The following is a 65,686-nucleotide window of genomic DNA, read 5'->3' as shown; positions in this document are numbered from 1 at the left end:
TCTCTCTCTCTCTCTCTCTCTCTCTCTCTCTCCCTGTCTGCCCTTCCTTAACTCACATTCTTTGTCTCTTTCCCAAAATAAAAATCATTAAAAATAAAAGTGCCTAGGCCCAAGATACTGTGCCAGAATTGCTTCAGGAATCAAATAATCCATCAGATCCCTGTAGGTATTTGAGGTTGGGAGCCCTGGCTAGTCACACATTGGCATTCTAGAGAGATTGGAGGAGACTGGGCAGTGTCCCAAGGATGAGGGAGGCAGAGTCCACGGATATAGGGTAGGAGAAAGGGTGTAGCTTCCCAGATCTTTTTGAGGTTTTGAGTTTTGACATTTCCTTAAGCTACAGACCTGGGCCTCATTTGCACACTGTCCCAGGCATGCAGGGGGTTAGTGCTAGGAGTGGGGGATTGCTGAGTATCAGAGACATGTGAAGACTTTGTTATCCCTGAGCACACTTACTTTTGGAGATTTCATTTTACATTCAATTTAATTAATTTATTTTTAGTTGCAGTTGACTAGCATAGTACATTGTACCTTTGTAGACTTTTAATGGAACTGCACATTAATTTTAGATTTTGCATTTAGATTTTAGATTGCATTAATTTTAGATTTTCTTTTTGTAGTTTGAGCCCATGCATTCCTCCCCACATACACACTTCTCCAACAGATTTAATTTTTTTTGAAAGGAATGGATTTTCAGAGAAAAAAAAAACCCAACCATGGGACAGAGGTATGGAATAGCAAATAAATACAAATAGGCAATAAAAACAAATGTAAGCTTTTTGCTAATTACCGGATTCTGTAATTTGTTCTTGAATTTTCTCAGTCCTGAAGCATGGACCTTTGCTGACTTATAGGATCCAGCTTTCCTGTGAACAGGACAATGAGGGCTTTGAGGCCTGTAGGATTTCTGGGCGGGTGGTTGATGCCTCCCTCCGACTATCGATGGCTCAGCTCCCCCTCTCAGGTGTTAGCAAACATATTTAGGGGCAACTCCTTTTGAATATGGCTCCCTTGAAAAAGCCTTGAGCCCAAGTCCATGATAGCATTGATGGACCTTTGATGGGATGAAAGGAATATTAGCACAAGAGAAATCACTTCCCAGTTGTCCTCATGAGACACCCCTTACATCACTCTTTCTCTCAGTGTTGACCATAGTACTGTAAAGTAGAATCACTTGGGAAGCTTGTTTAGAAGGCAGATTCCCAGTGGGGCGCCAGGGTTGCTCAGTGGGTTAAGTGTCCAACTTCAGCTCAGGTCATGATCTCATGTCTGTGCTGACAGCTCAGAGCCTGGAGCCTGTTTCAGGTTCTGTGTCTTTTTCTCTATCTCTCAAAAAGAAATAAACATTAAAAAAAAAAAAAAGCAGATTCTCAACTCCACCCCATACTTACTAGAATTTTAAGTCAGGAAGGAATTCAGGGTACCTTTGAATTTTACAGTTAAAAGAAATCTTCACTTTTCCTAATCTCTAATTGAAATATAGCACTTTATCAGTTACAACGATAGGCAACAAGCTATGACAGTATTAGCAATGCCTGTGACTTGTTACCAAGGGAAATCACAGATATTTTTATATTATGATGTTTATGGGTATCTTGAAATGTCTCTTATGCCCCCTATTCCTTAAAAAATCATAATTCTTAGACAAACAACTAGATCTTACTACTTAATACAATAATAAAGAAGCTGATGTTCATTTCTTTAATATTTTGATAGCTGCATGTTAGCTGATATTAATTTTCTTTATAACTTCATGTGTGTTATTTTAGATATTTAAAAACATTTTTCTGAGACAATATCCATAGACCTTGTGTGTCAAAGGGATTGATGTCACACATAAGGGATGTGGATTGGAGTTGACACCTGGCTTATAGTCAGATCCACTCTTCCGTGATCAAGAGAAAGAAGGTTCTAGGCTGAGGGAGGAGCTGGAGTAAAAACCCTTGGGTCTGAGAGGCCTGGGAATTTAAAGAACAGAAAAAAATCCAGTGAGATTAGAAATAGAAGGTACGGGAAAAGAGGAAGTAGACGGGTTGGTGAAGTAAGTAAGGTTAGGGCAAGAGTGCTGATTTTACTCTGATTGGAAGCAATTAGGAGTTTTCATCAGAGAAGAATGATTATGGTTGTGGAGTGAAAAATTTATTTGAGGGACAGTGTTTTACTTGCAAAAATTTTTAAAAATTCTGGGCATAAGTAGAATTACAAAAGGGAACCCTCCTACACTGTTGGTGGGAACGTAAACTGGTACAGCCACTATGGAAAATGGTGTGGAGGTTCCTCAAAAAATTAACAATAAAACTCCCCTATGACCCAGCAATAGCACTGCTAGAGATTTACCCAAGGGATACAGAAGTGGTGATGCATAGGGGCACATGTACCCCCATGTTCATAGCGGCACTTTCAACAATAACCAAATCATGGAAAGAACCTAAATGTCCATCAACTGATGAATGGATCAAGAAGATGTGGTTTATCTATACAATGGAATACTACATGGCAATGAGAAAGAATGAAATCTGGCCATTCGTGGCAACGTGGATGGATCTGGAGGGTGTCATGCTAAGCGAAATAAGCCAGGCAGAGAAGGACAGATACCATATATTTTTACTCATAAGTGTAACAGGGGAAACTTAACAGAGGACCATGGGGGAAGGGAAGGGGGAAAATAGTTAGGGAGAGGGAAGAAGGCAAATCATGAGAGACTCTTGAATACTAAAAGCAAACTGAGGACTGAAGGGAGAGGGGAAAAGGGGAAAGTGGGTGATGGGCATGGAGGGGAGCACTTGTGGGGAAGAGCATTGGGTGTTTTATGGAAACCAACTTGACAATAAACTACTTAAAAAATAATAAAATAAAAAAATCAAGAAATTTGAACCCTCCTATACTGTGGATTGGGAATATAAAGTGATGCAGCCTCCTTGGAGAAAGTTTGGTAGTTCCTCAAAATGTGAAACAGAGCTGCTATGTGATTTCCATTCTAAGTAGCTACTCAAGATAAATGAAAGCTTTTGTCTACACAAAAACTTGTACATCGATGTCCATCGTGGCATAATACTTAGTTGCCAAAAAGTGACACCAAGCGAAATGCTTGACTTGTGAACAGAGGAACACAATGTCACACATCCGTACAATAGAATATCACTGATCAATACAAAGGAATCAAGTGCTGATGCATGCTACAACTTGGATGAACCTTAAAGACATTATGGTGCATTGGTTGTGTGATTCCACATGTAGGAAATACAGAAAGTAGATTAAAGATTACCTTGGACTAGAAGGGTAGGAGTGACTTCATATGGGTACAGGATTTCTTTTGGAGGTGATAGAAATGTTCTAAAATTGGGTTGTGGTTATGGCTGAAGAACTCTGTGAACATACTAACTACCATTGAATATACACTTTCACTGGGAGAATTCTGTGGACTGTGAATTGTATCTCAATAAAACCACTGCAAAGGAAAAGAATAGGACCAGAAAGACCACTAGTTAGAAGTTTCTACAATGGTCCATGGAAGAGATGAGAGTGGCTTGGGTTGCAGGGCAGGTAAGGAGATGGAGAGAAGTGGACTATGTTTTGGTGGTAGAGCTGTTAAGACTTGCTGGTAGAGTGGATGGGGACAGTGCAGGAAAGATAAATCTTAGAGGTGAAGTAGGTGTAGCTATACTTGATGGTCCTGTTCTGTCTATCATTCTACAACTGTATGGTCTATGAAAATATCCAACTGGGTTATTTAGGCTCTAGCTGGCTGGCTCATGGCACAGAGAACTTATGAGATCAAACGACCGTTATATGCCTGATGGCTGATGTAGTATTTACTTTGTTAGAAAACAAAGGGAAGTGTCCAGGCTTCAGTAAGAGTGATATCTCTGAATTTTCTCTTCAATTCAGAAAAAGTTGGCAATTTGCAGGGGTTTTGAAGAGTAATAACCACTTTAGTGCAAAATGTTCCTATATAGGTCAGAATCATCTTTCTTCCTCATAAGCATTTCCTCTGAGTGTCGAGGGTCTGCTTTCAAGTTTAAAGCATCTTTTTAGTGGTATCATCTCTTTTAAAACTGGATCAGAAGGTGAATGTTCTGGAGAGACTAAAATCACCTGGGTAACCATTATAAAAGACACACACGCGTTTAAAGACCACAGCACTACTGAGATAAGAAACTTACAGCGTAAATTCAGCCCAAGCTGAGAACATTTATCCCCCCGCACCACCCGTTTTCCTGATGAGAAATAAGAAAAGACATTCGAAGAGGGGGAAATTTCATGTCCAAAGGGATTTTTTTTTCCATCAGAATCCAGACCAAACATTATTACCAAGAGACTTGGGAAATGCATGGCCACCTTGAAAGAAGATACTGGCTTTGCTCAAAGTGATAGATGGACATTCAGGATCTTGGTATTTCAGGAAACTTATGGTCACTGTGTATAACCAGGAGACCTGGAGACAGAGTGAACTGTAAGTTCATAGGAGAAAAAGTAGAGCTGCCTGGGCTACTGAAGTCTTTTTACTCCCAAGGTAGAGAAACACTGGCAAAGCAAAAGAGTAAAGTTCCTTTAAAGCTGGACTATCCCCTGGTGTTTGACTCATGGGAGGGAAGGCTTGAAGACAGAAAGACAGTACAGTCTCCCCTTAGAGACTAGGGTGCCCAGTCTCGTAACCCACAAAAAGCAGTAGAGCCTATTGGTTGCAAGTATTAGCTCTTTGACCAGACTGCCTTGGCTTAAATCCCACGTTTACTGTTTGTGACTCACATGTCAGAAGGCAGATTATACAGCTGTTCTGCACTATCACTTGTACCTTAAAATGCAGACAATACTTCTTAACTCCTAGAATGGCTTTGAGGATTAAATGAGTTTATATGTGTATAAAATGCTTAGAACAGTGCCTTGGTGCATAGTACATGCTCAGTAAATTTTAGCTATTATCCTACTTAGTGCCTCTTATGTGCCAGGGAATGTACTAGATTCTGGGGATGCAGTAGTAGACAAGGTAGAAAAGATCCCAGGGCTTACAGAGCTTATAGTTGGCTGGTGTGTTACTTGCATCAATATCCTCATGGCATATATGGTCCAGAGGCAAAAGGTACTGTTCCAGAACTGTTCCAACTCCCACCTCACCTGTGATGATAGGGAGTTTATTTATGACAATGTCTGAATGCAGGCACACAAAAGCCCAAAGGTGATACTTCCATGTGGCCACAAGCAAGGGCTGCTGAATGAATCCCTCTTCCTGGTGGGAATGGTTAGGGGTGGAAAGAAGCCTGGAAATCACTAGTTCTAACCTCAGAAGGTGTTGAGTGTGCCAAGATCTTTGTTCCTGGCTTAGGAGTGGCTATCCTAGGAAAGAAAAGGGAGTAAATTGAGAGGCAGGTTTTTCCAAAGGGGATTATAGTGGTGGTGGTGTTGGGTTTTCTGTTTCCTCAGTCCAATTGTTGCTTTCTCTTTCAACCCCCACTGGGATGGGGAGTTATCATTATTAGTATTTTGCCATAAGAGGGGATTAGTATTAGCAAGAGGGAGGTCTTCATGGTCTGGAAAACCATGAAGACCTCTGAAGGGCTGAGGTAGACCTAATGGTGAAGAATCCATCCAGTATGGAGCCCAGAGTGACACTTTCCATGAACTTGACCAATAGCCCTATGCTTGAGGAACTGAAATGTCACTTAATAGATAATTTTTTCCTGCTCTCTTCTAGACTCCATGTATATTTTAAATGAAATAGTGATATGATAACTTTCTTGAAGATAGTAGCCTTATTTTCACACTCCTGTTATGTTTGGGGAAGGATGGAGAAGTTAATTCAAATCTTGATTGAAATTCCAAAAGCTGCAACCTACTATTTTCTGCAAGTCTTGATCTAGAAGTTGAGTCAATTACCTGTGATTATTTTCAACTTCCTAAAGAACTAAAATCTAATTTGAAGGGAGCACTTAAAACAAACAAGCCCATTTCTATATAGAATATGCATTGATTGTGAAATAGTCTAATGAATGTGTATATGTGAATCCTTATGTTGCTTCTCTAGCTACTAAAAATTTACCTTTCTGAAACATCGGTTTATCCTATCACATAACAGGAAGCAGAAAATTGCCTTAAAGTTCAGCAGTCAGGAGACTGTTGGGTTCACTGTTACTCATTATAGGACCTTGTATATATTCTTTCACCTTTTGAGACTCCTTTTCCTCATCTAAAAAATGGAACTTTTAATACCTAACTTACAGGATTTCTTATGAGAAGCTTAAGATATGTTTATTTTACTAAAAAATTTTTAATGCTTATTTTTGAAAGAGAGACAGAATGTGAGCACGGGAGGGGCAGAGAGAGAGAGAAAGAGAAAGAGACATAGAATCTGACACAGGCTCCAGGCTCTGAGCTGTCAGCACAGAGCCCAACGCCGGGCTCCAACCCACAAACTGTGAGATCATAACCTGAGCTGAAGTCGATTGCTTACCTGACTGAGCCACCCATGATGTGTCTAAACCTGGTAAAACTTGGTAAACTCTGAAGGACCACACAATGCAGGGACACAATCTCACACCCCTCTTGTCCCAGCACTGTGGCTGGTCCCCAGGCACTCCATGCTGGCTGGCCGAATTGAATTATTAGCATAATCTGGCTCAAGTAACTGTTTTGTTTGTTTGCTTTTCCCCTCTATTTTACCTCTCTTAGAAGCTGCCATTTTCTACAGTGTAGCCCAAGTGATTCATTGAAATTATAGGTTGTAAATGTGACCATGCTGTTTCACTGGTTTAAAAAATCATCAATTACTCCTAATTGTGCATTGAAGAGAATTCAAGTTTTTTACCTGCCTTACGTCTCTGACCTCCTTTCTTATTCTCTGGCCTCACACCCTGAGGTCTAATGATACCGTCCTGCTTCCATTCTATACCTGCTCCCTCTGTCTCCACCCTGACACCAACTGCATTCGATTTAACGCTTTGATGCAGTTACTTACGCTCCCCCTCTGCCTTCAAGACTGTTCCAGCAGCTGTACACCTGGCTAACTTTCATTCTTCCGCTTCAGCTCAACCATCATCCTCTTTAGGAAGCCTTCCCTGAGGCCCAGATCCAGCTAAGAAGCCCGTCTCAGAGTTTCCAGAGACCCCTCACCTGTTCCTTCATAATGCTGGCCATATCATTGTGAAATGGCCTGTGCGCTGGACTCAGACCTCTTCAGAGGCAGACACAATGTTTTATGCATCATGGTCTCCCTGTTGCTTAGCACAATGCTTGGTATACAGCAGGTGCTCAATATGAACAGAACTACATTTTCCTTGCAAACTGTCTGTCTCAAGCAGTATACAACCCAACAGGTGGACACCGTTCTGATTATTGAAAGCAGAGGAATTTAAATACAGGGAATTCATTGCACAGATGATGGACGAGTTGAGAAGCGGAACAGGGGTCACTGAGGCAGGAGGATAGCCAACAGCAGGAGGTTGCTACCATTCTAGGAAGGAGGTGGAGTTGCCAGAATCGCAGGGTTGGGGCCTCCAGATAGAAGCTGGAGCCAAGCTGGGGAGAGCTGGACCCTCTACTGCCAGATATGATGTTCAGAGTGGAGATAGGAAGAGAGATGTGGTGACTTCTCCCTGCCCTCTGGCCTACATCCTCCTGCCGTCTGCTCTCATTGGCTGCGTGTAGCTGGCAGTCAGCCCAGCGAAGCAGCCAGTGGAGGGCAGCCTCCTTGCCACACAGAGCAGAGTAGGGAAGGGAGATGAAGGGATCTGAGGGTAAACAGGCCTGTGGAACGACCTCATTCTGCAAAGCAGTCAGACGTAGGAAGTAAAATTACCATGTACATCATCATTTCATCCTTTGAATTAGTATTTACTTCGTGAGGTTGTTCAAGACTCTTTTTTTTTTGGCTGTAACATACACATGAGATGACGGTGACGTGCCGATCACGTCACCATGAGTGTCACGAATGTGCCGAGGGTTATTAGCCGTTGCCAGTGCATACCTCTTTTCTCCTGTGACTTAAGAAGGACATTGGGATTCACAGAGGGGCATTGTTCCGAGAGACAGAAAAGAGTAAATCAGTGCAGGTTAATTACTTCTGACAGAGATTCATTCCATAACCAACCCAGCGGTCCCAGGTTCCTGCACAAACGGATTGAGAACCACAAGGCTTGGTTAGGATGTTCTTACTTTGTGTGCAGATGGGGCCAGACTTTGTCTAAAATTAGACTGGAAAATTGAAGGAGGATTCCAGAGAATGTGAGAAGGGCTTTTGCCTCAAGTATTTGTTAATAGAGAATCGCATTAAATGTGAACTTCAATTTGTCTGTATAGATATCATCTAAAAAAAACCCAACCAAACAAACAAAAAAACCCCCACAAAAAAACCAAAAACAAAATATACCTTACCATGGAGATAAAAAATTTTAAGAGAATAAAATGTTGTGCTGAACTCATGTTCCAGGAGTAATTCAGCCTATATGGGTATAGCATATTAGTCCTATGATTCTGCTGTGTACTGGCACTTTGCTTTTCACATTATAACTAGTATTTTTAAAATATAAAGTAATACCTATTTCTTTTTAGTATTGGACAATCGACTTTATTTTGGTGAATCTGGGCTGTTTTGGAATCCCAGAATAATTATGTCAAACCTGAAACAAGTTTTTATTCATTTTGAGAGAGAGAGAGAGAGTAGGAGAGGGGCAGAGAGAATGGGAGACAGAGGGCAAGAGAGAGAATCCCAAGCAAGCTCCATGCTTGGTGCAGAGACCGATGCTGGGCCCGAGATCCACAAATTATGAGATCATGACTGAGTCGAAATCAAGAGTTGGATGCTTAACAGACTGAGCCACCCGGCCACTCGCCCACAATAATTATTTTAAAGGAGTTAAATCTTTTAAAGTTATCAAATTGCAAACAACACCCATACCTCTTCAGACCTGGCATTATATTTTTAAAATTCGGGGAAGAGGAAACACAGAAGCTACAGCATCTTGCTTACGTTGGTGATTATTAATCATGTGGCTGTTGAGTACCTAAAATATCTCTTCTTGTTAAAATCTCTATTTGTCATTTGAAAATACAGAGATTCAAGAGTACCCTATTTTATCTTCAGCATGCTACATATCAGAATTTTAAAAGTATTTATTTATTTGTTTACATGCCTGTTGTCATTCTCTACTCCTGGGGATGAGGAAGGGGGGCCTTCTGCCTTGGTCTTTGCTTTATCCCCAGTGCCTAGAACAATGCCTGGTGGACAGAGTGACTCACAAACTTCTTGTGGGTGACTCACTGCTTTCCTTTCTGCATTACTCGGTCATGAATCCGAGAATGATGAAGAAGTGATTGACCTTCCTGGCCAATACTGTCCTGGGAAGATACTGTCTAGAACTTGCTCCACTCCACTGAGCTGGCCCAAGCCTAAAACAAACACTTATGTGTGCAGACACTAAAAGAAGAGAGAGGGGCGCCTGGGTGGCTCAGTCGGTTAAGCCTCTGACTTCGGCTCAGGTCAGATCTCACGTTTGTGGGTTCGAGCCCCGCGTCAGGCTCTGTGCTGACAGCTAGCTCAGAGCCTGTTTCCAGTTCTGTGTCTCCTTCTCTCTGTCCCTACCCCCTCATGCTCTGTCTCTCTCTGTATCAAAAATAAATAAAACATTTAAAAAAATTAAAAAAAAAAAGAAGAGAGAGCCTATTAATTGCAAGCTGTTTTTCAGTGTTGCCAAAAGGTCACCACTATTAATTATGACATATATTTGAAGAAAAGAAAGTCCTGTCTATATGGCAATATATTCCACAGTGTCTAATTTGTTTGCTGTAATAAGGCCAGGCTCAGTTATTGATGAATCAATCATCCATGTCTTGTATGTGGTTGACACCAACTCAGTGTCTCTCTCTCAAGATAATGGTATTGCCTACATGGATTGGTGCTGGGCTGTATATTATTAAACTCCATAAACATGTTGAACATTAATTGCTACTGCTGTGCAAGAAAACAATTTTTTTCCTTTTTGTGATGGAGAGTTAAGTAATTTATAAAGGATGACTCAAGCCATGTCTCTAGGCAGCAGATGAAATGCTGCTAAATCAATCCATATGGTTGGTCTCTGCGAGAGAATCAATTGTATGACCTGCATGGATGGATGAAACAGGGCATCTCAGCCACACTGGTTCTTTCTTGTAAATGGACTAACCCTCGAGGTTATATCTCTACATACGCATGGGGAAAAAGTAGAAACAATTACAGGATCAATCCGAACAAAAAATAAGTTATCTCAGTTCATTCAAATGAATAGAACTTTTCTTGGGTTTTCTTTTCTATGTGTATTCTCCCTCCAGTGTCCACATAATGATCCTAATGCTCCGTTTCACCTTTCTGGCACCATCAAAGGCTCAGTTCAGAGGAATAAATAGTTTCTTATCAAGGCAGGGGAGGAAGCATGGGGCCAGGCCAGGGGCAAGAGGCCTGAGCTCTTGGTTCCCCAGAGAACAGTATATAAAGTCAATGCTATCCTTTGATGACTTTCTTTCTATGTCTTAGGGCCTTGCTTTAACTCTTGGACTTTATTTTCATTACAGTCTTGCAGGTTACTTATTACCTTTACAATTATTTCAGGATACAACCTAAGAAGAACACGATCAAGGAGAGCAATTCTTCTCTTGCTCTCTCTCTGTCTATCAGCCCCTGGCTGTGCTTTTGGTTTGGTCTGTTTGTACTATATTGAAGAATGAGAATGCTTCCTGAATTACATGGCCCCTCTTATGTTTTCTAAATAAAAAACATCCATCTTAAATGGTAGATTAAGACTTTAGTTCTCCCTATGTATCCATACAGTATGTTTATGAAGAGTTGCAGACTAGACCATAATCTGAGTGCATAGATTAATCAAAACTTGGCAGCTTTTAGTTTTCAGAAGCCTAAAGAATATTTTCAATTTTCTTTAATGGGTAGCAAAAAAAAAAAAAGGGTCACATAGAATGCAGTGCCTGCTCAAGCCACGTGAGTTTTCTGGTCTTTGAGTATTCAAAGGCAAGCATGAATTGGAAAATCAGGATGATCCACGTTTTGGCTGTGCCTTGTAGAGGATATTGTTTTTCTCTCTGGATTTCTTCATCTAACCCTTATTCTGATATCATTATTCCCCCTCTCCCTGGAGAGTTGGAGGAAAGTTCCCCGCCATTTTATCTGATTCTGATTGGGAAGACAACTGTAGTAACCACAGTGTACACAGGTAGACACGTGACCCCAGGTCTGGTAATATTTGTACCCCATCTTCTTGGTTAGGGTGATTGGCCCAGAGTTGGGTTTGAGCCTCTGACCAAGTCAATGGGAGTTTTTTCGTGGTATTTTATATGTTGGTACACCCTCTTTCCCCTCTCATGTTGCTAGCTGAGATGGTATGAATCTTGAGTTATCCAACTATGTCTTCCCCAGTATTCTTGGGGCCTATTCATAGTCATAGAAGAAACATGCTGTAAGGAGAGAATGAGGGCAAAACATGGCGAGAAGCAGCAGTGGAGTGGGAGAGAGAGGGAAATAGAAAGAGAGAACACTCAAAAGTAAAATGGAGCTAATGAAAATGTCTATGTGCCCATATTCCATCATTTCATGTAGCCAGCTTCTTCTCTGGACTCCCCTTGTTATGTGTTCCCATTAGATTTCAGCTGGCTTTGAGCGGGCTTTTTCTCACTTGCAACCAGATAGGTTCAGACTCCTACATACACCTGATATTAAGTACCAATCACTGCTTTATTTGCCAACGTGAGTGCTATGAAGTCCTAGATTCTCAGGAGAGCTGGTGCTTCTGAGAAAAGTAGAGTAGCTCTGGGGTTCAGAGTGCCTGTGGAAAATTCCAAGCAGCTCTGAAGCAGACAACGAGAGGATGGTGGGAAGCTTCATTTATACCTGAACCCTAGATACAAGTAACCTGTCATCTCTACCCACACCCTATATTCTTGTTATCCCCTCAGTCTTGCAGGACATGACTTTCCTTTTAGTCAATTCCTTTTTATCTCTTTCTTTCCATATGCAGCTGTCAACAGTTGCTTCTTTATTTTCTTGCTCACGTCTTTTACTTCTGTGTGTCCTCTTTTGAGAGATATATGCATGGATGGTAAATTACAAGTTGTGTTGACTATTTCCTTTGAGACACTGGGTGAAGAGCAGGGGGAAGTATATCTCCTCTACCTCTCTAGGAATGTGGGGAGCTAGACAGCCATGGCCATTTGATAATTTTGTGATCAAAATCTTTGTTTTTCCTGCTGATCTTTGACTTCTATAGATTTATGACTGTGCTTTGGGAAGATTAGCTGTCTTCTCTGTGGAAGGCTCAGGATCAGACCTTAGGCTTATAACATGACCTTGGAAATGTGAATCATGGTTGGGAGGACTAGGGGGTGAACAGAGGGCAGCTTCTCTTCACCCTATTCCCGAAGCTGTCATCATCTTCCAGATGGTTCAAGGACCTGTTGTGTGTTGGTTCAGTTTTTGCTATGTGGCCATTTTTGGTAGCCATTGAGGAAGAATGCAGAAGAGTGAGCCCTTCAAAGTGACTTGAAGTGTGAGGGCTCCCACTTATCACCCTTGCTGCTAGAATCATGGTTGCATTATATCATTGACATGGGACAAGAGGAGGGGTGGAGAGAGGAAGGAGTGGGATTCCGAGTCACTCTGGGTGGAATACCAACTTTGCTCTAACTAGCTCAGAGGCCCTGGGCATGTTCCCTTGGTTTTCCAGCTCTCAGATTAAGCATCTGTGAAATGAAGGAAGTGGCAGTACCTGCTCTATGGAGTTGTTCTGTGAATCAGAAGTGAGGTAATAAATATGAAAATAGTCTATGGATGGAAGTTGGTGGCCTAAATACGAGGCACTGTTCTTGTTAAGGTGCCATACTTCAGAAATAGCAACATCTAGGAGTGCAACACAAAATAAAATCAACTCTGCTTGGGAGATGTTTATTTGGTTTTATTGTTTTTGGGTTTTTTTGTTTTTTGTTTTTGGCTATAAAATGGCAGTTTGGGGAGTTAGAAAATGCTGCATTCAAAATCTCCATATTGTTTCAAAACAAAAACCTTTATGTCAATACTAGTGGGACAGGTTAAAACTATTGACAGAGCTAGCATGTGCATTTACTTAAAATTTGTCAATATGTATTTACTGGTTGTGTGCATTCAGAATGATTGGTTCAGACTGTATGATTTTAGAAAACTTAATGTTGATATAAAGACATTTGAAGTTCTGGTTATTGTAGCCACGATCACAAGTTTTCCCTTGGGAGAAACTGGGATACCAGCTTTCTTCTTTGCAACATATGAACCTTTATACCATACACACGTGTGCACACCCGTGCAGGGTTCTCTTGTCTTTGAGGTAACTTTTCCAGGGAGAATCATGGTTTTGGTTGAGAGAGAACAATGCACTCTATCAATCTCATTTTAGGAATCCTGGAAAATCAGAGATAGAGAGTTTGCTTTATGAAAGTTGTCATGTTATTTCTTCAGTGGGTGGCATGTAAGGACTAGACGCCCCATGCAATTGCAATCTTTTGGGTCTCATCCCAGATCACTCTCTGTCACTAACATGGGGGCAAGGGGTTTCTTTTAGTCTTCTGCTGCATCCTGTGTGCTGTGTTCTCCTTCCCTCTCCCCTGTCAGGTCCCTTTTGTAATTAATTGTTCCTTTCTCTGCACCTTGCATTGCAGTACAAATCACAGTGTGCCTTGTTTTATGGTAAACTGTGTCATTCCTTACTGGGCAAGGAGTGCGACTAATTTATTCTTGAATCCCAGCAAACACCACAGTGCCTTTGCATATAGAAAGATGTGGTGGCAGAGAGAGGCAGTGCACCCACTGGCTCTTCTTTCCTCCTTGGGTGGCATTAAGAGGAAACTTCCTTGCCCCTTCCAGGTAGATGGGGCTATCCGACTAGGTCTTGCCAAGGAAATGGCAAGACATACGTCACTTCTAGGCTGAGCCAATGAAAAGGTCTGGGTGACCCTCCAGCTTTTTCTTCTCTGCTTTGATGACTGTGGTAATGTTGAGATGGCAGAACCACAAGGAGAAAACAGGACAAGAAGAAAAACAAGAAGAATTAAGTTGGCCTGGAGAATTGCTCCAAACAGAAGAGAACTTTGCATAAGTAGGAAATAAACTTTTGCTGCACTCAGCTGCTCAGATGTTAGGGTTTGATTCCCCACCTAGACTGGTCTTTCCTGACTAGTACAGGTGGTCAATATTTAATGAAATTGCTTAGAGAGTCTATCTACAGATGCATCTTCTCAAATGATATAATTTGTTGGCACCTTCCATTTTCTTTCTTAATATAACCTCACTTAGAGCTTGAGAATTCTGAAAGAGAAAGTATAACAGGTTGTTGAACTCTACAGGGGCCGTTTGCAAACCACTGGGCAGCAGTCATCACCCAATTCAGTTGTACTGTTATCTGGCCTAGAAAGAACTCAGCCATTTGGAAATTAATGACTATGTCCAGCAGATGGGAAGGCACCACACCTTGCCCAGGAGCTGCTGTACCTTTGGCATGTTAGAGACATTTACAACCATGGAGGCTTACCTTTCCCACCTTGGCACATGATGGTTTTACTAAATTGAGCCCTGTGGAATCTGGGGGGATTCCAGGTTACCCAATGATTTTTCATTCTCAATGTACTCATTTTTACTTTGCTTATGTGTGATGGGCAACTTAATGTATTTATTACAGATGTGTATTTATTTTGTATGTACACACTGTGATCACATATATGCAGCATTTATAGGTTATTTCTAGGGACTTAAAAATATTGGAAGACCATAGATGTTTCTGAGCTTATCTTTTGTTGGTATGATCTGTGAGAATAGTCTGTCATCATTGACAGGGCTTTTTTTTCTGCCTAAACCTCATGCAAGATATTTCTCTTCTCTGCACATCCATGGTTTTCTCTGGAAGGTGGGGATAATGCTTATTCTTTAGATTGTATGGGGATTGGAGAAAATGTTTGTTAGGGTCTACTTACTACTTGGCCATTTGTAGATATTTAATAAACAGTACTTGATAATGATTATGTATTACACTTATGTGGAACTTTACTGTTTAAACATAGTATTTTTGAAAATTTCAGTTCACCCTTACAACAGTTTGTGGGATAGATTTTATTATGTCCACTTGTAGTAGAAGAAAGTGAGGCTCAGAGTGGCCACTACAACTTGTGTAAAGTCACAGAATAGAAAATGGCAGAGCTGGGGCTGAAAACCAGGCTCCTGACTCACCCTGACGCTATAACTGGAAGGTACCTTGAACCAGTGGTTAAAAGCAGAGCTGGAAGGAAAAGAGTCGAGGGTCCATAGCACATACCCTGCCAGAAAATAGGAGTTCCACATGTGGCTACTATTATCGTATTATAAGTACCAGTGACCATTAATTATGTTTCCGAGTGTATCTATTTTAAAATGAATCATCAGGGACACAAGCCTCATTCAAATGATTTCTGTAAATAAAGCTGTTATGGTGTTTAGACTATGCTATGTAAGCCACTGTGGATAAGGGCACTGGAACAAAAAAAAGAGCAGATTCCTGAAAACTATCCTGTTATGTACAGTTAGTTTGTGTCTAGTCACCCATTGGACCAGAAGACCATTCTGTGTATGTCAATATATTAGAAACAAAATGTAATCCTTCTCAGCAGTGTAACGAGAGAATCAGAGGCTTATTCCTTGTAGTTAAGATGCCTCCTGCCTCACATGCTCCAGTTGCTCCAAGATGCCAGAGAGTGCATGTCAATATTTATCCCATCCCAATGCGCAAATTAGCTCCTCTAATAATCAGGCTGAAAAACATACCCTCCTTGTAGCCTGCTCTCTTTCGTACAACATTCTTCTGATAGAGTCATTCATTTCAATTAATGCAAAAGCAGAGGGGTTTGAGCTGCCCATCCATTTGGCAAGGGAATTGGGAATAGGATCAAAGTTGGTTTTATTTCAATAGTGTCTCCAGTGAGCTGTTAATTACGTGGGTTTCAAATCAGATGGCATTTGAAATAGAATATTGAATTACACCTGTGTTTGGGGGTCAGTTTATCTTCTGATATGAAGGTAGATTTGTGGCAGGAAGGAACAGGAGGAAATGAAGTTAGTTTTCTTCCTGTGTTTGATGGGGGGAAGGTCTTTGTTGCTAAACTATTCCTCAGGGCTTCACATACTGGGTTAAACCAACAGGGAAAATTATATTTCAGGGACTTTGAGCCAGAGCAGACATCCAATTATCCCTCAAACAGATTAAAAAATGTAATCTGAGACTTGTTAATATGAAATATGACTTGCACACACATACCTACACATACATATATACAGAATTTTCAGTTAAGGTGAACTGAAAACAAGTCTGGTGGAAAACAGAGTAGTGGAATTAATGTTTCTGACCTCAGTATTCTAATATTGATCTCAAACATTTAGATTTTTATTTTATTGAAGACAAGCTTTTGTTTATTTACCCATTTACGCTTTGTCAGAGGGTGATATCTTAGTTTGGAAATTTTCACTTGCTCGCTGATCTCCAAATACACCTGTCTCCTTTCTGTTCTGTAAGTGCGCTTGCCCTTCCCTGCCTCAGAGTGCTTACTCCTTCAGCTCCAACTGTCCAACTGTCACTGCTAGTTCTGTGTGTCTTACCCTACAGGTCTCAACTCCAATTTCAATTTCCCTTAGAGGCTTTCCCACCCATTGACTCTGCCTTATCACCATATTCCTTCAAAGCATCGATGTCAGAGGGCACCTAGCATATTGATTTATTTGTCACATATATATCATAGTCTTGCCCGTGAGAGCAGCTCGGGCTGTCCTGTCTACCCCACATCTTCAGTACTTACACTATACCTGGTATGTTATAAGGCGAGTGTCCCACATGCATTTTGTGAATGAATGAATAACTGGATGACTGAACAAAGCATAGCCAGATCTTTGGTTTCACAGAGCACAGACCAAACCATTAGGAAAGTATGATATTCAGGTTCAGTCCTTATAATTTAAAATGTAATTTTATAAAACAAGACAGTGACTGAAAAACAAACAAAGTGGTGTTGTTCCATCACTTGGACCAAGAAAGAACGTTTTGACAACACCATGCATTTGGGAGCTGAGCTATTCATATAGTAAAATTCTATACCTTCTCTCTTGGTTTCACTTTGTGTGTATCTTTGTTCTTACCTCCTTGTAGGTGTCTCCTCTGGTCTTCTCTCTCCTTTTCATACCCAGCTTTTTGCCTTTATTTCTGTCTCTCCAAAACTGCTGATAATTTCCACATGGGTTAGTTGAGAAACAAATACAAGCTATCTTTCTTTTATCAAATTCATGATGGCTATTACTAGGAGAACTGATCACAACAAAATAATACTGACAACAACTGAAACAGCCTGTGGTAGGATTTGTTATTGCTCAAAAAATATTGATGGCAAAATTAAATCTACTTGACAAATTTCAGATGTGCAAAATTTGATCTGGGGAAATTGAACTTTGTGGAAATAAAGAAAACTCAAAATGGCAGAAGCCATAACTGTTAAAATTGAATGTGACTGAAAAAAAAAACCAACCTGATTTAAAATTTTTAAGGAAAAGAATTGATACTGACCAAATAATATCAGTGTAATAAAAATAACAAGGTAAAAGCCTTTACATTAATTAATTAGAGGGAGATACGGCTATGGGAACTCAATCTTCAAGTGCAAGAAAGATAATTTATTGTGCTGAAGAATGGACAGCTGTTATTTTCTAATAGTAATAATAATAATAATAATAATAATAATAATAATAATAATAATAATGTCTGAGAATGCAGCAGGGAGTTTAGAAAAAACTTCCTGTCTACAGGGAACTTAGAAGCCCTGGAATGTATTACCAGGAAGGCGGGTGGTGAGGGGAAGAGAAGTGGGAGGGTAGAGGGTGTGTATGTGTGTGTGTGTGCATGTGTGTGTGAGAGAGAGAATGTTCTAGAATAAGGGGTAGCAGAAAGCTATCATTCTGGGATGGTTTCCCTACATTCTTTCTGACAGAAGGCTCAGAGATGAATAAGGAGTTTTTGCTCCCTGAAATATTCCTTTAGCCCCATATTTCTTTGATTCTATGACTTTTAAAATTCTATTTTGCTCTTTGGTAAGAAAGTGGAATTACACTATTTAGAAAATAAAATAAAGCCTTGTTGAAAAGTCACTTTACATCGCAGTATTAAAACCTGGTTTTGTTTAAATGTTTTTAAAATTGTGTTCTTAGGACCCAGGTTCTGTATCTCCAATGTCTTTTTCAGAATTAGTTGTATGTATGCAGAATTTGCTGACTAATATCATCATTGTGATGACTAATTAAGGGTTATTGTTTTAAATTTGGAATAATGGAAGTTTTCACTCCACAAGGGGAAGAATCTAAGGTTTGGGGAGGTCAAACTGATTCACTGTGATACAGAAATTTAACTGTTGTTTCTACGAGAGAAAACATTCAGGCCATGTATGCAGGGAATCTTTGATGAGAGCTTCATATGTGGTGAAAGAAAGATTGCTAAGACTACAGTCCTGTAATAAAGGTTGTGCCTTAAAGGTGGAAGGAGAGACAAGGAAGGAAGGTCTCCAGGAGTACACCAGAGGACAGGAAATGGCTCTAATCAGAATGGAAAAAGCCATCTTGGAAACAAGATGGTGGCTGTCAACAATGTGTGAAGGTTGGCGCTCCTTTGATGAATGGGAGGGTTACTCGTACCTCTCTGCCTCCAGTGTGGGGGCTTCATGTGAGAAACAACAGTAACTGTAAGTGAGGGACTATGGCTTCCAAGAAGAAACAGGCAAGGATTATCAAGTAAGTGGAAGGATGCTGTTGACAAAAGAGGACTTGAAAGGGGATTCTAGATTGCTCCCGTCATTGCATATGTTCAGACCCTGGAGAGTGAATGCAGTGAATGCATCCCAAGGTAACCTCTCAGAAATGGGTGGGATTTTTCAGACCAGAGCACCAGAAATTCTAAGCTACTCTTGGCCTAATGTTAGGAATAGATGATATAACATATTTCTGTAATTTTTAAAAGTTTATTTATTTATTTTAAAAGAGAGAGAGAGAGAGAACAAGTCAGGGAGGGGGACAGAGAGAAGGAGAGACAGAATCCAGAGCAGGCCTCCGCATCATCAGCACAGAACTTGACATGGGGCTCAAACTCACCAACGATGAGATCATGACCTTAGCCCAGATCAAGAGTCAGATGCTTAAACGACTGAGCCACCTGGATGCCCCAGTATATTTCTCTTTAACACTTTTTATTTATTTGCTGGTTTGTTTTGTTTTGCCATTCAGAGTTACAGATTTTTTCCTCTTGTGATGAGAGTTTTTAAGGTCTGTTCTCTTAGCAACTTTCAAACATACAATATGGCAATGTCAACTATAATTGGCCTGTTGTGTATTCTATCCCCATGACTCATTCATTCTATAACTGGAAGCTTGCACCCCTTGGCTCCCCTTACCCACTTTGCCCACCCCCTACCCTACCCTTTGCCTCTGGCAACCACTGATTTGTTCTGTGTATCTATGAGCTTGGTTTTTTAATGTTATAAATTATTATTATTATTATTATTATTATTATTTAGATTGCACATATGAGTGACACCATACACTGTCTTACTCTGACTTATTTCACTTAGCATAATGCCCTTAAGATTCATCTGCCTTAATATGCCTTAAGATGTCATACTGTTGCAAATGACAAGATTTCATGATTTTCATGGCTGAATAATAATCTAGTGTGTGTGTTTGTACATGTGTGTGTGTGAATGCTTGTCACATTTTCTTTCTCCATTTACCTGTTGATGATGATGAGGTTGTTTCCACAGCTTGGCCATTGTAAATAATGTTGCAATGTGTATATCTCTTTCCAAGATAGTATTTTCATTTTCTTTGGATAATAACCCAGAAGTGGAGTTGCTGGATCACATGGCAGTTCTATTTTTAATTTTTTTGAGGCTCCTTCATAGCATTTTCCATAGTGGCTGCAGCAATGAACACTTCCACCGACAGTCCACAAGGGTTCCCTTTTATCCACACCCTAGCCATCATTTGTTATTTTTCATCTTTTTGATAATAGCCATTCTAACAGGTGGGAGATGATATCACATTGTGGTTTTGATTTTCATTTCCCTGATGATTAATGACATATACCACTTGACCATCTGTATGGCCAACATACAAATCAGACTTTTTTTTTTGCTACTGGATGTATAAATTCTTTCTATATTTTGATATTAAACCCTTATCAGACATATGATTTGCAAATATTTTCTCAGTAGGTTGCTTTTTCATTTTGTTGATGATTTCCTTTGCTGTGCAGAAGCTCTTTATTTGATATAGTCTCACATGTTTATTATTGGTTTTGTTTTCTTTGCTTTTGGTGTCAAATCTAAAACATCACTGCCAAGATTGATGTCAAGGAGCTTACTCCCTATGTTTTCTTCTAGGAGTTTTATGGTTTCAAGTCTTACATCCCGCCCTTTAATCCATTTTGAGTTAATTTTTGTGTGTGGTGTAAGATAGTGGCTCAGTTTCATTCTTCATATTTCTTTAATATAACTTTGTGGTAAGAATATTTGTCTTGTATTTCAAATACAAGGAGTACAGGAGAATGGCCCCCGTAGATATTATATGAAACCAACTACCTGGGGAAATCATGAAGCTTTGTACATGTTGGGGTACCATGCCAGGAAGGCAATGGATAGTTTTCTCTCTGCTCACCTTAAAAATAGTCACATCTTATTTAAAAATAGCAACTATTGTGGTGATGACGCTGGTAGATAAGAAAATCTACCAGGACTGGATTAAGCTATTAGTGCTGTTTGTTGAAGATTAGGAATTACTTAAGGAATTAGTAATTCTTGTGTTTCTTATAATGATTAGTAATAAAGTTGAATATTCATTTTATGTTTTTTAAAATCAAGATATGATATTGATTGGATATGATGATAATGATTTTATTTTTAAGGGCATAATTGAGTAGACTAGAATTGTTATTTGATAACATTCATATCTCATTGCTATTTAGACCTCAAGGTAATAACCATGGCATCATCCATCTGGTGGTGATATCCTTATTTCAGGCCAAGTGTCACTTTTGCAAATTCAAACTTCAAATTGACATTTCATTGCCATGGCAATTCTTTTCTTCAGTAGTCTTTCAGTAATTAATATTTGATCTGCAGGAAAAAATAGAGAATTGACCTTAAACAACATGCTGTAGTACTTATACATTCTTATATTAATTTTGTGTCTAGCAGAAGATTGGCTCATTGAGCTAGTTTTGCACAACATTTGGAAAGTGGGCTGCTAAAAGGTTAGTTTATTATAGACACCTAAACTAGTGGTGAGTTTCCAAGCTATTTATATTGGTAAGATTAAATGGCCATGTCTGTACTTCTTGCTGAATAGATCTTTTTCTTCTCTCCATTTGTAAATTGTTTGAAGATACTTTTTTCCTTGCATCTGACAAACAAGGCTGACAAATCAATCTAATATCAATGGGATGATAGGCTATGAATATTTTCGACAACTAAGCATCCTTATTTGGATTTCCCGTTGTCCCCTGAAACTCTCTACTGTGGGAAATTTCAATACGGAGAAAAGAAAGTCTTACCACCGGTTTTGTGCCCGAAACGCAAGAAAAGATGAACAGACGTCTGCTGCATTAAAAAAGGACACAGGCATGCATTAAATCCCTTATGTCTTACTTTTTAATGATGCAATTGTGAATTATGTTCTTGTTGCATTTGTAATTAGAGGCTGCAGCAGATGGTGAAGACTTATTTTAAAGTGATGTGTCTATTAAAATAAGCCACACAGCCAAATGATTGTTCACTGTAACAGCATCTTTACGCCCCTAAAACACTCTGATTCTTTGTTGATGTGCAGTTGATTACCACAGCTGATTACATATGTGCACATATTTGCTCAGAAATGTATCAGAGATATTTGATATGTGCAATACTTTATTTTAAAGTGTGTGTTATCACAATTATAGATAATGAAGCTTTCAATGAATTATTCAGTCACACCATCTACAAAGGGAATGCACTGATTTCCCTTTTCAATAAAATGAGGCATGAATCTTTCTAAACCACTGAGGCTGATTCTCCCTACACGGTGGAAGAAAGTGGGGAGTTTCTGGGTATTGAAAGGTTCTCTCACGCACATTCTTATAAAGAACAGCTTTGGTTTGGGTGAACTCAGTCCACGGATAGTGGTGGAATCTCAGACTAAGAGTGGGAATGGAGAGGAATAGGCACTGGGTGAGGGCCAGGTAAAAATGGAAGAGAGTAGGTAGTCAAATTGTTAGTATGTATTAGTATAGATTGGGCTGTGATAACAAACAGCACCTAACTCTCACTAGCTTATAATGACAAAGTACCAAAATGACATTTCTTTCTCTGGCTACATGTTTATCATGAAACATATAAGGTAGTCTCCTTGTCATAGTCTGTAAGGACCAGGTTGATGGAGGTTATATCTCAACCCAGGGTTACACAATCATCTCACCAAAGGGAAAAGGATGGTGTCACTTAAAAACTAGCTTTTAAAACTTCCTTGCAGAAGAATCACATGGGTGCTTCCACTCGTTTAATTGGCCAGAGCAAGTCATGTGACTAAACCTAACATTAAGAGGGCAAGGAGGTGTAATCCTACTATGAGCCTGAAACATTTGGTGAACAACAAGTATGACCATCTTATGATGTAATTTTCTGCAAGGCTATGTGTCCCTGAGACAGTTCCTCTGCTTGAGTACTATGACCACTTCGTCTCTCTCATTTTGATTCCAAAATATCAGATTGACTATTTTATGCCCAGCAATGTATATAAAGACTTTTAGAAAAGGGTGTGTGTTACATGGCAGGGTAGAGAAGTCTGCTAGTTTAAGATTTTCCAAACTGTGTTCTCTTCAAAGGTGTTAATGCAGAAATAAGAATTGTGTGGTGGTCAACTGAGTCTGGGAGACTTTGGGTAAGTTACATGAATTACTCCTCAGAGCCTTTCATATGTTAATATGAGTGTCTATAAGGTCTACATAGCATGCGGTATTTCTCAATTCTATATTATCTCTTTTTGGAGAGCTTCTTATGGGGTGGTGTTGTTTGGGAACATATTTTGTGTAACGCTGCTTTGGTCTCTATAACTGGTACTTGGTTGTATGTTTGGTCACTATTTTAGCTCCTGGGCCAATGAATACATCAGGATCTGGGAGGGTAACATACCCAGAGAGGGCATGGAGGCTCCAGGCATCCTTACCCCATACCTTGGTCTATTCATCTCTTCCATTTTACTATTCCTGAGTTGCATCCCTTAAGATATACCAGCAAACATAAGTATTTTCATTAGTTCTGTGAGCTGTTCTAGCAAATTATCAAACCTGAAGAGGGGGTTTTGGGAACCCTCAATTAACAGCAATTGATCAGAAGTAGAGGTGGTCCCGGATTGTGACTGGCATTTGTGTGATGATCCAGGGCCATCTGTGGGACTGAGCTCTAACCTGTGGGATCTGGTGTGATCACCACAGGCCTGGTAATAGGACTGAATTTGAACTGTTACATAGCCAGTTGTGTCTGGAGAATCAGAGGAGTCATTGGTGTTGGAAAGCTGCAGAATTTTTGGTGCTTCTCAGTGGAAGCAGTGGAGGCTTCCATAGCCCCACCTTTTCCTCTAGCATTCTTTCCTTCCCTAGGCTAGAAAGAGAAAAGCATGATTTTGATGGAAGGGTGTGGGGGGGGGCAGAGTAAACATTTTATGAAAGGAACATACATGTCTTACATGAAGACATGAATCAGCATTAGAGGGTTGAGCTAAGATTGGCAGTTCTTTACTGGATATCACTTGCGGCCATAACTTCATACCCAAAAGATCATTATAATTCTCTTCTAACATTAAATAAAAAAGCATTATAGAAATATAATAATAATAAATTATTATACATAATAAGTATATATTATGTATTATTATATATAAATACACATAAATAAATAATAAATATTTAGTCAACATGAGTTTGAACTGTATGGGTTCACTTATATGTGGATTTTTTTTCAGTATACTAAAATAATGTGTTTTTTCTTATGGTTTTCTTAATATTTTATTTTCTATAGCTCACTTTATTGTAAGAATACATACATGAGACATATACAACATAAGGGTTAATCAGCTGTTTATATTATCTGTAAGGCTTCTATTAGTTAAATTTTTGGAGTCAAAAGTTATACATAGATTTTCGACTCACAGGGAGCTGGTGACCCCCACATTGTCCAAGGGGTCAATGATTCAAGTGTGTGTATGTGTGTGTGTGTGTGTGTGTGTGTGTGTGTGTGTGTGTGTGTTGTGTGTATGCATTTATATTTATATGGATAAAGCATCTAAAACCAGGCACATGGTAAACACCCTGCAAATGCTTTTTTAAAAAAAATTTTTATGTCTTTATTTTATTTTGAGAGAGAAAGGCAGAGAGTGAGCTGAAGAGGGGCAGAGAGAGAAGGAGACAAAGAATCCAAAGCAGGCTCTAGCCTCTGAGCTGCCAGCATAGAGCCTGACGCAGGGCTCGAACCCACGAACAGTGAGATCGTGACCTGAGTTAAAGTCATGAGTTGGATGCTTAACCAACTGAGCCACCCAGGTGCCTCTCCATTTATAAAGATAAGGAAACTAAGTCTCGTATAGTTAGTTGAATCATAATTTAAAAGCAGGCAACTTGAGTTTTGGTCCATTCTTTTCCTAATATGTATTTTGTTTCTCCCCACTTCTGTTTTATCTAGCCCTATTCCTTTCTATTTCATTTTCTTCTCCCTTCTCCCTTTATCCTACAATCTGGATTTATAGAATGTGAACAACTAGGAAATAATCTCTTGGGAGAGTCACAAAGAGGCCCAGAGAAGCAGCAATAGAACAAACAGTAAATGATGAATCTAGTCATCTGGCCCCAAATAAACTAATGCAAGTACCACTACATTGCCTTCAATTTAATAAATCTTCACCCAACACATTCTGTGTGTCAGGTCTTCAGGACAGTCTAAGAATGCCCAATCATACACACCATAGCACAAATGTTCTGGGTGACACCAACCCTGTCAAATGAGTATTACAGCAGGCCTGGACAACCATGGTCACTGTACTCCCATATTCTCTGCTCTCCTTTATAACTTTCCCTTCATCACCCTTTTATCCAAAAAATAAAAATGGGGGGGCGGGGAGGCAGGACTATGGGGAAATGGGGCTGGGAGAAGGAAAGCAGAGACCATGGAAAAGTGGGAAAAGATGGGCTATTGACCCACATGAACGTGGTTCACTGAGTAAACTCTTAGCTCTCTTTCACTCATGTAGCTAGTGCTAGTGTGTGCTACAGGGAACCGCATGGAGCCCTAAGGGAATGACCTCACTACATTCTCCATGTAAAGGAAGGGTATCTTGAGTATAACAGTGAGCACCTGTCTCTTTGCTCAAATGACATCATGAAAGGGAGAGCCCTAGAATTTCAGCATTTACCACCAACGTTTAGTGTGAGGTTAAGTGACAGCTGTTCCTTACCCTGGGTCAGTAAATGTGTGTGAGGAGCAGGACTGTACCAGTAAGCACAGTAAATCTAGAACCTGCCAGAAACTGAAGAGCCTGAATGCCGTATAGCTATGGCTCTTCAGAGTCACATACTTTTACTGGAATAATGAAGTTGCTCTTTTGTCATTGACTGAATCATTTAAAATTTGAAAAATTATTTTACAAATGTTGTACCCAGGGTCACAAGCCATCAGATGATTTTGGAAGTGTGTTTGTTCCTTTTTGAGTTGACCGATGTTTGTTAAACCCTGATTTTGAATGCCTCACTTAACATGCATGCTTTCTCCAGGTAGCTTCTTTGTCCAGTAGAGGCTTGGATTAAGTCGATGACTCTCTAGAAGTTGATGAGAGTGTTCAGGGGAGAGGGAATCCATTGGTGAGTTATTTCATCATATTAATGTTTAAGATAATAATGAATCTGCTTGTATTCTTGGCAGAAATGAGTAGCTTCGGAGAGTAAAAGACACTGGCATTGTCATGAATAGACAAACCATTAATCTGACCAGGCATATGGACATTGGTAGGGCTTTCATAAGAGCCAGGCAGTCTTCTTTATACCCATCCTGTATTCTTTAAGTCAATGGCAGTGTCTTTTCCCTAAAGATGATGATTCCAGGATGGCTTCTCAGCTCACAAGAAGGCAGCAGGATGCAGCTCAATATATTTATTGAAATAGGAACCTTTATTTTAATCCTGGCTTTGCCTATAACACAATGTCACCTTGTGAAAATTGCTGATGATCTCCGATTTTGGTTCCTCATCTGGAAAAGGTGGAAGTTGGTGAGGTGATCGTCAATGCCCTGTCTAGCTTTAAAATTCTATGATGCCGGGAATAAGGTTTGCCCATCAGTGAAAAGTCACTGAGCCGACCTTGGAAATTGCTTCATGCCAATTAATCTCTTCCTTCTCTTTAGTGGAAAATAATCAGAAAAATGGTTTCATATTATAAAGCATGAATGTTTCTTTGGAATCCTCTTTCACTGCCTTATAAAAACCAAGTGGCCCACCATATCTATTTGTCTGAGACAAGTGTTAACAGAAAAGGTTTCTATAAAGTTAACTCTTGAGATTGAGGTTGCTGTATGAGTTTGATAACTTATTACCAAGAGGCTGGGAATATGAGGAGAAGGAGGAGGAGGTGGGTTTGAAAACCTTTCTCACTTTTGTGATGCTTTTCAAAGTCGCCCTACTGGGAAATCACTTTGATCAACACAAAAAAAGGATCAGTTTTGGCTATTTTTATACTGTAAAGCCCCCGGTAATAGTCTGGCATCTTTGAGAATGAGAGCTGCTAGCTGGGCACAACCTCTCTTGTCTGAATTATCTCTTTCTATTCTCCCCACCCCCAATCTCCCCCCACCCTGGGAGCCCATGTTTATTTCCCATTCACTGAAGCTCTGAATTCGATTCTAGTTGTCCCACAGCTGGCTCTGGTCCACCCTCAGTCCAAATCCTCCTTGGTATTTGGGTTAGTTCTGATGGGGTGCCAGGAATTCCTTTTGAGAAATTTACACTCCTGTGTTTCTTCTGCTGCAAAGGGGTTGAGTCAGAGATCCAGAATAAACAAATTTATGAGTGCTGCATTTGCTAATCTCAGAATCCGATTTGCCATTCCCTGGGCTTATTTTCTGGATGAACATGGCTTCTGGCACTGAAAGAATTACAGGAATTGAACAGGATTTCTTTGTTCTACCTGTGGTGATGACATGTTCTTGATTTTTCTAAATTCTCAAGTTAACGTCATTTTTATTGTTGTCTTCTGAAACATTCTGGTTTCAGCAATTGGGGATTCCTATGATGAATGAGCCTGTGTCTTGATAGCACAGAAAGAACTCTTAAGTGGAGTTAAAAAAAAAAAATCAAGAAGCGATGTGATGTAACAATGCGAGGTGCACGTCTCTATCAGAACCAAACCGGGAACAACAGCAAAAACTCAAGCCACTTGGGCTCACTCCTCACATATGCGTTAGTGTCTGGAATTAGATGATGTGTGTTGAGCTTGTTGTTAACTGAATTAGCTTGTTTCTGTGTGTCCCTGGTCTACCCCACCTGGGCCCAGACAGACAGACCAGCAGGGCATTTCTCGCACTAGCAGTGCTCAGCGCTGAGTACTGAGGAAGTTGAGAGCATAGTAAAACTCTTGGAGGGGGCTTGTGTGTGGAGGGGGCACCCCATGATGAGGCACATGATAATCATGAGTAAAGACACAGTCAGTAAAACAGCACAACCCAACCCAGTGTCAGATGAATGGGTGGCTGCTCAGGGGGTAGGGGGTGGTAGAAATTTCTGGGAAGGCTTCTTCATGAAGGTGAACTTGAAGTAAGCTTTAGAAGAGGAAAGGCTGCATAGCAAAGCTGTGGGAGTGGGCTCAGGGAGAGAAGGGGGGAGCACAGGAGGGAGCAAAGATTTTGGAGTAGCTAAGTGGAGAACTCGAGCTTGGATTCTGGAGGAATTGAGGGCATTCCTGGAAGATTTGGAAGCGAGAGGGAGATGATGAAATCACGCGGAGACATTTTTGAGGAGTCAAGTTAAGATCAAATTAAGGACTGGCTTAATCACTTTTTTGGCAAAAAGGATGGAGTTAGAGTGGGGACAATGGGCAAAATATCATCCAGCCCTGAGGAAAGAGACAAACCTGATAAAACTGGACTCAGGTTAGTAATTTCCCTTTGTTTGCTTGTGGGTATGCTTTTTAGTGTGTGGGTCTTGTAAAATACTAGTTCCTCTCTTCTCGTTTCACATTCCTTACAAAATCCTGCTCAGGGATTAGAACCAGCAGCCAGAGGTCAGTCCTCACGAGGTGGATTTTGTGGCAAGTCAGCAACATGGCAGCGGGTTTTCTCCTGGGCTCCTCTCCCTGTGAGAACTATCACACTTGGGCAGACAGTTTAGCCTCAAGCCACTGCCTGTTCCCCTGGGCACATCTCCCTGCATGGATTTCTCCTGACAACTCTTTCTGGGGTCAACACACCAGTCATCTGACCTTCCCGAAAAGGCATGTTTCCCTGTGCTGACACAGAGACTGTAATTCTGGTCCTTTTGAGTAAACGGTTTTACACAGTCTGGGAGGGGGCCGTATTAAAAAATGAAGGCCTGGGATTCTGTTGTTTCTCTAGTTCTTGCTGCCCAGAGTGAGCTCCCTATTTAGAAGGACATCCTTCCTGTCCAGCTTCACCCTTCTTCTTCATAGTATTGGCAGGGCTGAAGGTCCTCTCTGCCCTCTTGAAGTTGGGAATTCACCTCTTTCCCTGCCTGTTAGAATCAGATGGTATCCCTTTAAGACCTCCAGATAAAACGCGTGTAGATCTGCCAGTCGTGAACCTGCGTTAGATTGATGCATGATTCTCATTTCTAATTAGACCTGTTTGCTCAAGAAGTACAAATAAAACCAACACGTGCTCCTTAATCCTGTTAGAGCTGGTGGCAAGGTAGACTATTTTCTACTTTATAGTTTGAAAATTCCAACTCTAAACGCGAATTACTTTTCTGTCTGACTCCTCTGGTGCGGGTTATTGTTATGCTAACTCAGGTGTCTGTCTTCCAGGACCTTATAAGTTTATAAATCTTGTTGTTCTTTTGAACAAATTGGACGGTTAATCCTTTAATCAGTTATTGAGAGATTGCTACAAGCACAGAGCAAAGGCCAAACCTCAAAGCTCAGCAGTTTGAAGGGCGCCATTGTTATGCATTTGGTGTCTCTCCTTTGTTTTTCCGTTTTCCTTCTGTTAAATAGGAAAGTTAGTCTAATCCTACAGAAAGCACTTTCCTTTAAGATGAAAAGATGGGAGCTTGGGAGGAGAAAAAGGTTCTACTGATTCAAACAGTAGGTGATGCTGTCTATGGGAATAGTCTCTTCCCCCTCCCCACTCTGCCTCCCCTGCTTCTCTCTTAGGTATTTTGAGAAGGGAAATCTACCTCTAGCAGGCTGGCTGTATTTGTCATGGAGCTTTTCTATTTTCTTAACGAACTATTCGTGTGTATTCTGTGGATAACCTTTTGTAGGCATAAAGATGCAGTTTTTCCTTGATCCATCCTTGAAAAAAAATTAATCAAGACTCCATCAATTGCTCAGAAAGTAGGGTTAAATTCAAACATATTATCATTCATTGACCGGTGTTTCTGAGTATAGTGGGAGGGAGGTTTAAGTTCACGTGGATGGTGACTGCCTACAGTTTGCCATCAGATCCTCTGTGTGAAGGCCCCGGTTTGAATGCAGCCTTACTTGAGTTGACACGGACCCATGGCCAGCCATACCCCTGGACACCTGTGCCACCTCCTTTCTGCAGGATGTGTTCTGAATTGATTTATATTTACAAGGGCCAAGTGCACTGCTCTGCTACTCCAGCTGACCAAAGCATATCACGTTACAGCCTTTCTCCTACCCAGGCCTCTGTTGAATGCAACGGAGGCCAGAGAGGACCTTTGGTGGGGGCCGCCTATTCAGTGAAAGCCCCATGTGGAAATGCCATTAAGGGGTTGTGAAGGAGCAATGAAAGCAAGGTGCCGAAATGAGAGGGAGTGATAGAAATCGAGATTCTGACTTCAAAGCAGAAAAATTTCTGTGTAAACCTTCTCACACGAAGTAGCATCAGGATCCAAATCAGAATCTAAAGTTCCAAAGGAAGTCACAGACAAATAATGTTTTCAATCTTTATGGCCTTGGGGCTTTACATTTTTATTCTTTTTAAAAAAGTTATTGTCAGAAATCTGTCTAAAATCTAAATTGCCTTGTTGGTTTTCTTCTGGTGACTCTCGTCACTCACAGTAGGCCAACGGATGTGATAACAGTCTCTTTTTCAGGACTTCTGTTGGACAGATAGAGGTGTTTATAGTGTTGGGCTTCACAGACAAGTAACCAAGGAACATTGCTTAGAAAGCAAAAATAGAAGTTCCCCATATTGAAAAGGTAAGTCAGCTTCTTTAGGGATATAGACCCCCAAAGGATGACAGTAATCATAGTTACCAGACAGTGAATAATCACTGCATTCACCGTTACAACCTGGGCATATTACTGTCTGCCATTTTATAGAGGAGAATAAGAAGTTCACACACACCAAGCAAGCTAGTAAGAGAGTTGAATTCAAGTCCAGATCTGTCAGCCACAGTAACTGATTTAGAGATGGTCTCATGAGCCAAGACAGGCCAGTGGAAGTCTCCAAGATTACCTGGTAAAATAATTTCTTCTGGGAATACTGAAAAGTTAAACATTTAGACTGAAAAGTCTAAACATTCCTGACAAAGGAAATTTGTCTAAGAAGTAAGCCAAAGCAGAGAAAAGCATCGGGAATGGAAAAAGTTGGGTCTCTGAGGGCGTGATTTCAGTACCTGGATACAGTTATGCTTGAAGTCAGCCACTCCTAGATTGTTGAGTTACAAAAACCAATATATTCCTTTTTATTTGGTTTAAGCCTCTTTGTTGGAAAATGTAGAGTCATGCACTCTTCCAGGCCATCTTTTGACCCCCATTTGGTTGTATAAGAATGGGTTTTGGGCCTGAACCTTTTTTTTTTTTTTTTTTTTGCCAAGAGATAAGAGTCCTCGTGGCCTATGCTGGGCTTATCACTTTTCCTGTTTCAGATTCAGCATGTGCACCTTTGTTCTGCATTAGCATGTGCATCATACGACAGCTGGCCAATTCCACTATTTCTCTTCTCTTTGGGGAGGGAGCTGAGTCCTTCTGCTGCAGCACGCGTGGGCCAGTTGCCCTGCGTCTGCTTCCAGGAGTGACCTGCCGGCCGTGGTAGACTGATGCCCACTGTTAGAACTGACCTCACTCTTTCCTTTTTCTGTCTACATAAAGCCTTGTCCCATCCAGTGCTTGACTGATTTTCTGGTTTCCTGGCAACTCCAGTACTAAGATACAGTGGACCGAAGTCAGCTCTTCCTGGTGATAGACAACTTATGTCACTTGCTTGATACTCTTTGGAATAGCTTTCAATCTTGAAACTGAAAACTGAAAGGATCTTGACTATTCTATTTCCATTTGCAGACTTTCACGAGTCCCCAGGTAAGCCTAGGCATTTCTCCTATCCTTCTGTCACTCCGGAATTAACCATTATTACAGTGCCATCATTATTGTATCATATTTTTATATGTCCATCCTTCACTGGGCTGCAAAATCCTATAGAGCAGAGATAATGCCTCTGTATGCGTATGTGTGTATATGTGTATCTAATTCTTGCCTCTCAGTCCAAATTGACTTTAAAAATGCAAAGTAATCTTTAGTATTTAAGCAAGAAATTCTTTAGTTAGCCTTATGCATCCAAGTGTAGGTTCTCCAGCCATTCCATAACATAACATAACATAACATAACATAACATAACATAACATAACATAACATAACATAACAAACAACCTCTCCCATGCTTCTTAAACTTTAACATGCAAACAAATCATCAGAAGGTTTTGTCAAAATGTAGAGTCTATTTCAGAAGTTTCTGGGTTGGAGGCAGAGATTCTTATTCCTAATAAATACTTTGGTACTTTGAGAAGCAAAATATTAGGTATGTATTGTTAGCTTCTCTAGGAAGATGTCAGGTCAGAGAAGGTAGGAACCTTCTGATAAATCCCTGGCTTATTAGGTGGTAAAGATGTATTTTTCAAGAGCCAACTCAAATTTTAACTTTATTTCAATGGAGATTAAATTACTAATATAAAATTTGAGGCACAGAGAGATATTACTTTCTTAGTAAACCAGTAAGTATTTTTTTGAGCACTAATTTTTAGCCTACCTCTTGGCTAATAATAATGGCATATAGAGGAAATATGGGGCCAGTTTAGTATAACCAATTTTAGAGCTGGAAAAAAAGAGGTTCTCTCCTGCTGATTTAGGAGTGCTACACAATATTTGTCATACCCCAAATATCTTCACTTTTTCCATTGCCTTGACAGTTCTTTGCCCAACATTGCAGAATAAGAGAAGGTTCTGGAGTGCATCATTTGTTCACACCTTGATGTGTATTTATTCTGCTTTCCTTTCTCTTATCCAAAAGCGATCCACCAAATAAGGGAGTTGGGATTTTGCTCTGGTGGTTGAGCCAATCCTGGAGCAAGGGAATAATTCTCGGGGAAGGCAGTGAGGATCCCGTTGGACAAAGTTCTTATTGTTAGATTTCTTTAAGAGAGTGCTATACATCCAAGCATGCTGCTCTGTAGAAATGGCACCAAAGGTAAGATGAAGTCTACTTATTTTTAACTTTTGTATCTGGACCATAAAAATCACTGAAATCAGGGATTTCAGGGAACTCCGTGATTGCCAGGTCCAAAATTATCTCTTTTTCGTAAAGAAGGAGACTATAACCCTGAGTGTAGTTTGACTTGTCCCACACATGCTTCTAGTGCAGTGTAGGGCCCATTCCTCCTGGTTGGCTCTTTTATACCACAGGAGGTGAGGAAGCAGAGGTGGCTAAGAGCCCATGCTCTCCTCTGCAGTCAGGCTGTTTGGGTTTGAATCCTACTTCTTCAGTTGCTAATGGGCTTTAACTGAGTTCTTTTAAGGCATTCTGCATCTCAGTTCCTCATTTATAAAATAAAGATAGTGGTAGTAACTACCTCAATGGACTGCTGTAAAGATTAAATGAGTTGATAGAGGTAAAGCAATTAGAATGGTGCCAGTCCATAGCAAGTGTCCAGTAAATATAGGTAGCCATTACTATCCTCATTACTGTTGCCTTCCATGATGTGACTTCAAGGCTACCAATAAGGAACCCTCTGCTACAGGCTAGCCCTGAACCCCAGATTTTCCCTACCTACTTATCTGCTATATAAGCTAATTATGCCTCCCCAATCAAAAGAAAAGAAAAAAAATGGGCACACATTACACAGTTGACAATGTGGCTTACATGTCAATGAGGGATCATGATAATTTACTTTCACTCTACATTAGGAAAAACCAATATTGGATCCTTTCCCAGGAAAACGCTTGCAAGGAAGGACCACCACAGGGCTTTGAGAGTCTGGAATGTCAGAGTGATGGGGAAGGGGTAGTTAAGAAAGGGAGGAGGGAATTGAGGGTACAGAAGGTAGTCTGTCCAAGGCTATGCTCCTTAGAGCCTTTAGTATCAGGATCTATTCTGTCTCTTGTTGCCTCTAATTTCTTTTCCATGGCCTCTCATGTGGAGATAACTGCATTTCCAAGCTTTGATCCCTTTAGCCTACAGAAGTCTGAAGGGCCATTCAAAACTCCTCATTGTGGAGGGGGAAATGCAGCTCAGTGTTCCCAGGTGCAGAGCATCCCAAGGAGTGACATAATGTAGGCCAGAGTTTCTCAGTGTTGGTATTATGGACATTTGGTGTTGGTTAATTTTTGTTGTGGGGTTGACTTGTACTTTGTGGGATAGTTAGCAGCATCCTTGACCTCTACTTACTACATGCCAACAATACTCCTCCCAACTAGGTAGTGACAACCAAAAATGCTTCCAGACATTGCCAAGCGTTCCTTTGGGAAGAAAACTGCTCCCAGCTGAGAATATTTGGGGGTAAGCCTCACTAAGACCTGCTGATTTTATTCTCTCTTGGTCAGGCCAGCTGCACTCAGGTCAGTAGAATCATGGGTTTATTAACTTCTACATGGAGATCTCCACATGGAGATTCTCTCTCACTCCCCCATCTTTCTTAGGACAAAATCTACTTGAGCCTCAATTTACCTGTTGTAGTCACTCTCCTCTGATAGGAGAAGGGCATTGGATTGGCTCCTGGCTAGAGGTACCTGGCAGAGGGCTATCTAAAGGTTGTCTAGGATAGGTTGGAGGACAGGGTGACCCCTTGAAGCTCACTACACTAGTTATCAGCTGGGGACACTCAGATTTTGATAGCCACATAGCATCACCTCCAACTTCTATGTCTCCAGAGAGGGGAAGTCAGCCTCGGCTTCCAGACATGCTCAGAACGAGAAAGAAAGGAAAATAACTGAACAAGAACCCAGTTTGTAATATGATCCTACAACACACACTACAGTCCAAGGAATGTGGAGTGTGTTCATGAAAAGGAATTTATATATATATATATATATATATATAATATTTATATATACACACACACACACACACACACACATATATATATATATATATATATATATTTTTTTTTTTTTTTCCTGCAGCTGAGTTGGGTTGAAAGTTTTTAAGGGACACCTGGGTGGCTCAGTCAGTTAAGCGCCCTACTTCAGCTCAGGTCATCATCTCACAGTTTGTGAATTCAAGACCCGCATCGGGTTCTGTGTTGACAGCTTAGAGCCTGGACCCTGCTTCAGTGATTCTTTCTCTCTCTGCCCATCCCCCACTTTGCTCTGTCTCTCAAAAATAAATAAATGTAGGCTCAGGTCATGATCTCACAGTTTGTGAATTCAAGACCTGCATCGGGTTCTGTGCTGACAGCTCAGAGTCTGGACCCTGCTTCTGTGATTCTTTCTCTCTCTGCTCCTCTTCCACTTGTGCTCTGTCTCTCAAAAATAAATAAATGTAAAAAAAATAAAGTTGTTAAGAGTGAGAATTTTTGGCATCAGACACCTGAGTTCAAATCTTTCCTTTGCTCCTTCCTACTGTGTGATGTCGGGCAAGTTCTTAGACCTCTCGAAACCTCAGTTTCCTTGACTGGAAATACCAGATATACCCATCTCCCAGGGTTAGCCATGACTAAGCTCCCTGTAAAACTGATGCAGCCTGGGGAATGAAACTCCCAAGTACCCCTTGGTCCGCAATCCACAAGGCACTGGATCGGCCTTGTTCCCTGATTGCCCAGCAGGCTTCCTCTGCATTTTGTTCTCAGCACAGACTCCAAGTGTCTTCCAAATGTCTATTTCTGAGTTCTCCAGGGGACGCTCGGCTATCAGTCCGAGGCTGAGCCTGAATAAATACCTGGAGTGCGGGATTTGGTCGAGGGTGCTTTTGGCAGCAAAGCTGGGCTTGGAGTGGGCTGGTCAGGCGGTACATCTCACAGCCCAGAAACTTCGGCAGGAAGCGCTCTCGGGTCTTCCCACAGTCACAGTCCCCAGTCACGCCCACGTAGGCACCCGGAACAGGAATCCCTGGTGTCACGTGATAATTGCTGGTCACCTTCCCACCACTGTTTCAACTTGCCAAGATGAGGTCGGAGATCTCTTCACTCAGGGCAAGAGGGGTGTCTCAGTTTGCTTGAAGGCAAACAGCATTTAAAGAAACACCATCTGGAAAATCCTTTCATAATATGAATACTGTAAATATTTATTTAAGCTCCCTCCACCCTCCACTGACATTTCAGAGACAAGAAAATTGTTGAAGAGGCCAGATTTTTACACATAGTGAGAGTGTAAACATCTCTGTCCTGGATTTTAACTCTTAGTACAAATTACTTCTTTGGGACTGAGATGGCATTTTAGATTAGAAAGGGAGATTTATGGTGTTTAATTTGCCCAAAGTCACACACTTTGTAAATGACTTCAGAACCAGACAGAATTTGGTTTGAATCTCCACCTTGATGGTAGTTATTTGTGTAATTTCAGCATGTTGCCCAATGTCTCTGAGCCCTGGTTCCTCCATCTGTAATATGATAGGGTTGGGATGATTACATAAAACAAACAATGTCAGGTTCTGAGTAGGGTGTCTGGCATATAACACGGGTTGGATAAATTTAGCTATAATGATAATTAAAGTTATCTAGATTGTCATTTTACAATTCTTTACCTGTTCCCAAGACCATTCCTTTACTTACCGACACCAATGGACAGGAAGCTGTCTGTGTTCAGTCAATACCTAGCATGATACTTGATACTTGGGGTGTTGAGTAAGTGTTTGAATGAATGAGTGATTGAAAAATGATGAGACCACATGACACAGAAGATTTTCATTGATCAGTGAATTTCTAAATTGATTTGCTGGGAACACTTGCTGAAAATATCTAAGGCTCAGTAATGACTACCATGTACAAATGTTAACAAACTAGGTTGAAGAAGATCCTTGGACAAGAGTGCCGCCAGGGGACAGAGTGTACAAGTGGCTGATTAATGGCACACCCTTACTGGAGTTCCAACTAAAACAGTTCTTTATGTGGATAACTTTCAAACAAGGTGATTTTCAGGGAATTAGAAAAATCCTTTCACCATCCCAGATCTGCCCAACATTGTCTCTCTGTCATTAGAGAATGATTCCTTTGGATTAAGTAGTGCTTAGGATGTAACTGCAGTTAAAAAGAGAGAGACCCAACATGTGTATTATTTGATCTTTAACCACATTTGGAAGGTAAATATGTGCCCAGCATGGTTGGCTGTCTTCCATTAAGACATTCAGGGATCCAGATTATTGGAGGTTTGCCAAATCACCCCAGGGATCATCTCCCTTCCAGCCAGCTGACTGGGGAAAAGAGTGTGGAGAGGAGCTGTATGGGAGATGTTTATGAGCCAGACTTACAGTAGTACTTACCACTTCTGTCTCTATATCATTGGCCAGAACGCATTCACGGGGCCATACCTGACCAGTGGTTGCCCAGGCAGGCAGTCTGGGAAATACAGTGCCTGCCTGGGCCACCACTTTCCAATCATATTAGTGCAATATAGGAAGAAGAACAAAAACACCTGGCAAACTGTGGACTGTCTTTGCCATACATTATAAGGAGGGAATATGTCTGGGAAGGGTGAGATAGTGTACACTAGTTTGTCCCTGCCAGAGGAAGGAGATCCTCAAATTGAAGGCTTTATCTCAGAAAAAGTGGAGAACAGTTAGGGGCCACCAAGGCTGAGTGGTGCAGGTTGTGGGGATGATAATTTGGACAGACTTGGGGTGGGAGCAGTGGGGCTTCAGAAGGGGACAGGAGAAATGTAAGATAAAGACAGAAAGTCTCCGAAGTCACAATTTTGTAGAGGATAAGAAATGGCTGCCCTACAGAGAAGCAAAATGGCGCCTGTGGGCACCTTCACAGTGAAGCAGTTACAGGCCATTTGTGGACGGCATTCAGGGGCCAGGAGCTGTGAGGGGAGAGTAAGGGCACACTTTCCTCCTCACTCTTTTCCTTCTCTGAGGAGAGTCAAGCTCATTATGTCTCTAGGTGGATTTTACAGTTCTGGAGTTGAGCCTAAAAGTTGCATGTGGTTTTCAAATACTTATTTTATCACACACTCCACGATTACTTCCATTATGTGTGGCTAACATTTGAGTCTTTTCAGATTTAGTGGGGATATAAAAGGTTTAAATAAGCCCAATATCAGATGTGTCTGGGATTCCATTTCTCGCATGCAGACTGTAAATAAATGCTGATGAAAAATATTTGAGTTCCAAATTCTGCCACCCAAATCCTACAAATATGCACATTAAAGCCCCCATAATCCCATAAAAGCCTTTTTACTTGTAAATAACACTATCTTGTTTTCCATCTCAGATTTCTTCTCCTGTAATTACACAATATTTGGTTTCCCCTTTTTAGGCAATTCAAATTAAAACTTATTTCATTTCATAATTACAAACATTCATTTTGAGTAAAGACTAATCTGACGGGAATTTGGTTCCAGTGATATTGTAACCTAGACTTGCAATAGCAAAGCAATCCATCTCTTTACTAATGTCTTGGAATCTTTTAAGACTCTACTCCAGCTAAACATTTGCATTTGGAAAGCTTTAGCCTTTTTCCTGCAATAATAATGCTTTATTAAGAGCACTGTGTGATTTGATTTTTTTAAAAATAATGATTTAAATCAAAGACTTCAAGATATAAAGAATTTAAAGGGTGAGCCAATTCACCCTCTTAGTTTTGGGTTATTTTATAACTCCCATGAGTTCTTAGGTAGAATGTTGCTTGGAAAATGTTCATTATTAAGTTCATTTTCAACTGTTTCCTGGAAAAGGAGAAAGAAAATATTCTTTGTCTGGGTGTTATGATAGGTGGTAATTTTGAAATATTAGATAAAGTGTATGTTATTACTATTCTGGATAGGATAGAAGAGAAAAAGATCTTGTTGACTGGACGTTATGAATGGGTAGTTAATACTTAGGAAAACATAGTGTTTATTAACTAAAAAATACATTGAGAGAATGCCAGATAGAATGCTTGCAGGATAAGCACTGTTTATCCATTGCAGTATACAAAGAAATTAAAAAGAAGAAACAACAGTCCAAAGTGCAGTGGTTTACAACGATTTTTCATGACCTCACCGTTCTGCGGCTTGATGGGTTCAGCTGGGCAATTTTGCTTGTTGGGGACCCTCATGTGGTTGTAATCTGATGGTGGCTGATGCTGGAGGCACCTGAAGGCTTTGTCACATGCATTGCGGGCTCTCCAGCTGGAGCTCCTGGTGGGGGCTGCTGGGCCATCTCTCTCTCCCCAGCAACCTTCACCCGTCGTTAGCTTAGGTTTCCTCAGAGCACTGGGGTCTCACGGTAGCCAGACTTCTCGTGCGGTTTTCTCCCAGAGTCCGTGCACCAGAAGACCAGGTCTAGGTATATACTTGTAGGCCCTTTCTAATTTGTCTTTTGAAGTCCTGTGGAAGCCCTTCTCCTCATTCCGTTGGTTGTGAGTGAGTCACGGGAAGATTCCAGGTTCCACGGGAGATGATTACCCAATAGAGGGGAGGGGTGGTTCATTTGAGGGGCCATCTTTACAACTATCTACCACAACCACCAAGCCATGGATGAGTTGCCCAGGCAGATGATTTTAATGGGGGAAATGACTACAGCAAATCAGATGAGTGTTTGTATCTGAGAGGTCTGAGTTGGTAAGGCTGGGAGGAAAAGGCTCTTTGCCAAGATTAGTTCGCGCTGTTTGAATGATGCACACATGCGTGTGTGGTTAGGTGTGTGTGTGAGCTTTGGGTGGTATTTTACTTACCCTGATCACAGTCTGACTTCAGCTGGAGTCAGGAGGAAAGATGTATGAAGTACCCACTCTGTGCCAGGTTTTAGGTTATGACCATGAAACATTTAAGATCATTTTAGGGAGGCTATTGATGTCATGGTCATATTCAAATTCGCGGTGACTTTGTTACTCACAAGCCAGGAACTCTGAACAAGGGTGGGTTACTTAACTTCACCGGGCCTCAGTTTTCTCATGTGCAACACATTTCAGGGACTTTTGTTCATAGAGAGAAATACTCGGTTCTCTTCTCATATTTTTCATGCTTGTTTTATTAATCTTGTGAATTTATCTATCAATGGGTATTTAAAAAAATTTAAAAGCTACACATTTCTCTCTTATGTACTATTTCTACAGCGAGTGAATAAAAAGTCATGAATTCAGCAAATGCCAGTTTTGAAAACATGTAAACAGTGATTACTGGTTAAATATAAGATTTCTACATATTTAATTAAAATTATAAGTCTAATTTGTCATATTCTTGTAAATATTTTAAACTCTCTAGAAGGCAGATAAGACTCATACAAAATTAATGTGTTTACAGTACTAATCAGAATGCTTACACCAAAACCTGGCATAAAAAGAGTAATATACCTATTTGTTTCTTCATTATCTCTACTCCTTTTCTGTTTATTTTTCCCCAGGCAGAATGCTTTGGTGCATTTACTCGCCTGGAGTTTCAGAGTAAATCGCCTAGACCTTCCTGAGTTCTTGAAGTTGTGGGTAACAGATAAACCTCCTTTGTCCCCTCTTCCCTCTTCCAGTCAGAGTTCCTGCTTCCCTGCTCCTGTTTTATTTGTCTGCAGAGCACTTTTCATCAACGGAAGTGTGTATTGTGCTTATTTGTCTGTTTAGTGATCTACATCCATGCAAATATTTTTTTTCTGTTTAGTCCACTACTATAATCTCAGTGTCTAGAACAGTACCTGGCACATAGGAGTTAATCACAAAAACTTCATGAATGAACAGATGGTATATTCTGGACCAGGATATTGGTCCATGATCCATGAAATGTGTGTCTCTTCTATGGAAATTTTGAATTGGCTCTCGTGTTGGGCAGACTCCGGTGTAAGTCAGGTGTCATTCATGTTATGATGAACTGTTCAAATTCTGGCTTTGACCGAGTAATAGTTTTTACTTTTCTTGATCAAGCATTACTCCTGAATCACACTGATTTGTATCTGTCTTGATAGAACCAGGGCAGTACATTTTAGGATTGGTTGCTCTGAAATGGGGCCTAATATGCATCAATCATATCTAAACCTTTGGGCAGTTTGGTGCCCTGAAATGGCAAGTTCCTTCCTCATTGACCAGTAAGACTTTCATTACAGGTTTGAAAGGATTAAATGGGATAATCCACATAAGTGAACAGAATAAAAGGAGGCTGGTACATATTAAACTCTCAGTATCCATCTCAGCAATGAGGCCATTGTTTTCTCCATAGGTGTGTGTGAGGAATCCCTTTGTCCCAGTTTGCATGACAGGATATGTGTGTTGTATATTTCCACCTATAGAACCAAGAACTGTGTCTCTCACAGCAGGTGCTGAGAACGTAGAGGAGGATGAATTAGTGATGAATCCTAGAACAGTAGAGAGTTGTCTGCTCCCACTCTCTCTTTTCCTTTCCACACAGCTCCTTGACCTACGGGTTGTAGGAGCAGAGGGGACTAGTAGTTTTTGTATGTGCCATGAATTTTGGTGGGCGATATACAGCTATTATTTATTTTTTTCCAACCAACAGCCAATGGAGATCTGAGTGTTTTTAAGATATCAGTTTTTTACATGTATCTAAAGGATATAGAAAGTGAGATTTAGAAGGCTAACATCTCATAGCTGGCAAGTATCAGAACAGAAATTAAAATTCACTAAAAAAAAAAAAAGAATTAGAACACACATATGACCGGCTCCAGACTTTTCCATTATACTGTGTTTTAAGGGGGAGGACGGCATTTCTGAAGAACATGGTAACAGTTTCTTTGAATGTTCTTAAGGATTTGCCAGTCGGAGTATCTTTTCAATCCCAATCAATAAGAGTTAATTATAGAGCCTTTACTCAATTCTAATTAAGCACATTTTCCAAATGAAAACTTGTGTCCAGTATGGCCAAGGACCTAATATCAAACATGTGTGTGCAAGCAACATTTATGTGTTGAACTGACTAAAATTATTTGAATATAATAGTCTATTACACTAACACATAATTATGCTAGTATTTCAAGAAGATCGAGTCCTAGAAATGGAAGACATCAGTACTCATTTTAAATTTAAATGGATGTTGTAAAATTACCCTCCAAAATGTTTGTAATAATTGATACCTGAAAATAGTTTTGCTTATAAGGTTGTCCTTAGCTCTTAAAGTTTCTACCAATATTTTTGACAAATACTGCTTTAATGTGCATTAACGTGTTAATATTGTGTCATTGTTTTTCACTATATAATTTCATGTGTTTGTGAACTCTTAGTCATATGTTGGGAGGCTCATTTTGTATTAAAAATTTTTAGTGTTTATTCAGTTTTGAGAGACATAGAGAGACAAAGTGTGAGCAGGGACAAGGCAGGGAGAGAGGGAGACACAGAATCTGAAGCAGACTCCAGGCTCTGAGCTGTCAGCATAGAGCCCAATGTGAGATCATGTCCTGAGTGGAAGTTGGATAATTAATCGACTAAGCCGCCCAAGCACCCCTTGGGGGACACATTTTTATTCCTCATTCATTTGGAATTTTTTTATACTAGAGATATTAACCCTGACCATTATTTGAGTCATAAATATTTTTCGCATGTTCTACCATTTGTCTTTCAACTTTGATCACAGAATCCATTTTCTTAGCAAAATTGTCATTATAAGAGAGAATATGATGTTATAAATGTTGGTTTGATAATAATAGCATTATATACATGTTTATGTTTATTGAATAAAATAATATTCACAGAATTAGAAAAAAATACTGAATTCAGTATATGGGAAAGCTAACCCCAGAAGACATAATAATAGAATTTTTCATCTGTCAACCATATAATACTATAATATAATTTTTTCTTAATGTTCATTTATTTTTTAAGAGAAAGAGAGACAGTGTGTGAATGCAGGAGGGGTACAGAGAGAGAGACACAGAATCCAAAGCAGGCTCCAGGCTCTGAGCTGTCAGCACAGAGCACCATGTGGGGCTTGAACTCACGAGCAGTGAGATCATGACCTGAACCGAAGTCAATGCTTAACTGATTGAGCCACCCAGGCACCCTATTACTATATTATAAATAGCAAAATAGTTTCTGGAGTAATTTGCCTTGAAATATAATAAAGACAGGAATACTTGTGACTGTAATAGCAAAATGTATCTTTCCTTAATGGCTCAAAAAAAAAGCACATTCTAAGAAGAGCCTTTACCCTCTGCCAAATGACCTTGCAGAAGAATCTCTTTTTACATGAGCCTGGGTCTTCCTACCCCACCTGTCCTTTGTCAATATTGGCCCAGGAGGCATAATTACTAAGCAATTTGGTTGCGAAGATCCCAGCGGGGTAGCAAGAGTCTTGGTTCTACCACCTACTATCTGTATAGTATATGACAACTTCCTTAGCACCCCAGCCTCAGTTTCCTCTTCTGTAAAATGGGAGTGAGAATGCCTTCTCACAGGGAAGTGGTGAAGATTACATGAGATAAAATACATGAAATTATTTAGAACCCATACGTGGTTGTAAATAAGTTACTGGATATGATAGTTCATGCATCACATCATTTTTAGATAACAATGACTAAGTTCATCAATTGACTTACCTTTTACTGAGGGAATGAGGTGTGGGAAGAAACAAAGACACAGGTTCTGCTTTAATAGGCTTTCAAGTCTACTAATTATACTTTGCATGTATAGAGTGTCTTAGAGCTTACAAAATGCTTTCCCCTGCTGTGTTTCTTATCCATTCATTCATTCAACCATGGAGCTATAATGGTGATACACTGGGCAGAGTCCTTGACCTCATGGTTAGAGAAAAAGCAAGTACACAGAAGAGTAAGTGAAATACATACAAATTACAATCCTTGCTATGAGAAATTAAGCATGGGTGGGACTGAGAATGACAGGTATTTAGGAAGGTATTTGCCAAATGTCTCTGAGGTTGTCATAGGCAGGGCATGCTCTTGCTGGAGCAGGAAAGAGCTTAGCCTGTTTAAAGAGCAGAAAGTGCTAGGAGATGTGTGTGCAAGGCAGAAAGTACCACAGGCTGAGGTGAAAAGACAGCATGGGCTGGATCCTGGATGGCTCTCTAGGCCACACTAAGGATTCGGATTTTATTCTAGGTACAATGCAAAAAACACTGGAGACTTTTAAAGCAGAGAATTTTTGAATGTTGAGAAGATCACTGGACTACTCTGAGAATAAGAATGGATTGGAGGGGAAAGGATGGAGGGGTGGGTAACCACTAAGGAGGCTGCTGTATAGGTCAGGAGAGAAAGAATCTCTATTTAATTATAAGTAGTAGAATTTATTAGATACTAGAGTGAACACACAAACTCTTTACCCACCTAATTCCATCTTGTCCCTGGAGTCTCAGGACTTTAGAAGAGACGTTATTTCACCCAGTTCTAGGATTCAGTGCTCTTTCTTTCATTGGTTTTGAGAGTGGAATGGAAATACTCAGGAGAAGCAAGCAAACACATTGCAGATTTATTTTAGCTGAACTGTCCTATATTTATCCATGTCAAACATCTACAGTCTTGGATCCTATGTGAGTTTCTTGGGACTGCTATAGCAAAGTACCACAGATTAGGTGGTTTAAACAACAGGAATGTATTTTCTCACAATTCTGGATGCTAGGAATCTGAGATCAAAGTGTCAGTAGGATTGCTTTTCTTGGAGGCTTCTCTCCTTGGCCATCTTCTCCCAAATGTCTTCACACGGCCTTTCCTCTGTGCATTTCTGTGTCCGAATCTTCTCTTCCTATTGAGACACAAGTTGTATTGGACTAGAGCCCACCCTAATGACCTCATTTTAGCTTATTTGCCTCTTTAAAGACCATATATTAAAATACAGTCACCTTCTGCGGTATTAGGGGTTAAGCCTTCAATGTATAAATTTTGGAGAGAACACAACTGAGCTCAGAACAGTTTCTAAGATGAAATCTGTGTTTGGGGAATCAGGCATGGTAATGAAAGTCAGGATCTAGTTAACTTATTTCTGGCATGTGCTGAAATGGTTGCATTTCTCCCAAGTCTTAAGGAAAGAAAACGACATGGTTTCCTTTTATAATTAGTGCCAACTGTGATGACTTAAATACCTCCTCAAAGGATTGTTTAGCACATTCACTAAGCCTTTGTTAGACCATCTGGTTACCTCTTGTTAATATTCATGGGATTTGTGCCCTCTTTCTTTAAGAGTAATATTTTAACTTCTCTTTACCTAGGTAAACTTTGGGAGTAAATGCAGTAAAACCAAACATGAGCTATTGTTGGTACTCTGTATTTTGCAGTTACGAACTTTCCCCACTTTCTCTGTACTAATTGTGAAAGTCAAGTTCCATGTACATTATGTAGCTGCAATGGTCAGAGGTATCGCTTCCTCAGCTGAAGGGCTTTCATTTGAGGGATCAAGCCACAAGTTGCTCAGAAGGGATTAGCATGTCTCTCCCCAGACACAGGTTGAGCACATGAAAAGAGGAAGCTGTGAGGGAGAGAGGGTCAGTGAGGGAAGTGGCCCAGGTCGATGAAGGACAGGGAAACCTCAGTAATCTTCCTGTGGACACTGTCTGGCCCCATGGCTCAATGCTCACTCACAGGAAGCAGTTGAGTTTTTCTTTCTTTTGATGGGGGAGAGGTTTATCACTGTATGGAATTCAATTGACATTTTATTATTAAAGTGTCTCATGCAAATTTGGGTTGAACTAGTTAGAAAACTTGAGAGACCAACATGCATTGTTTAAGACTTTCTGTGTAATATTTATGAGTTTATGGGTCCCAACCCATGAAAAAGCCCTCTGTCCCTTATGTGAATTACCATGATCAGAATGAGGAATGACTACCAGCAGCTTCAGGAATCCAATTCTGAAGCCAGAGAGTTCTTTTTGGACCTTGGTGTTGGTCCAAAGCCTGTGGTGTTGAAGAGATCCATAGATGATATGGTCTTGCTAATCCATCAGAGAGTTTCATCTATTTATTCACAAAGTCCCAGAGGCCTTTGCCTTTCACCAACCTAGGCTGAGCAAAAAGAAAACTGACTGCTATTAATTTTTTAACCTCTCTGATCCTCAGTTTCCATACTTGAACATGGGAATAGCTCTTAAATGCTTGAGTCATAGAATTGCTCAGTAAGTACTCATGAACTGAATGTCTATTTCCTACCTGACCCTGGATCAGCCTACTTCTATCCCCCTCCTTATCCTTGTTATCACTCTGTCTTTATCAAACGCACTTCTCAGAGATGGTTTTTGATATTTTCTATAACATCAGGTAAACTTAGGACACTGTTACTTGTCCTAGGGCTATATCTAAACTTCGTCTCTAACCATGGAAAGAAAGTTCTGTGACCACTTTGGAGAGGGTTTTCCATATTATTAAATAGAAATAGGTGGGAAGGCCTTGGAGGTACTATCTAAAGTGTGGCTCATAGGTGACTGTATAGCTCTGTCTGAACATGAGGGTGGTTTTGGCTTCTGCAATCACTGGTATCATCCTGTTCTTCATCATCATGGTCTTGCCATCATCATCCTCATCCCTTCCTCCTCCTCTTCTTCTTGTTCATGATCATCATTTGCAATCCTAAGTGGTCCAATCCTAATGGATCACTTGGAACAATGAATGGTTATAAGGCTAAATGCCTTTATAACCTGAAAACGGTTGGGTTTAATAGGTTGTCATTGTCACATTCTGTAGCATATCAGTCTTTCTGTCCCTACTGCCTACACTATCACTCAACCTTGTGAAACAGCTTGGGTTTTATATTCAGATAAAAACCTCTATTCAAATGCTGGCTCTGCTACAACAACTTACGTGAACTTGGACAAGTTCCTTAACTTCTCTGAGCCTCAGTTTCCTCATCTGCAACATAAAAATAATAAACCAATGGCAACATTGCAGAGATGTTGCAGGAATAAATAACAAGAATCTATTTAGAGCATTTGACACAGTTCTGGACACATATAAATGCTCAATTTATGGTAGTTATCACTATTGTTACTATTAATATTCATTCTAACATTAAAAAGGCTCCTAAAATAACATCCAGCACAAAGTAGTGCTCAGTTAGTAAGAGTAATGGTTGTTATTTTTATTGTTACAGGAATATAAATCTTCCACCCATCCCTACACCTTTAAAGGAGCCTGACCTAACCATGCCTGAGCTGCTGACACCCAATGAAAATGAGACTTTTAAATTTTTAAATCTTTCATTTATTTATTTATTTTTAATTTATTTTAAATGTTTATTTATTTTTTGAGAGAGAGGGAGACAGAGCATGAGCAAGGGAGGAGCAGAGAGAGAGAGGGAGACACAGAATCTGAAGCAGGCTCCAGGCTCTGAGCTGTCAGCACAGAGCCCAATGCAGGGCTCTAACCCACAAACAGTGACATCATGACCTGAGCCAAAGTTGGAAGCTTAATGACTAAGCCACCCAGGTACCCCTGTTTTATTTATTTTTGAGAAAGAGAGAGAGAGAGAGAGAAAGAGAGAGAGAGAGAGAGAGAGAGAGAGAGAGAGAGAGAGAGAGAGAGAGAGAGAGAGAAAACTAGTGGGGGAATGACAGGGAGGGAGAGAGGGAGACACGGAATCTGAAGCAGGCTCCAGGCTCTGAGCTGTTAGCACAGAGCCCCATGTGGTGCTTAAACTCATGAACCACGAGATCATGGAGCTGGAGTTGGACACTTAACAGACTGAGCCATGCAGGCACACTGAGACTTTAAAAAATTTTTTAATTTGTACTTGTTTTCATTTCTCATGAACTTCTAAACAACAGCAATATTGAATGAAAAATTCTACTAATCAGATTTATATTCCTGTAACACTAAAAAGAAATATTATTTCAATTAGATTCACTCCACAAGGTCTTGACTTCCTTTAAAAGAAAAAAAATTTTGTCAACTTTTACTGAAAATACCCAATGACAATGGGTTGGTGTTACAGTTAGTATAAACTTTAATACAAGGTATTCTAATTTTGGTTCTTTAAAAATATAATTTATTGTCAAGTTAGCTAACATACAGTGTATACAGTGTGCTCTTGGTTTCGGGAGTAGTAAATGAGACTTTAACTTGCAGCTCCAATGATGGCAGTTGCCTTGAACTTGCTCATTTCCATTCTTCATGTAGCTCTTCCATATCTGCTTGGTTCTTTACCATCTAGCTTCTGATTTCTCAGTTTGGCCTTGTGCTTTTAGCTCTGTGCTCATCCTTAAAATCTGGTGGCCAATCAGATCCTTCTGTTTTAACTGGAGGACTCTCTGAACATGGCTCACCTCATCTTCTGACTCCCCTATGCCACCCCCCCCACAGGCTTCTGCTTTCCCTCTCTTCTGTCCAGCTCTGAGCTTCCAGAGGGGTTCTTGGACAAAATCTAGCCATGGTCTGGGTTTGGTTATTAATGAGTATTTGATCGATCAAATTTCATTCTTGTTTATTATCTCAAAAATGTTTATTTGATATCAAATTCCATTCTGGATCCCAATGTCTCTTCCTTAGATAATGACCATTCTTCAATTCTAGTTGACTAAGCTTGTGAGAGGTTTCTAAGATCAATTCACCTTTCCTCCATGGTGAGAAAGCTGCTAGCAAGCTCCCATTCTTACAGTATTGGCAATATTTTGTCCATTCTGACTCTGTCACTCTCTGGCACCTATTTTTATGAAGATTGCTTTACAGGGCCAGGCCTAATGATTAGGAGGATCATTAGTCCAACGGGTAGAGCCCACTGAAACACATTTGGCATAACTGCCCTGGGTCTATGCCAAAACGTCTAGAGAGGAGAGACCACAGTTCTTGCCAAAGCCCTGAGCCCCCAACGCAGACCCATGGATCCTGCTAGTTTAAGAGTTTAGTCAGCCCTAATTTTAATTAAAATTTTGATTATACAGTTGCTTCATGCCTACACTATTTCTTACCCGTTTGAATTCAACAGACTTCCATAACCTATTACCAAATGCTATTTAATACATCGACTTCAGCAAATCATTATCAAAATAAGCTCAATAACTGAACAGACAGATTTAGCTTTCCCGTACAGAGGCTTCCAGATCAATTAGTAAACTGTGGTTATGCTGTTTGTGTGTCTTGGGCTCTGAATGGATTTTTACTCCATGCAGAGAAGCAGACCGGTAGAAAGCTTAAAAAGAACACACATACGCATTTCAGGAAAAACAACCTAATGTTTATTTCAAGATTGTTTCATCAGGCAAAAAAGCTGCATTTTAGCTGCTTCGATGCTTTCTGAACCCTTTCAAGCTACAAGGAGAGTGATTCTGGCTTGTGTGGCTAAAACACTAGAGAGGATGATTGGTTTCATTAGCCAGGGAGGAGTGATAATATGCTGCAATACTTCTCCAGTTATTGGGCACTTTATATTAATAACTCGTGATGGCTGGAGTGTTTAGGTGTATATTTCAAACTCAGTGTAAAATACCATGCCATTAAGAATTTAAACACATTCTAATTTAATTATGGCCGAGAGCTGGTTCCAAGTGATCCCGTGTTTTTGTTGGCTAGTTTTAATATTGCAAATTTCGAATATGGAAAGATTTATTTTCTTTTACTCCTTGCTTCTTTTATTCTGGATTGTTAAGAACCTTAATCATTTAAAAGAACACACATTTGGAAAATGAAGTGCAATTGAAGTTATGGAAAATTCTAGTTTTCTTCAATACTATTTTGTTTTCCACTTTGAAAGGTGCCAATTTTTTTCCTACCCATAATATATTGATTATTCACAAATTCTTTTTACTCTCTTTTTGTCCTTAAATGACTTTTCCACTCCTTGAACAGCTATACTCCTGTCACATAACTTTTCAAAAATGGGGAAAAAATTTACCACTTGAAAAATTCATTATTCATTAATGATTATCATTGAGCTACCATCTAAGTCAACTTGGGATATGGCAAATTGAGTCGATTACCTGGGGCTTGTCTTTTGCGGGCCTCCGACTTAGCCAGGCAACTATAAGGAAGGGAGAAGGAGTTAGACCAGGACAACTAGGAATGAATAAAATTTGAGCTTATGTAGAAATTCAGCCATATAAGATGGTTGCCACTCTGTCCTACAGTCTTCAAGCTAGCCCCTTTTTGTCACCTTTGATAATTTGATTAATTTAAGTAGACCTAGCTTATATAAAAGTATTTTTAAAAATAATGTGGAGGAGAGGAGGGTCCTTACTGAAGGATATTCCTTGGATCTTGAACACCTCGAATTTGTTGGTCATGACTCTTCAACATTCAGGAATGAGCTCAATTATCAGTGACATCTGGAGACTTGGTGGAAGATGTGAATCTCATGTTTATGTATAGCTTATATACCTGATGGCAGTTTTGGAGCCAGTTCTCATTAATTCCCTGCCATCTTCATCCATGGGGACCACAGAGTCTCCAAATGTAGTTGACAATGGGCACCCTAAGTATAAATCTTGAGTTTCTGAGTCTTCTATAACTTTCAATTGGTAGGGAACAATAAAAGGATGGACACCAAGGTGGGGCAGTGTATCCTAATAATTTTTTATTATATTAGGAAAATAATATAATGAATAGAATCATTTTGTATTACTTTGGAAGACATGTGCTATTTAATGTGCACAATGAACAAGCATACCAATTCAGTTTTCTTATATCAATTACAAATTGAGAAAAAGGGATCATTTTCAGGAAGTAAGGAGCCAAAATGATTGTCCCTTAGGAAACAAGGAGTCCTATCTCTTTTGTCCATTGCTGCCCTGTCATTTCTGATGTTCCCGGCTGCCTTGCTGCCAGGGGGGGGGGGGCAGTAGAGTTGGCCACTACCCATGTAGTAGGCCACTGAAGATTGTTGAAAAGACCTGTGACATTTCTCTCAAATGATTTTTCAAAAGTCCAAAACAATAAGATAAAATATCAAATATTTAAAAATTATTTACTGACACATATCTCTGCCCCATTAGGCTGTGAAAGCCTTTCAGACAGACATTATGAACTGGTGCCTGACTCAGAGCAAACTCATGATCAATATTGAATAAATGAATTAATAAAAATCTTGGTTTTAAAGGAGTGATACATGAACCACATAAAACTGCCCACACGTGGGGCTTCCATGCTGGTGGAGAGCGTCAGTACCTGTGAGTAAGGCAGGATAGGATCATGGTGGACAAGACGTATTCCAACTAGATGCCATTCATTACTCCTCTGTACTTTAGCTATTTGTACTGTTAATTTATAGGACCTGTTATCTCCTGTTTTTTCTAGTTATCCACATATTAAATATTTTTTCCAAGTGGCCTCATGCTTTCTGTCTGTAACAGATGAGTACTATTCCACTGAATTGCTATAGGATGATTTTCCTAAACTTTATGTCCTGTGGAGTTATTGGCATGAGATTGTCCAGTGAGTAAAGGGCATTGGAGAGGATAGTGACCTTGCTGTTAATAGCCTTATTGTGAGAAAAAAATATAGTACAAATGTACACGACAATCAATGTAGAGGAGTGAACCCATTTTCAGAGTGACTTTACCATCACACCCGCTTCTAGAAGTCACTTTCAGAATCCTACCTCCCACACTGCACACTCCCCTCACCTCAAACACCCACAGCCATTTCCTGAGCCTTGCCTCTGCAGGACACCAAAACATTCAGGGGGAAAGAAAAATGCTCCAAATGTGTCCCAGATGTCTGGATGTGTGGCATAATTTGGCATCAAAATGACTGGAGTTTTCATTTTTCAGCTAGATGTTTTGGCAACGTGCAAATACAACCTTAATATACTAAGTAAATTTCCTTTTTTCCCCACAAGTAGACTTAATTTTGTAAAGCATTTAATGAGCACATACTATGTGTCAGTTACAGTAGTGGGGATTAGAGAATGCAAGGCTTTAGTAAATTATGGAACCAATGTGAAGAATTTTATGCTTTTTTTTATGACGGATAAGGTATGCATTATCCCAGTTTGGGCAAACATCTAACAGCAAATACTGATGGTTTCAACTGAGAGGTTTGTATTTCTCACACACCTCTTTAATTTGCAAATTTAGTTTTATAATTACACTCCGGACAGTGTGTCAGTTGTTGGCCAGAATGTTTTTCCCTAGTGGGAGGAAAGAAAATGGAGACACGCCAGCTTTGAAGGAGCACATCCAAGCTCATGAGAAGAGAGCAAGACTGAAGTGTGCCACCCCTTCTTCCAGGGAATTCATCCTCCATCCTTGAGCTGTGAGAGCAGACAGACTCATTCCTGCAGGTGTGGACCCACATTGAAAAGATACATAAGAAAATCATATCCACTGACTCTCCCAACCTGGGTTGCCTTTAAGATCTAGTTGTTTCGAGGCCCTAGGTGGTTCCATCGGTTAAGTGTCCAACTTTGGCTCACGTTATGAGCTCCAAGTTCATGGGTTCGAGCTCCATGTCAGACTCTGTGCTGACAGAGTGGAGCCTGCTTGGTACTCTCTCTCCTTCTCTCTCTGCCCCTCCCCCACTTGCACTTTTTATTTCCTCTATCTTAAAATAAATAAACTTAAAAAAGAAGAGGTCTTGTTGCTCCAGTCACAGAATCTCAGTGGTAAAAGCACATGAGGATTAATAAATCCAAATATTTTTCAGTGTTACTACGGAAGAGGCATGATTCCAGGTGCTAGAGAATCACATGTCTGCACCTCTAACACAGTGCTTTAGGTAGGTGACTAATTGGAAAGATCTATAGGGAGTAATCTGATTTGAATATTGGACCTCCAAGGGTTAAGATGCTTTAAGATTAAATAGTCTATTGTACTTCTTTTTAGGATGAAAAATCAGAGACTCCAAGGAGGAAAGTGATTGGTTAAAGATGTCACAACCTGTTGATAACAAGGGAAACACAGTCTTTTCAGCCCTTGTTCTCCTAGACCCCTGTTTTCCTTTTCACTACTTGAAATTCCACATTCATTTCCTAGTGAGGAAAAGATAGTGAGGGGAGAGGAAGAAGTGATGATTGTCGAAAGCTCATTCACTATTGAGGAACCACTATTTCCCAGATCTTATGCCTGTGGTGGATTGCAAAGATGGCCACAGTTTTCCACCCCTTTCTGTATCCATTCTATTTACTGTGCAACGTTGCAGCTCCTTTTAGCAAGAAATGGAATCCATTTCCATAACCCTTGAATTTGGGCTGGCCTTGTGACTGGCTTTGACTAACATAGGTAGCCGAAGTCTCAGGCTTGAGTGCTTTTCCTCTTTCTTGGACACATCTTGAAAATAGGTGGGCTAGCTGTGTATGATGGAAAACTACATGGCCCAGTGACCTCAGTCATCCCAGATGACCTCTAGATGGCTGTCAGCCTGTGACTGAGGCTATCCTAGGATACCAACCCTGTAGCGCACTTGCTACCTGACTGGAGACATATGAGCAAACCCAGGAGTCAGCCACATCTGCCTTAGGTCAGCTAAACTGACCAGCTGGGCAATGATAAATGTTCCATTGTAAGCCAGTGAGTTTTGAAAGTTTTGAGGTGGTTTGTTACTCAAATGATGCAACTATTATGGCGTCTAGTCATGTGATCCTGCCTTTGCTGTGGAATTTTAAGCCACAGGTTTCCCAAGTTTCTGCCACCTGATTGGCAGAAAGAATCTCACATATGGTCATCCTAAGTCAGTCTGGATTTATGCTGCCCAGGGCAAGCTCTCAAATGCACAAGGCCTGTGGCATCAATGGAGGTATCACCCTGGTGTGGCCCCCTCAGAAGGAGGCCAATCGGAGGACATGATTAGCAGCAATGAGGACCATGAGGGAATCAGGGGATTTGAGGGGAGGGTGTGCAGTCTCTAGTGCTCTGATTCACGGAACTTTTGTCTAGAACGTCCCCCATGGGCACCAAAGTTCTGGCCTCCTTAATGCTGGAGATGCAGTTTTCTCTGGACTAAATTGTGTTTCCTCGAAATTTAAGCCTAGTCCTCATTGTAATGGCATTGGAGCTGGGGTCTTTAGATGGTACCTTTAGATGAGGTCATGAGGGTGAGACCCTCATGATGCAATCAGTGCTCTTATAAAAAGAGACACCAGAGAGTGCATGCTCTTTTATCTCTCCTTCCCCACCACCCCTTTCTGCCATGTGAAGACACAGAAGAGGGTTACGTGCAAGCCAAGAAGAGGGTTCTACTAGAACCCAAGCAGTGTCAGGATGGCCAAGTGGGCTAAGGCGCCAGACTAGAACCCAAGCATCCTGGCACTCAGATCTAGGACTTCCAGCCTCTAGAACTATGAGATAATAAATTTCTGTTGTTTAAGGTCCCCAGTCAATGGTATTTTGTGATGGCAGCCCCAAATGAACACACAGCTGCTTCTAGTTAGACAGATGTTTGGCATTGCTTCAAGGAGAAAATAATCCGAATGATTAAATGCATTTTTCACTCCAGATGTTTTGGCAATGTGAAGATGTAGCCAATATGTGCTTGTGGGATGGCCCCATGGCTGTCCTGGGGACTAGTTTCTGGACAAAGGAAGGAATTATGGGAGGGGGAAGAGGAAGTCTCCTCTTCCATGTCAAGGAAAGACATATTCCCTTTTGGGAAGAGGTCCTAGAACTCCATATGCAAACTTTTGGTCCATGGAGATGTAGGAAATACATGCACCCCCCCCCTTTTTAAGTTGCAAACAGGCTCCATTGGACAGGCCCACCTGCTGGTATGCCATTGTTTTCCTCCAATCAGGTGCTGGTAGCCACCATTGAATCTGTGGTTCAAAACTCCAAGAAGGAAATTCTGAGCAAGGTCAAATGAGCAAGGAGCAGATTGTTAAAAGGTGAAAGTGACAACTCATACATACTTGTACTGAAAAGCATCCCCAGTACCGACTATACATATTAATGCAAAAATATTAGGTCTGGAAAATTGTGTTCTTATTTCACCTTCTTCCAAAAACCAATAGTTCTATTATTACCAGTTCTCACATGGAACTGGAGAGTCGGGTTTGCTGATGACACAAAGGAGGATTCTCTATTATAGATTGGGCGTGGGACAAGACAAAGCAAAGCAAACTCTAAACCCCAAGTCACAGTGTCATCCTGCACAATCCAGACTAAGTGTCCACACTAATATTCCTGCATGATTTACAAATTTTCCCTTAATCCTGATGGCATTGGCTTTTCCATTGCTGTATTAGCTTAGTGCAGGTGTGTAAAAACATTTGAACATGATGAATTGTTTCTCCAAGAGCCAAAAGGTAAATGATGAAAGGATTGGATAGAAAATATGTTAACAAGATATTTTATATTAGCTCCAAGGAGCTAGATCAATTACTGTGATGTGTTACATGTTCAGAAGTCAGGAAATTCTAAATTATGGCTCCCAGTATGAACGTAACTCAGCCCCTTTGCACATGCAATATTTTATATGACTGTATATGGTGTTAACTTTAATGCTTTAACATCTATGCTTAATGTGGCAACTATAAATTTGGATTTCTTGACTTCAGAGGTTATAACATTTAACCATACAGCTGCACGGACATGCTTACTGTATTCAAATATTTCTTGGTGTAATATTTTGAAAAATAAATGCTCTATATGGATAGATCTAGTCCTGTTATTGTTGCTCTTGTTATTGTTATCATGCAGGAATTAAAGAAAACAAAAGAGTGCCACCCTAGCACTGTTAGTTCCATAGCTTTCTCTAGGTCATTTGAACTAAGTGGGATGTGACCAAACAATTTTCGCTTTCTGGTGGTTTCTACACCAAATCACATCTCGAGGAAGAAAAGGGTTTCCGAACATTGTTGTGTCATTTATTTCAAAGGGTTCGGTCACCCTACAGATGGTGTGGACAATGTAAGACAAATTCAGAGTTTAATTCCAGGCTGCACTATTCACACCGTAATAACCATAAACGGAATCCCCTTGAGTGCTCCATCTAACATGAGAGTCTAATAGATTTATAAATGAAAAATTCCGCATGCCTGGGCGAGAACCGCTTTTTCCTATTAAGGCACTGGTATCAGGCCACTTGTCCCTTCTAGATAGATTTCTTCGTTTCGGTGTGCATGTTGTTTTGGGTGAACAGATTTTTCTGGTTTCAGAGAAATTCATCTCTCTTCTCCGCCCCCAACCCCCATCTTCATACCACTCAGGGCTACGAATTTCTCTGGTTTTAGTAAGTAGGTTGTGAAACAGCTGTCCTGGCCACTTCTGGCAAGAAGCTCAAAGAGCCCGGAAGGAGTCTGTGCTCTTAACCACTTTGCTATTATAATTGGTCTCAAGTTCCTGGTTCATGGGCCAGGTACTCCCCACACACACACCTACGTGTAGGTACAGTGAGTACAGATCTTATTTCATAAGCTCAGGTGTGCAGGAAATGTAGCTTTTTAAAAATTTTCCCTAAATCAACTTACTTTTAAGTTCTGGCACCCATCTACTGGGTTCTATTATATCCTGCCCACAAGAGCCAGACTTTGAATTTAAGGACACAGAAAGGCTGGAAGTAAAATAATGGCAGGAGAGATACAATACCAACACTAATCAAAAGTAAGCTTCTATATCTGTGTTCATATCAGACAAAATAGATATTATTACTACAGATAAATGAGAACGTTTACTAATGTTTAAGGGAACAATTCAACATACAGTACTAAATACCATAGCCTCAAAAAACATAAAGCCCAATCTAGCTGAAGCAATAGGAGATATTGACAGATCTATAGTCATAACTGGATTTGTTATAATAAACAGCCAAAACATTCTGTTAGAATAAGCAGTTATGCTAATATGACTGTTAAATACACAGATAAAAAAAATCTGGGAGGATATAAGCGTAGACCAATATTATCTACCAACCTGACCTAATTGAAATATGTAAAATGTTACACTTCACACTTGTATGATACAAATTCCTTTCTAGTGTACATGGGACATTTATTCACCGATATTGATCCTGATGCTGGGTCATAAAACAAGTCCCAAAAATTTCGAAAGATTGAAACCATGTGTAGCGTATTTTCCAACCATAGTGGAGTTAGTTAGTTTAGCAATAAATGCAAAAAGGTAACTAGGAAACACTCACATGTGTGAAAAAGAAGCGATACACTTCTAAAGGACCAGTCGGTCAAAGAAGAAATCACAATAAAAATTAAAAACATTTTTCACTGAGTGATAATGAAAATAAAACATGTTAAAACATGTGGGATAAAACTAAAGAAGTTCCCATACTTTGGGGAAAGTTTGTGACTTTACCTGAACACATCTGAAAAGAGGAAAGGCTGAAAATCAAAGGTCTTATCTTTTTTTTTTTCAAGTTTTTATTTAAATTTCAGTTAACTGCCTTATCTTACATCTCAGGAAGATTTAAAAAAAGCAAATTAAAAAGATAGGCAGGAATAGAAAGGAAATAATAGGGATAAGATCAGAAATTCATGAAATAAAAAACAACACTCAAGAGGGAAAGGACATATTGAAAGTTGATTCTTTGAATATGCTAATGAAACTGAGAAACTGCTAAGAAACCAATAGAGAAAATACAAACGTCCAATATCAGGGAGGAAAAATGGAGACATCATCGTGATCTTTTAAAAAGATTATTTTTAACTTTTTTACTTATTTTTGAGAGACAGAATGAGCAGGGGAAGGACAGAGATAGAGAGGGAGACACAGAATCTGAAGCAGGCTCCAGGTTCTGAGCTGTCAGCACAGAGCCCAAAGTGGGGCTCGAACCCATGAGCTATGAGCTCATGGCCTGAGCTGAAGTCAGATGCTTAACCATCTGAGCCACACAGTCACCCTAACATCATCATGATCTTAACAGATAATTAAATGTATCATAAGAGGGAATTATGAACAACCTAATCTGATATAACTTAAAGCTTTAGAAGAAATGGACAAATTCCTAGAAGAATATAACAACACTGAAAGAAGAAAGATCTAATCTGGATTTCCTATTTTAATTTAAAAAATCAGACATGTAATTAAAATTCTACACACACACACACACACACACACACACACACACACAGAGTCATCTCAGAGACTTCAGATATCTGAGGAACAATTTGTACCTTAAAGGCAGTATTCCCAACTTGTTTCATGAGGTAGCATAATTTTTTATGTTAAAATTTGATAAATACATAAATAAGGATGTATTAAAATGTATCTAATACATGATGGCTCAGCTACTTAAGCATCTGACTCTAGATTTTGGCTCAGGTCATAATCTCATTGTTCATGAGTTTGAGTCCTGTGTTGGACTGTGAGCAGACAATGCAGAGCTTGTTTGGGATCCTCTGCTCTCTCTCTCTCTCTTTCTCAAAATAAGTTTAAAAAAACTTCATAAAAATATACAAATAAATTTTAAAACTCCAAATTTGAAATCAACTTTCTTTGTGAATATAAGAAGAAATCTCAAATAAAATACTAAATAACCAAATATAGTTATTTGGATAGTTACTGTTAGGATTGTTACCTATCTGTCTGTCTGTCTGTCTGTCTAACATCTACTGTCTATCTCTGATGATACACAACCACCAATTCCAGGAATGTAAAAGACTAACTTAATGTTGGTTAGAAAGCCAACCCACGTGATTCATCATTTTAATAGAAAAAAGGAAAAGAGCATATCAAGATCTCAGTTTTATAAAATTCAACACTCATTTATGATTTAAGATAAAACTCTTAGCAAACTAGGAACAGAAGGGAATTTTTTTAAACTCAAGAGTATCTATGGAAAATTTACAGCATACATAATATTTAAAGGCAAAATGTTAAATGCTTTTTCCCTGAGATAGAAAATGAAGTAAGGATACGTACTATTATTACTTCTATTCTTCATCTTGTTGGAGGGCTGAGACAGTGAGGTGAGGTAAGGAAAGAATGCAAAGACACAAGGATTGGAAGGAAGGGATGAAAATGTGTTTTTTGAAGAGACTATGTTTCAGTTTATAGAATATTTGAAAGAATCTAAATGCAAACTATTACAATCAATTAAATGTGCAAAGTTATTCAATGTAACGTCAATATAAAATTATTTCTGCAAGCTAGCAACAAAGATTAGAATGTCACTCCAAAGTGATGCCATTTTAGCATAAAAGCCATCTAACATGTAACTAAACTTAATGCAAGATATGTGTGACCTTACTGAAAGTATAGATGATTACTGAAAGAAATTACAGAAGACCTAAATAAATGGAGGGATATAACTTTTTCATGGGTCGAGAGACTTAAAATAATCAAAATTTTAGTTAATTTATAGATTCAAAGTAGTGTCAGTAGAAAAACTTCAGGTTTTTCTTCTGATGAAAATTGGCATGCCTAAAATTTTATGGCAATTTAAAAGGACAAAATGAGACTAACAATCTTGAGGAAGAACAACACTAAAGATTTATAATACCAGCTATCAAATTTTATTATAAAAGAAAATGAATTAAAATGATGTGATATTGGTTGGGGCACCTAAGTGTCTCAGTTGGTTAAGTGTCTGACTCTTGGTTTCAGCTTAGGTCATGAGCTCCCAGTTCATTAGTTCAGGCCTCGCATAGGGTTCTGGGCAGATAGTGCGGAGCCTGCTTGGGATTCTCTCTCCTTTTCTCTCTGCATCTCCCCTACTCACGATCTCTGTCTCTCTCATTTTTTTTTTAAAAGGATGTGATATTGGCATAAGGATAGAGCAAAGAACAGAATACACAGAACAAAAAGTTCCATAATAGACTCTCATGTACGTGGTCATCTGATTTATGATACAAGTGCTATTGCACTATAGTGGGAAAAAGAAGACTTTTTCAATAAATTAGCTTAATAGATTAGCCATTGGGGGGAAATGGATTTTTACCTCCACTTCACACTGTACATAAAAAACCAAATTCAGAGGCTCACTGATCTAAATGTGGAAGATAAGACAAAAATATAAAGTTTCTAGATGGTACCATTTGGGAATGTCTTCGTGATCTTGGGGTAGGCAAAAGTTTCCTCAACAGAACACAAAAAGAACTAGCCATACATTGGATTTATAATGTTCTACATGAAAATTAAGGACTGGTCATCAACAACACCATTAAAAAAGTGAAAAGGCAAGTCACAGAATAGAAACTATTTGCAGACAAATAACCAAGAAAGAACACACGTCCCCCCAAACTAAACAGCTCTTGTAACAAACATCATAGAGTGGGTGGCTTAAACCATAGATATTTATTTTCTTATAGTTTTGGAGGCTGGAGAGTTCAACATCCAAGTTCCCACAGAGTTCAGCTCCTGTGAACACTCTCTTCCGAGCTTGCAGACCTTCTCAGTGCGTCCTCACGGGCGGGGAGAGAGAGACAGAGAGAGAGAGAGAGCGCTCCAGTGTCTCCTCCTTCCTTTCTTTTCGTTTCCCCCAAAACAAAACCAGATTAATAAGATCTTCCACACTAATGACGTCGTTTAGCTTGATTCACCACCTGAAAGGCCTTGTCTTCAAATCAGCCACATGGGGGTTAGGGTTTCCACATACAAATTTTGAGGGGGCCACAATTCAGTCCTAGCAACTTTCATTAATTTTTTAAAGTTTATTTGAGAGGGGGGGAGAGAGAGAGAGAGAGAGAGAGAGAGAGAGAGAGAGAGAGAGAGAGAGAGAGAGAAAGAGAGAGAGAGTGAACATGAGCAGGGTATGGTGAAAGAGACTTACAGAGAGAGGGAGAGAGAGGAGGAATCCCAAGCAAGCTCTGCACTGGCAGAGCAGAGTAGGATGTGGGTCTCAAACCCATGAACTGTGAGAGCATGACCTGAGCTGAAACCAAGAATTGGATGCCTAACGAACTGAGTCACCCAGGAGCCCCATTGTAGCTTTTAAAAAACCAGTTTTATTTTTTTAGGTGTATTTATTTATTTTGAGAGTGAGAGAGTGAGTGAGCAGGGGAGGGATAGAGAGAGAAGGAGAGAGAAAAAAATCCCAAGTAGGGTCTGTGCCATCAGCACAGAGCCCAACGAGGGGCTCAAACTCACAAACCATGAGATAACGCGAGCCAAAATCAAGAGTCGGATGCTTAACTGGTGGGTCCTCCCAGGTGCCCTGAAAATCACTTTAAAAATACAGATACAATTAAAACAGGGACAAAAGATTTGAGCAGTTATTTTGCAAAAGAGAATGCTCCACGGTCAATGTGTATATGAAAATGCGTTCCACATCATTGGTCATCAGGTGAATGAAAGTTAAAACAGCATTGAGATACCATTACACACCTACTAGCATGGCGAAAACCTACAGAAAAACCTGATGATAGCAAGTGTTGGCAAGGAACAAGTGAACCAATGGTCTCATACATTACTGTTGAAAGTATAAATCAATCAGACTGATGAATAATGTGTCTAAAACATGATCCAACATACATAAGAAGACATTAAAACATACATTAAGTGATATGTGGAAGAATGTTTTTAGCAGTATTATTTATTTTGTTTTAATTAATTAATTAATTAATTATTAACTTTTTTGGTAGGTGAGGAGCACAATGTGAGGCTTGAACTCAGGATCCTGAGATCAAGGTCTGAGCTGAGAAGAAGGGTCAGGCTTCACTGACTGAGCCACCCAGGGAGGGGCCCCATAGTGGTATTATTTTTGATAGTCCCAAACTAGAAACAACTAGTTTCTATCAATACGAAGATAGACACATAAATTGTGATATATATGTCACATATATACATTCAGACGCATACTTACATGTACCCATATATGTGTATATATACACACACACAACAGAATATTGTACAGCAATAAACGAATGAACTACAGCTGCACATGATGGACAAAACCGTGGAGTGAAAAATGCGACCTAAGGAGAACACATGATATGGGTATGGCTCCATTTATGTAACGTTCAGAATCAGGAAAAAATCAGGTAAAATCTATGGTGACTGAAGCCAGGAGAGCGTGCTTCTCTTCGAAGAGGCACAGGGAGCTGCTAAGCTCTGCAATGTCTTATGTCTTTTTTTATTAATTTTTTTGGTGTGTTTTTATTTATTATTGAGACAGAGAAACAGAGCATGAGTGAGGGAGGGGCAGAGAGAGAGAGGGAGACACAGAATCTGAAGCGGGCTCCAGGCTCTGAGCTGTCAGCACAGAGCCCGATGTGGGGATGGAACCCACAAACCGGGAGATCATGACCTGAGCCGATGTCGGACGCTTAACCGACTGAGCCATCCAGGGGCCCCGGCACTGTTCTATGACTTGAATGTCCCACGGACATGTTTACTTTGAAAATACTCAGTGAGCCATACTGAATAAGGTAAAGTCTATGTACTTTTTTTCATATATATTGAACTTCCATATGAAAGTTTTCTAGGATGTCCAAAAGCAAATCAATTTTCCTGTTCCTTAAGCATTGAGAAGGCAGAAAAGAAGGGAAACTATCACGAAGAGTTTGCTAGGTGCTAGGCATGTTAGTCCTGCAGTACACGGCCGGGCTCACACAGCGAAAGGTCTATGATGCTGTTTACACTGACTGCGTTTGATGATCTGGATTCTCCCTTCTATTGTAGGGGCAGTGGGAAAGGGGTGTGCAGCCTAGTTTGTGTCTGTGTGCTTTAGGCTAGGGATGGGCTCTACCCAGGGCACATAAAATGAGATTAGGGAAGGGGCAACTCCTGAAGGAAAATCAGGGCTATTTTGAGAAGAAGGAGAAATGGATGCTAGGGTTAAAGGTCTTCAACATTCAGGGGCAGCGCCTGGGCGGCTCAGTAGGTTAAGCGTCTGACTCTGGCTCAGGTCATGATCTCACGGTCTGTCGGGTCCAGCGCCTCATCCAGCTCTGTGCTGATAGTTCAGAGCCTGGATCCTGCTTTGGATTCTGTGTCTCTCTCTCCCTGCCCCTCCTCTTCTCACACGTTTTCGGTCTCAAAAGTAAATAAACATTAAACATTTTTTTTAAAAGTCCTCAATATTCACTCAAATTGCACAGAAAATATTATGATCTTTTGTTTAGTAGGTAATTTTTTTTTTCCTGCTTGGATCCCAATGTACAAGTTATTCTTTACGCTAAGCTGTAAAATAAAAGCTCACTCTTTCGCGTCTGTGAAGAGGAAGCATAAGAAGCACAGGGCAAAGGAATAAAGAGCCAGCTGGAGAGCGACAGCAAACTTCGAGGCCCTGCAAATAGAGCAAGAGGTGATTTTCTTGGTGGTAAGTAGCCAACTGATCAATATGCGGTACTTAAGTCAACTTTGAATAACTGTATAAACTAAGGCTGGGTTTTTGTCTTGGCAAGTGGTACTAAGCACCCTGACAGACATAACTGGCAGGAGTCCATAGCTGGCCTGGCACACGCATAGCACAAGTCTAAATTACTTGGGTAAATTTGGAACTTACTGTTGGAAACTCATTATTACAGTGGTTAGTGATATTTAATTTAGCTTTATCCTAAATTGTATACGGTTCATTCTACTATGTAAATTAAATCGATAAAATTGTCCTTTTAAGGCGTGCTTTTGTTTTTCTTTTTAAAATCCAAGTTAAGGTGTTTCTCTGGATACACTGGGTGTCAATATCTGAATCAGGGAAAGAGTCTCACTTTTGAAGAGACAAAGTATGCAGTGACTGCTACATTCTTTAAGAAAAATTTTTAAGTTGATTTATTCTTGAGAGAGTGAGAGAGCGAGAGAGCAGGGGAGGGGCAGAGAGATGGAAAGAGAGAATCTTAAACAGGTTCCATGCTCAGCCTGGAGATGTGGGGCTCCATCCCATGATGGCGAGATCACGACCAGAGCAGATACCGAGTTGGATGCTTAACTGACTGAGCCCCCCAGGTGCCCCAAGGGAACCTAAATTCTTGACCAAAGATCTTAACTTGGAGTGATTCTTTCTGGATGAGAGTTATAATACACATTCACCATCGTTAGTTCACTGGGGTCATAGGATTTGCAAAATTAAGTAATAGAACACGTGCATTGCAAAAGGCAGATGAGGGACCTTGACGGTGAGTCTTGGGAAATTTGAAAGTGAATCAGTCACTGTGGGCTGAGGAAGACTTCACAAAAGAGAGGGACCCTGGCTAGGACCTAAAGCAAAGTCCCTTAGGTCATTCATGGCAACATAATGACAGATGTACTAGAGTAATGTTTCTCAACCTTTTAAAGAGCCTTGTTGGGGCACCTGGGTGGCTCAGTTGGTTAAGCATCCGGCTTTGGCTCAGGTCATCATCTCACGGTTCATGGGTTCGAGCCCTGCATCAGGCTCTGTGCTGACAGTTAGCTCAGAGCCTGGAGCCTGCTTCAGATTCTGTGTCTCCCTCTCTCTCTTGACCCTTCCCTTCTTGTGTTCCTTCTGTCTCTCAAAAATAAATAAAAAACATAAAAAACAATTTTTTTAAATAAAAAGCCTTCTTTTCAGATATTTTTTTCCTAATGGCTTCCAAGCCATGAGATTTTTAATACCACAGTTATAATGTATATATATATCTATATCTATCTGTGTATGCACTATATGTGTATCTGGGCTTTACACATAAAAGAGTAAGATTAATTTTTGCCCCTTCTCCCAGGAATCAATTCTTGTCCCCTTGAGTGCAATATCACTGAGGTTGTATGTTTGAGTGTGAGCATTTCTGAACTCCTATAGTTGGTCCCTAGAGTATTACTGTTTCCAGATTTTTCTTAGTCTTGTTTGTTCAGGTCGTCTTTGGAATTTTTGAGATATTGCTTCATCTTCTACACACAGTCAGTTTCTGTTACTTACAACCAAAATAACCTAAAAGAAAAGCAAAAATATTTTCTAATAAAGGCTTTAAGGGAATTCAGTCATGTTTAGAGCACCCAGAGGGCTACCTCAGGGAATTTAAGCCATGACACCCTTATCAGGCGTGTTGTCTTATCAGCACAGGCTTTTTTTGTATGGAAAAAAGGCAGAGACTGTTTTTTAATTCAAATTGAAGACACTCTGAATACCACACTTAAATCTACATGTTATAGAAAAAGGCAACAGGAAATTGTTTTGAATAATGGAAAATACATCTGTGTCTGAATAATTTAAAGATACTGAACCTATTTTCATTTGCATCTTACACATGTACACCAGTCATTCCACAAAATGCCAAACAAGAATGAGAATCGATAGCTGAACTTAATTTTGCACAGAAATTTAAAAGCTGGTAGAAACAGAGGATTAGAAGAAGGATTTTATCTCATCTCATCTCATCTCATGCACTATTGTACCATCAAATCAAATCTAAAATAAGTGTGTGACTTGTTTCTTTTAAGAAACTTATTTTAAAAGTTTGGTTTTCATCTTGAACATTTATTTTAAGTTCTCCTTGATAGGACTCAAGTTATGACTTTAAATTAGATTTTAATTTTCTACATTTGTGTACGTCATTTTGGTTTTTGTTGTTGTTGTTAATAGTGTAAATTAAAGATCCTATTTTTTATAGTCTTTACACTTTGTTAATCTGGTTCTTGATGGTTTATCTCTTCTTCTCTTTACAGTGCCATTCTCTGAAATTTGATCTTTATTATAGCTTTTAATTCCTATTCCTTTTACACACAACACACACACACACACACACACACACACAATTATACATCTTTTCTTCACTACTTCCATATTTTCAATGATACCTTCTTGAAGTCTTTAGGTTATTTTCCCCTTATGTTAGGTATTTTTCTGTTTCAAGTGCATTTTTATGTTACAATTGTATTCTTTTTCCTACTATGTAATTGCTAATAGCCATAAAATAAAAAATAGAATCAAACATTCTTTTTCTGCATACAGGTTTCACATAGCTTCTGTTGGGGCCTTACCAATATTCTGCCATCAGTGAAACAGGTGGCTATCAATCCTTTATTAGCATACTTATTTAAAGGAAATATGGCTGACCCTTTCTGAGGTCAATTAAAAAATAATGTTTAGTAATGTGATAGACAGAAAACAAAGATTAAAATCCATTCACTGAGTGGTGTCCTGGGTATAAAGCAACATGTATGTAGGCCCTTTACATAGGATCTAACTTAATCATAAGACAATGCTAAGATGTAAAGTTATAATTCTACCATGCCACAGGGTTGCTTAAAGAAATGGAACCTTACAGAGGTTGATAGTGAATAACTTTCACAGGGATGGAGAATGGTTGAAGGAAAAAAATTCACTTTGAAATAAAAGTCTCTATAATCCTGAGGCCTAAGCTCTTTCTACTTGGGTAAACATTTTTAGAAAGTTTAAAAATGTTAACTTAAAAGATAACAGGTCCATGTAAATTTAT

General features: G+C 39.9%; 2 long non-coding RNA genes across 2 annotated transcripts; one reads left to right on the top strand and one right to left on the bottom strand.

The window, feature by feature from the left end:
* Window positions 1-20,927: 20,927 nt before the first annotated feature.
* LOC115286363 lies at window positions 20,928-39,026 on the bottom strand. Its single transcript, XR_003906026.1, has 2 exons — window positions 38,671-39,026; window positions 20,928-21,165 (listed from the first exon to the last, which is right to left on the bottom strand). It is a non-coding gene; the product is annotated as an uncharacterized LOC115286363 (long non-coding RNA).
* A 120-nt stretch (window positions 39,027-39,146) lies between these two features.
* LOC115286741 lies at window positions 39,147-52,380 on the top strand. Its single transcript, XR_003906244.1, has 4 exons — window positions 39,147-39,230; window positions 51,702-51,754; window positions 52,117-52,188; window positions 52,296-52,380. It is a non-coding gene; the product is annotated as an uncharacterized LOC115286741 (long non-coding RNA).
* The last annotated feature ends 13,306 nt before the right edge of the window (window positions 52,381-65,686 follow it).

This window comes from Suricata suricatta, chromosome 3 (genome assembly GCF_006229205.1).
Source record: "Suricata suricatta isolate VVHF042 chromosome 3, meerkat_22Aug2017_6uvM2_HiC, whole genome shotgun sequence".
NCBI classification, from domain to species: Eukaryota; Metazoa; Chordata; class Mammalia; order Carnivora; family Herpestidae; genus Suricata; species Suricata suricatta.
The sequence above is the reverse complement of the archived record's forward strand: the minus strand, read 5'-3'. Positions and strand labels throughout refer to the sequence as shown.